We start from the raw sequence: 71,931 nt of genomic DNA, 5'->3' as shown, positions 1-71,931 counted from the left end.
GCTTACTCAGCATGGTGGGGCCAAACCAGTGCATAATGTGGGGACTGACCAGAGAAAGTGCATTGTGGTGGCAGCCTGCTGCTCCTGGTGCCAGTGGTGCTGGAGGAATGTTACTGATGCTGACCATTAACTCTAAACTAACACTATGAAATTGGTACTTAGCATCACAAACATCTTGGCACAGCAGAATAGAAAATGTGTTTTCTGAAGGAGTTAGTCTCTTGCCTTTGCATTCTGCATAGTACTTCTAGGAACACAGTAAACTCACTGATTGCACTTCACCTGGATTCCTTTTGAAGCTCTTCAAAAGAAAAGAAATATCTGCAAGAGGATCATTTTGCATCAAGATGTGCACTGTGTTGCCCTGGATACAATGTTCAGTATCCAGTATAACGTATGAGTTAATTTTATATGCTGTTACATGGCTTGCCCTTCAGATGGGTACTGTGCCCACTGAACTCCTGGCTGGGGGCTGTGTGTATTGCTACACAAGCAGGTGCTGCACTGGATGAGTGCTGGATGCCAGAGGTGCTTCTAGGCTGGGTCCTGCAAATAGCTGGGCTGCCCTGGGCTCTGGGCACAGCTCGGGCATGGGAACAATCAGCAGTCTCCTGGAAATGAGCAGGACCAAAATAGCCAAAACAGATCATGAGAATCCCAGGAGAGCTTCTTAGCATGTAGCTGCTATCATCCTTATGTGTTTCATTATTTTTTAAGGCCAAAAAAGGGCTGTTATAAATGATTGGAATTTCCTCAGTATAATATTTGAAGTGTGCTTTCACACACAGTTGTAATTTTCTATTTCAGTATGTCAGGCAGCAATTGTGGCTTGTGCTAAGTTAGCATCACCAGGGCCGTGTTCTCAGTGGGCTCCCAGGCGAGGACCTGGGAGCTGGTGGTGCTGCAGGAAGCAGGCAGAGGTGGGGACATGCTGGGACCCCTCTTGGGGCTGGAAGCCTGTTGGATTGCCATGTCTCATCCTAACCGTAACCCCCCCACCCTACCAGCTTCACCCCCAGGTGGGGACAATCCTGCTGCTCCAGGGCTGGGCTTTTGTCTTCTTGTTTCACCACTCTCATTTTGATTCATCTTCATTAACTCATCTATTAGTTTATTTCTCTATTCTCCCTTACAAGTGGAGGCAGTGGGAAGCGTGGAGTACAAGGGAGAAATGAAGAGAGGACAGCATCTCCACTCAAAGTGCTAGCTGTGATCTTCAGAGGTCTTATTTATCTACCAGATTGGACATTTTGCTATTGTGAGGACCTTTTCCTACTTGTGTTCAGGCTGGGGCTGCCAGCAGCTGGATGCTCTCTCCCTGCAGACTCCTGCAAGTTGTTTGTTCTGGGCCAGGCAGAAAAGCTGTTGTAGATACAGTTTTGCTACTGACAGTGTTTTGTCCTCTCCTTTTTTTGTTTTTATTTTTTGTAAATTTTTGATGAACACATAGCCTTATAAGATGTAAAAAGAAACCCCCTGGCAGTCTGAAGTGTTTTTTGTTTGTTTGTTTGTTTTGCTTGACTTTCTCACTCTCCTTTATTTCTAGGTGCATTTGTTGTCTGCTGGACTCCTGGCCTGGTTGTCTTGCTGCTCGATGGCCTGAACTGCACCAACTGTGGGGTTCAGAATGTGAAAAGGTGGTTTCTTCTCCTGGCCCTGCTGAACTCTGTTATGAATCCAGTAATTTATTCCTATAAAGATGATGAGATGTGGGGTACCATGAAGAGAATGCTTTGCTGCTCCTCTGATGATAGGAACCAGGAGAGACGCTCATCACGAATCCCCTCAACTGTGCTTGGCAGGAGCACGGACACCACAGGGCAGTACATTGAAGATGGCATTATTCAAGGGACAATTTGTGGGAAAGGAGATCTTAGTGAAAACGGCAACTCCTGAGTGATTCAAGAGACTGGCTTGGCTGAGAACCGGAGGGGGAAGGGAGAAGTTTTGTAAGAGCAGATCGACTGACAAAGCTAGTAAACAATATATCCATTTTGTTCCAGAGCCTCAACTCCAGTGTTAACAAAAGTTCTTATAAATAATTGCCTGATGGAAAAACACTTTGTAACGAAAAAAAAACTTCATGCTGCAGTCTTTCTCTCTCGTTTGTTTGTTTGTTTGTTTGTTTTTATTTTCCTTTTTCAGACACCTGAAATTAGTTTTTTTTTTTTGTGACTGGAGTAAGCACATATGAGAAACTTCTTTGTTCATGGAAACAAAATGTAAACAACATAGGGAGACCCTCCAGTGCATGGTATTCATGCTTTGAGAGTTTTCTTGAGAAGGGCTATAGGCTGGGCTGGACAGAATTTGTGGCCTGTTTGCTTTCTGTGTTTACAAAGTTCATGAAATAGTTCATACTTACCTTTTCTTTTACTCCTCTTACTTTCAAGATAGGTAGTTTGATGATTTATTAAAGCTGTGCCAGAAACCCAGCTGTGATGGGAAGACCAAATACCTGTGCATGTGTATATCCGAGTCAACCATAAATCGTCAGGATGTGACATTACAGAAAGCACAAGAGCAATTACTGCTCCCACACAGGCATGAGTGCTGCAAGGAGACGTGCTGCACGCTTTGCTGCTGTCACGTAGCTAGCTGTGGAGGGTGGACTAAGAGCAAAGAAGCATGGCTGGGTTCATTATGCTCTCTTCTTACTTCCAGATAATATCAGATGGGTGGCTCACCCCTCTTTGTAACTGCTCTGCCACTGTGGGAAATGATACCTGAAGCCCTGTTGTAAGAGGGCAAACTTCTAAGGGGTGTCTAAATAACATATGTTATACATAGGCTCAATTAAGCTATTTAAAATAGAAATTAAAGAAGAAAAATCCCAAAGACAACATAATCCCTACAAGATTACAAAGCGATCCAGACAGGATCAGACAATCAATTCGTGTTTAACCTCTGATTTACAAGCAGTTCTTACTAGACGTTGCTTGAGGGATGAAGAGGCCATGAGAAAATGAGCAATGAAGGGCTTTCAGCATTATTACTGATTGACTGTCTAGCGTGGATGCAGCCACAGCCCAAAAACCCTGAAGTTTTGACTTAGAGACTATGCTCGAATAGTAATCCAGCAACTTAAAGTTCAAGGGCAATGTTTTTAAGTTGTAAACTTTTAGTTTAATAATTGGAACATGAATTTCTCGGTGCTGTAATATAACAAGAGCTACCTGTGTTGTCTTAGAGAAAACCTGGGTGTTGTCAACGAACGACTTCATTTTGGGAAGTTTTGGCTGCCTGAAATTGTTGGAGAACAACATCAAGAGCATGTTGTATGTCCAAAAGGTGATGAGTTGTTTGGTTTGGGCAAATTCTTTTGACACAACTTGCATGCAAGTATCTGGATTGTGCTGGCCAAAGCAGAACCACCGCCTGGCTTAAAGATTGAGTTGCAGTTTTGTAGAAGGCACTGGGATATTTCTCAGCAGACCTTGGCTTACAAACACAGCAAGCCCTTGTTCAGAGAGCTCCTCTGTAACACAAGTTAGCTAGAAGGGGTATAGCTTAACATTTCAAGGTAAGTGCTGTATTTATGAATAATGCTGCGAAGGTTTACATTTGTTTGTTTTTGCCATTATAATGCAATGTTCTTGTGCAATTACTACTTCATTAGTTAGGTGTTCGGCAAAATATGTAAAATTGTGCTTTCTAGAACCAGTGACGTTGACAGAACGTGTTTGTCTCTAGAGCTACTTGTAGTGCATGGTTTGTGCTAGCTAGGCTGAAACTCAGTATACGAAGCTAAAGGAAAATAAAGTGCTACTTAAAAGTAAACCACTTGTTTTGTTTCCTGTTTGGATGGTGATTGAATGTTGCCTCATATACAAAAATGATGATGGGGAGACCTTGTTTTATACTCTCATATAAAGGTTTTTGTTTGAAAAAGATTGGCTAGTGGTGTCAATAAGTGCAGCAGTGTAATGCTTAGTTGGGTTGAGGCTTGTAGAGAACTTGCATGAAGACTGAGGCCATGTCCAGCAATGGACAAAATACTAGATTTCTGTGCAGAACTCAGGATTTGGGCTGCAAAAGTAAATCACATGTGGATTACCTTTTTGGGTAAGCAGGAAAAGCGAATCTGCACTTGGGCTGCACTGATTGTAAAGCAGCTCACAGGGTGGACTCCTGGTATAGATGAAAGGCAGAGCAGCATTAACCATAGCTCTGGCACAAGTGGAAAGACTTGAGGCCAGCGCTTCTAGTCTTTGTATTTTCTCATTTGAAAAACAAAAGCAACCAAGGATATTTTTTCCAGCTCCCCCCACCTCCCTACATAAATAAATAAAATGATGCTCTGTGAACAGAATTTTGTATTGTGCCATGCCCTCTATTTTGGCATGATTTTTCCTTGGAGAGCTACTCCCTTGCCCATCATTATTATAAGTTCTGATGGGGCAGGATCAGAACAGGAAACTGATTTTGCATCAAATTTTCCTAAGAAGAGACTGTATACTATTTCCTATATCAGGCTGTCTAAACATCCAGTTACTCACATAGCAGGGAATTTCTTTTTAATTCTATAAACATTTATTGGAAGGGTTTGTCTCAAGGAAAACACTGAAGTGCTATTTGTAGTTGAGTAAGGAGGATAAAAAGCAAGCAGCAGTTAGAGAAGGCATGCTATTTAGGGTGTCCCTGTTGTCTGAAAAGTAATATCCCCCCGTGAGGTTTTGTACATCTGCTCCTACATAATGCTCAGCTATGTGGCTTTCCATCTTCCTGGTGATGCTGGAGTCTTGAAAGCTGCTGTACTGGTGTAAATACTGAACAGTGAATACATTAAATTTCTAATTTAATTTCTAATGTGTTTACAGTGATTACAGTTTGAAAACCTGCACTAACTTCTGTACTGTCTCCAGCTGCTTGTTCTCAGACCAAATTTGTACTTCACGGCTTTTCCCAGGGGCATGGTCTATCCTTTCTGGTCAGCTCTCATGTAAAGTGTGCATGATCGTAATTATTAGAAGTGCTTTTTGGAGGATTATTATTAAAAGCTCCAATGGTAAGGTTTGATTTTACCTGGAAGAGTTTTCAGATCATTCTGGATAAGCAGCTCAACTAATTGTTGTTCAGTAACCGCACGTGTGAGAGGCAGAGCTCTGGTATCTGCACTGTTGCTGCCACCAAGGTGGTGTGGGTGAGCTATCTACCTGGGAGGGCAGCTTGGCTAGATCTCCAGCCTGGTTCCATCCCTACTTCAGGGGCTGCTTTACCACAGCTACTTTGCCCTAAGGATGCAGTGTTTGGAACTCAGAGGCACATGTTGGTGGAATGGCAGTAGAGGTTGAATCTTTCCACAAATAGCTGTTGTTTCCATGTGACAGAGAGCAGTACAGGGGCAGTCTGGCAGAATGGAAGAGTGGATGAAGCAAAGCTGTGTCATTGAATTCTTCTGTACCAAAAAAAAAAAATGGCGCCCATTGACTTTTATTGTTGCTTGCTGAACATTGATGGAAACCAAAGAGCAGATGTGAGCACAGTCAGGAAGTGTGTGGTGTGTTTCAGCAGTGGTGACAGCAGGTCACTTCCAGAGGTGCAGATTGTTATGAGCATGGCATGCAGGCTCTTTTCACTGCTGGTGAAAATGCACCGCTCAAGGTAGTGGTATGTTGAAAACAGAGTTTTTAGGGTGAGAATTTTCTCTACCAAATACTATTACTTTGTTTTTTGTATTGGTTGTTGTTTCCATGGAAGCAAATAGGAGGCACTCCTTTCAGAGTGACCTATGTATAGTTTTTATGCTTTTGCCCTACAGTTCTGGCTATAGGCTGCTATCCTAAAGGATAGGATGTGAGTGAGACCCTGGTCTTGTCCAGAGAAACCGCTGCTTGTAAAACTACAAATTGAAAATCTATGGATATAAGAGGAAGGTAGACAAATTGTGTTATTTATCTTAGCCTGTAATGATTATATTTAAATCATGTGAAAGAAGCAATTCCACTTCCCCCTTGTGCCCACTCCCTCCTTATGCATATTTGTGAGGCCATATGGTGAACTGTAGTAGATAACCAACCTTGCTGAAAAACAGCTCTGGGTGATGTACGCTGATAGTAACTGGAGAAGACTTGCCACTTGCTATTACCTAGAAGCTGAACGATTTTATCCATTTGTTATATAGAATCACACAGACAATCTGCTTACCACCATTTTTTGTAAAATGGTTTTTGAATGTTATGCTTCACTTCTGTCAGGAAAGACAAAAAGAGGAGGGGGTAAAATCCATCTTGAAATGAGGAATTAGGTCATACTGGGCTTCCCAACCCCTTCCTCCCCAAAGACAACAAATTCAGACACTTCTATGTTTTGAGCCATTCTTCCTAACACCCAGCATATCTTTCAAGTAGTAATTGGTCCCCAGGCTTCTTTCATACATCTTTTTATAGAATTAGGGTGTTTCTTTTCACTGCAGCAGGCAGAAGCATCTTTGTTCTTCCTACCTGTTTAGAAATTCTCTTTTGCAGTCTGCATGCATGCTACTTTGGATTATTTTGGATATACGTCTAAGGGCATTTATTCAGTGTATATTGAAATAAATTCATTTTCAAACTAGCCAGTGCCACATTCAGCATACAGCTGCGTTAAGAATAATTTTTTTCTGAATTAGATTTCAACAATTTCTCCACTTACGTGCTTAGGGCTCTGACATACCACCCTGTGAGAAAATCAGTGTGCACAATAAGAGAAGCACTAATCTCTAATTAATCTGTTCTCACTCATGGCTGTAATTTAATTTTAATGTTAGCTTCACTGAAACCATAGATAAGTTTATCTTCTCTAAAAATACTCCTTTGCCCATCTGTAGGCCTGCTTATCTTCTCTGATCTCTCTGCTTTTCCTCACTTGCTCTGACATATGTGGAAATAAGGAGGTTTCTGAGCACAAGCAATTAGTTGGGGTTCTGGTAGGTGATCTCCTGCTTTCATGCTTCTTGTCTAGGGAGGTTGTTTTATTTTCTTCCTAAACCTCCTGCAGAAGGATATGAGATAATAGCCTGGAAGAGCTGGTGCTCTCACCCCACGCTGTATTTTATACATGTAAATGTTCAGAATACAGATCTACCCCCTTGACATAAGGTCTTTTTCTTGACCCTAAATGTTAATACTCTCCTATATAGGCTCGATTCTTACAGTACCGTGGAGTTAGTCTCTTCTCCATCTTCCAGATGGATATTTATGCAAACAAATATTTGGCTTTAATTAGGTCTCTGTTAGAAATACGTTCAGTTACTAATGGATGTTAAAACGCTGGGGAGTAAAAGGCTTGACCTCTAGAGATGGAAATGTTATTAATGCTTAAATGATTCTATTCAAATTTCGATTAACGCATCAGTTGTTATGAATGTCAGTGTGTTTGTACAGTGCACTTGGTGATACAGGGCTATCATTTTTCCCACAGGTATAAATGAGTTAATTTAATTTGAAATGTAAGGTTTTGTGCCTCTAAAGATAAAGGTCTGTAGACTGTGAACTTGCAACTGCTCATACGTGTGCTTAGCTGTCATTTTTATATAGTTGTTTTGCTTTCAGGAGACATTTCTTGTGAAAGGAGCCAAGCATGTGTCAGCATTCGTGAGATCAAGATGTTAATGTCTGGTTTTAGGCTGTAAGTTTCTGCTACAGGACAAATGTTCCCATTGCGTTGGTGGTACCAACAGGCACAGGAAAGGCACAGTGGTGGAAGGCTGGATTGGTCCATGAGCTAATCCCCCCAGACACAATTGTTGATTTTAAAGAAGAAACATTTGGGCTTCCAAATCAGAGATTTTCAGTGTTGGATTATGTCCAAAATCCACTGTTTTGTCCCATTTTCTCCTGTATAATCTCTTTGCAGAGTCTATGTAATTTTTTTTGTGTTCTGCTTTGTTCTTCAAAGCACACATTAAACCACTCTTTTCTCTACAGATAAATTCCAGCAGCACTGGATGCTAGAGCAACCCTCCAATTTCACAGACCAGAGAGCCACAAGAAGAAATAGATATGGTTGAGCAGACATTTTTGTCTTGGGTTTTTGCAAGGTCAGAAACTGACAATAACAGCAAAAACGTCTGATGTTTACATATGTTTGTTAGATGCTGGCAAATTGTAAATATTTCAGCTAAACAAAAGTAGATCCTGTGCTTATGATTGTTTTTTAAAATTAAAATGTAAATTGGGAGCCTCTCCTGAGCCACACCACTTACTGCCCCCTCATTACTGCACCTCTGCTAACTATATTCTCACCCAGTCAATGCAAGAAAAATACCAGAATCAGCTGTCTTCATCCCAATACATAGCCAGCAAAATTAAGGAATTGTCAAGGTGAAGTAGTTTCGACCACATTTCTGTGCGTTAGTAGGATCATGGTCTGTGATCCTCCTAAAGGTGACTCATGCAGAGATGGCCATCTATCTTAGTGACATCTACAAGCTTCTAAAGCACTTAATAACCCTGTCAATAACTGTCAGACAGGAATTAATTCTGGGTCCACTTATTTTAGTAGGAGGGAGACTGGAGGTTCATCATCCTTGAGCAAATTATTTGGGCTGGCATCTCCTCTGCTTTTAAAGGAATAGTGAGACATGACATCTCAGTATCAAAAGGAATCTAGCCTAAATGACTACCTGAGGGTTGCCAGACAGGAGTCTGATAGATGGGAACTTGCTTCTCTGTCCCCTTTGCTGTTGCCCTCTCAGTTCCTCCTCACCCTTTGCAGGATCAGTGTGAGCTTCAGACTCGAAGCTCAGAGCTTTCAGGGAGTAAACCCAAATGTTGTTTAGGAAAGGTGCCAGGGCTGAGATGACACTTGGAGGTAAGAACTGCTTATGCCAAATCCTTGCAGCAGTCACACCAAATATTTTGACTTGTTATGGTAATTTCCTCTGTGCTGCATGCACTGATTTGATACAAATGGTAGCAATAGGCTCCATCAGGACCTACCCTGAGGGGTTGCTGATTCACTTTGGTCTTCACTGTTGGCAAGGCAAGGCGAATCCAGTGCCTATTTGCATCAACACGCTGGAGATGACACACCCAGCCCAGTAAATTCGGTTTACTTTATTTGATCCTTACATTTGGCTGGGAGACAAGCAGCACCTTTGTGATGTGTTACCTTTATGAAAAGCAAAGTGACAATACTCCCAGTGAATAGCTGTCACCGCTGTGTTCTGCACCTTTGATTTCTGTGCGCTTCTGCATAGATTCAGGTAGGAGATATCACTAGGGACCTTGGGGCTTCTGAGGTGCTGCAGTGGCTGGGACTGCCTCTGCACCACATTCACCTGAAAGCTTCCTACAATTCTTTATTTTATTTTATTTTATTTTTTTGGAAGGGATGAGCAGAGCAAGCAGCAGCTTGTTGGTGGAGCCCTGATGGTACTGGCCTGACAGGGTGCAGGAGACAGTTCCCACCCATACTGGGGGTTCCCACGTATTCTGCGCTGCATCTGGAGAGCTCGCTGGCACTCACCTGCCTCCCAGGTATGGGGTTTAAATACTCTCCCAGCACTTTAAAGGACCATTTTTTACATTCTCAAAGACAAAGCAAATGGAGCTCTCTTTCATCCAGGAGCTGCAGTTGACTCAGCTCTGCTTTGCCCAGTTTTATTTAAAGACCATGACTACCACTTTTGAAATGTTATTTGTGAATGCTATGGCATTACATTATCTGGTTCTCCATCTGTTAAATGCCATGGTTCCAGCAGCAAAAATACTACTGTCTGACAGTAGCAGCTGTGAAAGGTCTTATTTAGTAGTTTTCCTCAAAGAGTGGTATAAGCTGATTACCAGTAAAAATAAGCCAAGTTTTGTTACAATAGAACTTTATTTGGAAGAGATTTTCGGAATGTTACTATTTATAGGAGCTCTAGGTTGTTATTATTGCACACTGGGGAGGCTGTACACATCTATATTTGTAAATGTGATTATTTGTTTATTTCTGATTTAAACAATGATTTGTCAGTGTTTACAACCCACCTACAAATGTATACCGTCTATGTAAATGTGGCCGCAGCATCCTGTGCGTGCTCATTGCCAACACTGGGATACAGCACCCAGGACAAGGCTGCTTCACACGGTATGTGTACAGCAGTGCTTAGGCCAAACCACCTCCCATCTTCTGCGTCACCCCCTGACCTCATGACAACCTGTAGCCAAACGTTGAGCAGAGCTGGGGAACCAGGCTCTGTCTGGACCATGTGCTGTGTGAGCTGAAGCCAGACACAGCACAACATGTTCCGGCATGGAACACGGTGCTCCCATGGCTCCAGCATTGTTCAGTGCCTGCTGGCCTCAGGCCACTGAGGGCTCCCACACCACTCTGGGCCTGTGCTGCACAGCACCCACCTGCCAGGCTGCCTGGGCCCTTAGGCTGTGCTGGGCAGGGGTCGTGTGCCGAGGGGAGGGCAGGGAAATGGAGTGAGGAGATGTGGCCGTTGATAAGACTCTGAGCACCAAACCGGTCTCAAAGCGTGTGATCTGGCACCGTGCACAGAGCTGTCGCTGGCAACACAAAAGATGAAGGATTGCAGGTCGTAGCATTCATTCTCCCAAGCTGGAAACGATTGCACTCTCAGTCAGGGCAGGCAGCTGCAGGTTTGGGCTGCCTCCTATATCCCAACAATGGCTGAGGTGGCACCAGCATCTTGTGGAGCCATGTTGCCTGGCCAGCCCATGCTCAAGGATAAATTTTAGAAGAGATTGACGCAGGGCACGAGTGCAAGCCCAGCCCTATGCCGAGGCTCCACTCCATCTTCTGCTCACTTCTCCCCTGAGTAGAAGAGGCTGGTGAGCTGAACAGGGTGCTAGTGACAGGGAAGGACCAGCACGAGCTCCAGTTGGGCGTGCCCAGCCCTCTGCCAGCTGTGCTGCTGTATTTGGAAACAGCAGATGGGTGTAACTGAAATGAAAGAGCTAACAGCCAGTAGCAGGGAGGTTTTTAACACTGGGGCAAATTAAAATACAAGGTCTGGCTTCTGATTATCAAACTGTAACCTCTATATCAAAATCTCTTATCAGGATTGCCTTATTTAATTATACATTCTTCTCCGATGCTGGTGAGGTTCTAGGAGTGCCTACAGATAAATGTGTCCTTGAAATACAGAAAAGGAAAACAGTAGCTGCTGCGTGTTGCTGCAAAGGACTCAGACTGCAGAGAGAATCCTGAGGACACTGCTATTAAGTGTGAAAATATCGATTTCTCTGGGACTGCTGCTGTATGATTGGAGCTGGGGAGGCACATGAGTCTAACTGTGCATCTGCTATGCCATGGTGCTGTTGATGTGGCATCTTAAGCCCAGACACTAGGAGCAGGAGCTCAGACAGGCAAACCAGCAGTCCTGCAAAATGCTCCTGTCCACTGGCTGCTAGAAGTCATGTAGTCCTTTCACCACTGCAGTCAAAACATGGTTCCTCTTGCCCTGACTGGAGAGTCTTGCTGTTACTGAATAATTTATTCTTCTCTTTTGTCTTCCAACTTTTCTCCATTTTGTCCCATTCAGAGCCCTCTCTGCCAGCCTCTTCAGTGGCTGTGCAGCTGCTTTCAAGCCTGCAGAGATGTCTCCTCAGCTGATTCCTTGCTGCAAGAAGTAATGCAGCACAGACCTTCAGCAGCAATTATCCTGGAGATGAAAGTTGGGAAGGTGGGTGGGGTATGAAGGAGAAAGTGCTGCCTAAAAGAGCACCTGCTGCAAATCAGGGGAGAAAGTGCATTACAGCAGACCTGGGAAAGATTGGTGTTTATCTGTCACTTCTTTGCACAGGGTAGGAGAAGCAAAGGGCATCGATCAACAGCACCAGAGCAAGTTACCCAGTGCTTTGCATTAAAAGCTGTATTAACTACCCAGGCATGCAATTTGCTTCCTATGAAGAGCAACTCCAAGTCATCCTTTCCTGGGGAAGTGCAGGTAGCGTGTGTCCAGAGCCAAAGAACAACTTTAAAATGGAGGGTGGTAGGGAGAAAACCCACTGTGCACAAGGTACAGCACTCTACTTACTTTTCATGAAGAATCTCACAAAGCTTTTCCTTTAGGGTCACCTTACTGCGTGTATCTGCATAGGATGGGACAGTCTTTGCACATAAGCTATCAGAATTCATATGATATTGTGTAGAACTCACAGGAAAGCTTAACTCTGTGATGCATACAAGCCTTGAAATAGCAATCCATCTCCTTTGGGGTTCCACCAGTTGTATGGGGCTATGACACAGCTTCTGGATGCTGCTGCAGTTGCAGACCTCTAGTTTTCTCTGGAAAGCTGCCTCTCAGCTTACAGGGGAAAATAAGGCCAAAAAACCCCACAGAAATAATTCTGAGAAATTCTTGGCCCCTTATTGCTTAATACAGAGTAGCATCTGTCCAGCCTGTTAGCGCCCATCTGCTTCATTGGTGGAGGAAAATGTTGAAAGCTACCAAACACCATCATCCTACTTGGGGCATTCTGCTTCTGAAAGATACAGCTGCCTGCTGATCCTGAGTCCTGGCTAGCACAGAGATATCTTTATGTTTCACTGGATATACAAAGGTCTTTTCTTAGAGGCTTTGCTCTCGGTAATTTTGCAGTATTTTGAGGGGAGGGTGAGAAATGGCCTCATATGGATCATTCTTTTATTAAAGAAGAAGAAGAAAAGCAAGGATTGTCTGGGCTTGGAGCAGGAAGAACAGTGTTCCCCAGTGGCTTGTGGAAATCTAGGAGGAGCTGAATTTAGTTTTCTAGAGGCAGGCAGGACAGAAGGTACTCTACAGGTGCTGCTAGGTGCTGGGAGGCCACAACCAGGACCCTGCTGTGAACTTCCCAGACAAGTCAGGAGGTAACTGGAGGATAGCAGCACTGCAGGCAGCTGACCACCCAGGAAGCCACTGAGGACCTAGCTGGGTGCTAGAGCCACATGATGGAGGACAAACAGCACTGCAGAGTGGTTTGAGATGACTGGGACAAGTGTGTGGGGGTGCCTCCAGGGAATGCTGCTCCGTTTTTTTAGCATCATCTATTTCTCCAGCACTGCTGCAGACAATTGATCAGGGATGTGAAACCTTCACCTCCTTGCTTTGCAGGCTCTGGTGGGAGCAAGCACCAGGTACCGTGTCCTGGTTGTACCAATACTTCATGTCATGACATCATATAGCAAAACTCCAGGTTTGCTGGTCCTGAGTAAGTGAAGTCTGCAGACAATAAGCGACAATTCTTGTTTCTCCTCAATGGGTTAACAGCTCCTGCTCTTCCTTGAAGCAGGGAGAGGTTTCTGTGAGGAGGGCTGAAGATCTGTAAGGCACATTGCTATTGAGGCTACTTGAGGGATAAACTATCCTGGCCCACATGTAAATATTTGCAGTTACAGACAGGAGCAAGAGTAACTGGAGAAAAATGTGAAAGACTCATGAATTGCTGCTGTCGTTAAAGTTTGCTTTAGTGGGATTGAATGACTTTTAAGTCATTTCCATAGCAACTGCAGCACAACAAAGCCTGCGTCCCTGCGGTCAGTGACTGCCCACCGCCCACAGGCAGGCTGGTGACCAGGCCCCAGTGGCAGCAGGCTTTTAGCCACAGCCCAGCTCTCTGGGAGCTGAGTTCTGCCTTGCTCTATCCTGGTGAGAAAAAATTGTTATGGAAACGAACAGGCAGTTACAGCAAAGGAGACACAGAAATAACCTGTTTTATTATTAAAACACAGCTCTGAGCATCCAACTAGTGCTTGGCTGCTCATGAATTAAAGATCACCTCAGGACCACAAAGCCAGCTGTGTGCTCTGCAATCCCATTTCAGGCAGTGCAATCATCACAGAACACAGCTTAAAACAGATATTAAAATAGTGGACAGCTGATTAATAAACTTCAGGCTTGGGTACATCAAGAAATGAAAGGCTTGCCTGTGTGTGCAGCTCACTGATGTTAAGAAGCGACGCAGCCTCTCTCAATTGATGAGATCGGTGAAAGCTGGGGTTCATGAAAGCCAGTGGGGGGCAAGCAGGCCGCCATGCTGCCTCCCCTCTGGGCAGGGCCGCTCCGTCACTGAGTTCCCAAGCATTGTGTTCAGTTTAATTTTAAGTAACTTTGTCAGTGTGGCTGCCCCTGGGAGGCTCGGTTCATTAGGTCCATTAGTGCAATTAGGGACTTGACACAGCAGGCCACTTGAAAAACATTAGTCCAAAGGGCACTCCACTGGCAGCTGGTGTGGCTTCTTCATTACTTGCAGGCTCCAAGAGAAGGCTGTGTGAGCACAATGAGGATGCCTGAAAGCACTGCCATGCCGGGAGGGACCCTGGCAGGAGAAGGCCAGGCTGTGCAGCCAGGAGGGGAGGTGCTCTGTGTCTGGAGCACAGTTTTCCATGTCATCCTGCTGACAACTTTCTGCTGAGTCAGAGGACAGGCAGTGCAGCAAGAGGAAAATCACTGCCCAGGGAAAGACTTGTGGCATGTGCTAAGGCTGTCAGGGGAGTGTTGTCTGGCTTCAGACAACTAGTTTTTTATTTGGTGGTGTGGGAAATGAGCATGGTCCTCTTTTCCATTTCAGTATGGAATAATATGAGATAGTATGTCAGTGAGAAATGAGCTTATTTATGCTAGAAATAATGTGGGCATGAGAAACCAGAATACCCATATGCTACACAGTGTTATGCCATGCTCCCCATGTACTTTTCTAGTTAGTTCCTTACAATTCAGTATGGTTTAAGTAGGAGCAGGCTGTGCTACGCTTCTGGCATTTGTGCAGGCAGAAAATCCTGTCAGAGCTACAAAATCTCTAAGCCATGGCCTGCATGTCACACGTGCTGCACTGGCAATTGCTATGTGCTGCAGGGCAGGCACCAGGTGGGCCAGGAGGGCTTTGGAGAAAGTCCCTGCAGGTGGCTTTTGGTCATGGGGAAAGGACAGATCAGCTCCATCCAGATATACCTGTGGATCACTTGGGGAGCTAGGTCAGGTTAGCTGTGCCCAAATGGGTGCTGCTGCCCGCATCAGCCCTGCTGATGCAGAGGGCAGCTCAGCATCCTTGGCTGCTGCTCTTGGTCTTGCCAGTGTCAAGGCAAGCTTGTACTGCTTGTACTGCTGCCAGAAAAACAGAAATCACTGCTGATCATGGGCAGTTGGTGGGCTTCTAAACCAATGCCTCCAATTAACCAATGTTTATTATAATGAACAAATTCTTCTGTAGGCCATCTGAGCCACACATCTACAGTCTATTCAAACTAAAGTCAGCAATCACAACCCAGTGTATAACTCTGACCAAGCAGCTACACCTAATGCTATGTAGGCAGAGGAGCTGAGCATTGCAGCCTTCTGATAAACTCATGGCCAGCTGCATCTCCTGTTGCCATGGGAATGAACCTCAGCTCTGAAAGATGGGCTCTAAAATCATCACTCCTCATATTGGAAGAAATTCTGGGGCGATGTAAAGTAAAATGATGAAAGCAACAAGACTGTGGATGCCCCTTTCCTGGAAGCATGCAAGGCCAGGCTGGATGGGGCTTTGAGCAGCCTGATCTAGTAGGAGGTGTCCCTGCCTATAGCAGGGTTTTGGAACTAGATGATCTTAAAGGTCCCTTTCAACACAAACCATTCTATGATTCTATGAACGATGACAGAGCTTGTGGGATATCATTTTAGTTGGGTTTATTTTATAGCTGTGTTATGCTTGCATTTCTCTTGGAATTTTCTGGTCAAATGAATGCTGCTCTTCTGACCACAGCGCTGAGGAGTTAGATTCTGCCCAGATCCAGCAACAGGGAGAGCATCACTGAGAAAATGGGTTTGATGAGGAGAATCGTTGCTGCAGCTAGCCAGCATGGACACAACAGATCATTTCTTTTGTCTTGGCTGTCTGGCTGTACAACCACTCTTCCTTACTCCAGAAATCCTTGATCTAATGTCGTTATAGTATATGACAAAGTTCAGCATCAGTGTCGCACATTAATGTCCTTTCATTTTGCTGTGTTCAGGCAATCTCCAGCATTGTCCTTGCCCTAGTTTCATAGGTTTTTTAGTTGTACTGAAAATGTTTGCGCTGGCATCAGAGTAACATCTTGCTAATCAAACAGTAATGACACAGAAAATTATACTCTGCAGATAAACTTGACCATGAGAGTTTAAACTGCATAAAATTTAAAGCATTTACGGTAAAATTGTCATTGTAATCAAAGGTTGAAATATAGGGCTGCAAATAAAGAATGTGAAGGTTTGGAGCCACTTTCTCAGCCTATGTTTTTGTGGAAAAACTTTCTACAGTTATCAAAGATGCCTGGAAAACAAAGTGTTCATATGCCAGTCTTAACTTTGGGATATTTTACTAGGCTGTTCTTAAGTTATTTACCTTTACAAAATTAGTGGAAGAGTATATTTTACTCTAATACCAGCTCGAGGAATAACATTGTGTACCAAAACTGTTGTTGCTTTTTTAAATTACTACAGCTTATTAAGTTCTGTTCTTAAAATGCTTTTAAACCTGAACTGTGTGTATATCAATGTATTGTAGTGACACAACATGCTTTTACTTCTTGAAGAGTTCTGGTCTCTTACAGAATATGCATAAGTATTACTCTGAAGTAATGCTGATTCTGTGGATGTATAGATACTCCCCACTTTAATTTCTGTACTCGCAGTGTGCTCATTTTAGTTATTCATCAGCTATTTTTTATGCAGATAAATGTTTTTTGAGGCCATCTACTCTCAATACATCCTTCATCACTCTTCTATAGACAGAGAAAATTCTTTTAACTATTTTCATCTATTCTCCCAAATCTGACATGCTTCCCCATGTTGTCTAATGGTATTACTCAGCATTATCCCTAAGTCTATGCAGAGAGTTCCTACTATACTTGTTTAAAGGGATTCCTGAACATTGCACTTTATATATAAGGAGCTTTGTGGCAGAGATTGGGTTTTTGTATTCTGAAGGGATGCTGGTGATGAAGAAAGTTATAGCTTCTGTAGTAGCAGGCATTAGGCATGCAGCCAAACTCAGATCTTGCAGACCTCCTCCTGGCTATGCTTGTTAAACCCAGAGTTATTTTGATTAGATCATTTTTTTCAGAAGGTTTTATGGAGAGAGGATTGTGCTGTTTTCCTTCACTGACTGCTTTTTTCATTCTTGGAGGCCAAATAAAGGCTCACTGATGGTTAATTAATTTCTGCAGAATCTTCTGATCACTTTCATGTGGGTTTTGTATGTACTCATTTTAGAGTCAGGATTGCAATTCAGAGCACTGAGCAGCACTGAGCTGATACATATTGATTTGAATGATTTGAAACCTGCATTACCTTTTCCTTGCATTAGTTCCCAGCCTCAGAATTAAGCCAATAGCAGATTTCCCACTGACTTTAAAGCAGTGAGTTTTGGTATTTAGAGGAAATCACTGTGAAGAACAACGGTACCATATAAACACTTCTGTTCCAAATGCAGAATGTAAATAACACTTTTTTATAGCATTTGTTTAAATCCCGAGGCACTAGTGGAAAATAGGTCTCCAAATAACCTAAATAGTTTGCCACATTAAACTCTCAGCCTTTTACAATACTGGTACTGTTTCAAAGAATGCATTTTTAAGTGAGCAGTAAAAAGTAATTAGCCATGTAATTGTTGTTTTAGAGACCTAATCCAATTCCCACTGCAGTCGGTGGGAAGCTTTACATTTAATTCAAAGTGGGCAGGGTAGGGAAATAACACATTTTAAGAAAAACAAAGGTGGTGGTGAGTAAATCTGTACAAAATCAGAATCCAGAATTTCATATGTCTACATAAAATGCATACAACATACGAGATATAGCAGCAGACATATTTTATTATCAGAAAGCATCAACCAACCACAACAGAATAAGATTCCCCCTCCCTTCCATGCTATGTCCCTTCTGCCACTTGACAGCCATGTAATTAATTTAAAGGACAATAAATTCTTTTGAACTTCCTGAAGACTTTGTGCAGGTTATTTGTTTGGTTGTTGTTGTTGTTGTTCGTTTTTCTGTCAGATGTCCAGGATGTCATGACATACAATTTAAATTCATTGTATTTCTGTATTGGGCAGTAAATACAAACTTTGTCTTTATGGCAGTGTATAAATCATTAATGTGTTAAGCCTAAGAGAGCTTGTAGTTATCATTCATGTCTGACCTAAGTATAAGTTATCATAGCAGATAGCTGGAAAGTTTTGGTTTATATTTGCTGATGTTACTTGAATTGAAATAAAAGCTAGATTTAGTTTATAAGGTGAAAATGATATAGATAAACCATCCAGAGCATATTTGTGAGAATCAAGGATTGTTTAGCAATACCTATACACCAGAGATCTGAGTTCAGGAATACTTAGTTTTCTCATTGCTGGGCACGTGGATATAGCCCATTTGTTAATGCAAAAATGGACAACTAAAAACCAATCCCCATGGATAAATCTTTAAATCTTTAAGTTGTTGGTAGTACATCTGAGGAGAAAATTATTCTACTTACTACATTTGCTTGGCATATTTTTTTTTATTCCAGAGGTATGGCAACATCTCATTTTTAGCATTTCATTTTCTGCTGAAATGAGACTGCAGCAGGTGCCTTGGTCACTACCCACTCAGGTGTGCTGCTTTAGCTGCAGTCTTAATAAAATAGAAGAAGATGGAAGTAAATGAGCTCCTTGGAGGTCTGGTGGAGTAAACACTGCTTTTTAAAAAAATCTAAAAGAGAAAATTATGTTTTTCAGTTCTGTAGGGGCTGGCGAGCCAGAAGCAGCAGGCTGGCCAGGACCAGCTCCCAGGTGAGGCGATGGGCATTGCGGTGATCAGCCCGGTGCGAGGCGGTGCTCTCCACCTCACCTTAAAGGTGAGATTCTAGAAACAAACATGAAGGAACAACTCCTCTTGAAGCCTTTATTCAGGCTGGGAAGAAATGGCACTGGGCTACTCCGCCCAGTGATATTTTCCTAGTATGGCCTGTAAGGAGACATGACGCAACTCACTTCAGTGATATGGCAAAAATACATGTCCAAGGATTTACAGCCTCACAAGAAATAGATCTGCTGATTTATAGCAGCACCCAACAGAGCGTGGCTGCAGTGCCGCGTTCCAGTTTGCTTTACCTCGTCACAAGAACAGGGCTTTCAAATCAAGTGCACCAGAGTCCACTCTGCAATTTCTTCGGGCCACACAGAATTCATCATTCGATCCCTGGACCGCGCAGTGCGCCTTGCTGTGTTGGCCGGGCCGCCAGCGCAGCGCACCGAAGCGGAGCCTGGCAGCCCCAGGCAGCGCCAGGATGGACACGGCCCGCGGCCTGCCCGCCCCGAGCTTCGCCTCCTGACCACTGGGTGCCACTCTTGTTCCACCGAAGCGCAGCGCCGCATCCACCTCCTCCTCGGCCGGTTCGCTGCCTCGGGCGAGGGAGTTGCAATAGCGGGAGCACGTGCGATTTGCTGCAGAGCAGTGGAGGCTGGCTCTGAAACTATTCATGGCTTTCACTGCAGTCGCTTGTTTTCCCTCGGAGTCGCTGCTCACCTTGATCTCCTGCAGACGGACGGCCGCTCCTGGGCGCTGTCCCCTGCAGCGCTGAGAACCGGGAGCTGAGGTGTTCGCAGGGTGCACTGCCACCTGCAAAAGGCAGAGGCTTTACTTCCACCTTTGTGCTAAGTGACGGCACCAAAGCCACCTCTTCTTGCTTCTTGCAGCTGGTGACGCTGGAACTGTGCAGAATTCTTTCAGACTGGTGGCTAATTCCCCGTGCTTTTCCCTGCCTGCAGACCTCTCTGCTAGCGCTGGTACCAAGGGGAGGGCGTTCTGCTCTCAGCTGCTCTCACTGCTGTCCTTGAGACCTCACCTCCAGCAAGGGGTGAAGACAGCAACTGCAGGCAGCAATACCTTCGGATGGCTGCTCTAAAACTTTGCTTATAGTGTTACATGCTAGCACTTTCCTACAAATAGTACACAAGGGAAATATTTTTTTCTTCTTTTCCTCTCCTCATGAAATGCATGCACACTGTTATTCCTTCTTCTACTGGCAACATCACATACACACAGAAATGTTGGTTGTCTGAAATTAAAATCAAGACTGTTTTTCTCTAGCTGAGGGGCCCACAATCTCATTTTGTAGTCATAGATTTTAGAACTGTATTTCAAAATCCAGCAAGTGTACTTCAGTCACCAGGGAAAGGTGACTGCCATCTATGTGCAGACAGACAAAAGGGACAGTATAACTTCTGATCAAGACCAGCAGAAATCTACCACGCTTCTTATTGTTTCTTTTGCAATTTCCAGGAGTTTAAGTAATTTTGATATGACAACAAACCATTTTTACTATGTTTCCTGATATTATTTCTCAAAAAATAAAGGCCTTTTTTTTTCACTGTGGGTTCCTCATGTGCTCAACCAAAGCTGTGTAAACAGATTTCTTGGGCCTCATTTTAGGAGAACACTTCAGTTTCTTGTAAATCTGGGTATGCAAAGTAGAATGTCAGTTTTCATTTAAGACAGACCGGGCAAAGTAACAACCTGTGTATCCCAGCCTAGCCAGCAGCCAAAGCAATGAGCAAGGCAGCTGTTCCCATCCCCACAACACACAACCTGACATTGTTTCTACAGCTGCTCAAAAAAAATCTGAAGCTATGAGTGGGCTGTTGCGGTGTTTACTGGAATGCACCCTCTGACACCACTTCTACAAAAATGATTTCAATTAGGGATGTTTTTCAAGGTCTGTTTGTTTTTCTCCATGCAGTTTTAAGGCAGTTCACTCTGTATCTTCAAATAACAGAAAACCTTTCTTAAACTACTTACCCACAAGAGCATTATGAACAAGTTACAATTGTCTTTCTAGTTACAGAGAGCTATTGTACTAGTAGTGTTTGCTATGCTTAAACTGGGTAGGTATAAGTTAAAGACAAGTTTCTTTTCAGATTAGGAATTAAGGAGAAAACAACTCATGTTACAAAGATTTTGACATGATCTTTAAACATTTAGGCTTTAAACTATTTTGCTTCTTTTTTTGTTTTTGTCCTTGCTTCTCCTGGAGACACAGTATGCAGGAGGCATGACATTTCCTTTCTACAGCAGAACTTTCTCAGCAGAACTGAGATACTGCTCATTTCCAAAATGTTTTCCTACATCTTAACTAGGAAATGATTTTATCTTAAGACATCAATTTGAGTATGGTATTTTTGCAAACTGGTTTCAGCTGTTGTTCTGCTTTGACATTCACTTTTTTTCCTACTGGAGAACAGTATTTGTGCATGTAGTACTTACAAGAATCATCATTTGCTAAACTGAGTGATATAGAACCATAGATAAAATTGCTTTTCTATGCTTTTGTTGAGGTCATCCTAAAACGAAGAAAGGGAGTTTGATCTAAATGACTTCAAGTGGCAAGCTTTCCCCAACTCAGACTGCAGTTCAGTAGTGCTACATGGAGCACCCCTCATGGGAGCAGTCACTTGAATCTAGTTGCAGCTGAGGACACTTAAGAACAGGAGTATCAGCTGTGTTCACAGTGGATAACTGCTGTTTAATTGCTCTGCAAGCTAGTCACAGACCAGCTGAAGAGATGCAAGACTGAAATTGTTATATTCTGTTGATTTTCTGACATTTTGATTTATTTGGTGGGTCTCAATCTGAAAGGACTGTACTGTGGTGAAGTATGATTATGGAAATTTTATATTCCTAAATCTTTTTCCTGTGGTTCATAGTGGCACCAGCTGAAAGCTTTAATTCTTCTCTTCTGATGCTTGTATAATTTCTTTGCAGTCAATAAATGATGTTGCAGTGAATCTCCTCATGGAAGTAGGGCATTTGTACTTGCATGAAGATTAATTCCTGGTAACTCTAAGGCCAATGCTGCTCCATAGGAGTGGAAAATGAATAGTAAGCTTGTGTGAGAGAGCCAGAGGCATATTTATATTGACGTTTAATTTAAAAGAAATTGATGATCTGAAATTGTAGCCAAGAAAACAAATTACACCTCCTGGTTGTGAAATGGGTTCTCCTGAAAATAACCTAAGCCATTCTACGAATATGCACTTGATGCCTTTAGTGCCTCAGTTCCTACGTGTTTAATATTACAATATTAATTATAAGTCCTGCTCCTTTTTCATCTGATAGCCAAACAGAGTTTGAGGTTCTGCATGTTATTTTGGGCAGCTGAACAATAACACAGACATGCTTATTTGCTGACAATAAAATAAGTCTTGTTGTCATGATCAGGAAGGAGTCAGGTAAACCAGAGCCTTGTTCTGTGGACATTGCACTTCATTTCTCATTCACTGCTTTTCCTTGAAATGCTATTTTGTAGCTTTTCAGAAACCATGCGTGAGTTTCTCTTCACCTCTTTGATGCTACTTTTGCTCTTCTTCTTTACAAACACAGTACAACAATTACAAACGTTTCTGAATGCCTTAGTATTTGGTGGTGGTATTTTCTCAACTGTCTCAGCAGCTATCCTAATGAAAAGAAGCAGTTGAGTGCACCAGAATCAGTGATGTTTAGCCTTGTCTATAGTAATATCTCACAAGTGTAAGATCTCAAACAAATACTTGTGAATGTTTTTCTCACAGAGACTGAAGCAGGCATGGAAAATATTGTGTGTGTTCTCAGAAGATAGTATATGTATAGCATGGGAAAGGGAATAAAGAAGAACAACTGTTTCATGTAATGAGTTGCTATAGATGCTACAATCAATGTATTTAATGAAGTATTTCTGCATCTCTGAAACCCTTCATTGTAGTTGAATTAAGCGGCATTGTCTGTGTATTCCTTACTTCATGCAAGTAGTTTCTTGAACACACACACACACACACACAAAAAAAAAAAGTCTAAAAAAGATTTCAGAAATGAGCCTGAGTTCCTACATGTGCTGTAGCCATCTGATGTATTCTTTTCCAGAGAGCACTTTGGGATAAATCCAATAAGAGGCTTTAGTGACTGCAAGCAAGATGCTTATCACAGCTTACCTGTAGCCTGGACTTCCCCCCTCCCCCCCCACCTTCCTCAATCCTTGATGTTCAGTTTGCTTTCTGTAGTGCTCCTCTGACATGAAGACTTAAGGGAGGATGCCTTACCAGGCAACAGTAGCCCATCCCCTGGATACCTTTATGAATGTTGCCGTGCATTAGTTTGATCAAACCTCTGGGGAAGGATAGCTTCTGTTTATCTAGCTTTTATTATCTAACAGAGATTGACTTGAAATGTCAGAGTTAGATGGACAGAGTGCAAGAGGCAGAAGGACTTTCAGACAAAAATTGAATGTCTTTTATACAGTGGGATGTTGTACAGGGAGAAAGAGGAGGGACTGGATCACACAGGTAACCTGTGGTATGCAAATTCCACTTAAATCCTGCTGTGGATGCCTGCATCTTCAGAGATGGCTGAAAGCACTTAGCTAGCCTCTAATGGGCCTTGCACAGGCAGATGTATGTGTTAGACTCACTGTACAACTGGAGCTTTTAACCGAGTTGTAACTGAGAGCAGAACTTAAACTGCTTACGGTGCACAGCACAACACACAGCCTGGCTTATGAAGTTATTTTTGTGCATGTGCACAAAAGAGACATGAAAGCCCTATGAGCTGGGCTTTGTTGAGATGCACTGGTCTTACATTAAGAGACAATAAAGGCGTCGCAGTCTGCCACTGGCCTATTGCATAACAGGATCAGACATTTTAATGAGCTTCTGCTAGTCAGTGGTTCATCAGCTCTGCTGACTTGTAATGAAGCAGGACGCTGCTATAGAAACCACTCCACCAAAAAGCATTTTTGAATGTACTTAAAAAGATGAGTTCGAATTCAAGTGCAAATACAATGTGGATCAGTCCATCTCTTTCTGAATTGTAGCTGCTTCTTTACTTTCTTGTCCATTTTACAGTTTAATCCTGTTTAAATTTAAGTTCATAGAGGTGCATTTTGTATTCTGTTTCACAAAGCATCCTTTTAATCCCTATTCCTCCCAGTACTTCAATATCTTATCTTATCTTAATCCCACTTTTTAATTAGTATTATTTTTTTAGCAAAGAATAATGAAGAGTAAAGGATAAAAAAAGAATTTATAAATTTCTCTATTCATTTATTCTATAAATTATGTTTATAAAAGAAATACGACAAATTTTAAGAATAATGATCTATATCACAAAGAGGAACAGCTATAAAATACCAAAACCAGTTTGGTTTTTTTACAAAATTGTAAGGCAAAGTGAATCTCCAGATCATTCCATCAATTAGATTCAACCCAGGCAAGGAAATTATAAGTATGAAAAATAAACAGAAAACTCTTCAAGAAATTTCAGTCTTAAAATTTTAGTTACTGTCAAAGACCAAATATCAACTACAGGATATTTATGGTAAGTTTGCTCAAGAGAGCACAAGAAATGCTTGATGTCCCTGACTGCGTCTCTTAAGAACCAAAATCTGCAGTGGGATTGCACTTTTTTCCTTACTAAATCCTACCTACCTACTACCTTGGTGTGAACCACTTTGAAAAGGTTTGATTCTTGTCACTGTGGTTTAGGTAGTCTTATGTTACACTGAATTGGTGCATTATGAATAAAGAGCAGTGTTAGGCTACTTTTTATAAGGTAAAGTTTGCTCTGATTCTGTTGCCTGAAAGCATCCCATAAAGACTTCTCTGTTTCTGACCAGCCTGTTAAAACATAAACAAAACCCAGCCCATGATACACAGCAAAGCACTCGGGAATTTCTCATTTGAATAACACCAACTTCAGAAACAGCTGCTAAGATCAAATAAACAAAGGGAATTCAGCAACACCCATCCCATCCATTATCTTTTAAAGCTGCAGGAACTTAATCCTTCCCATGAGCAATGCCTGTTGTCTCACTTGCTGTTACGATTAAGGTATTATATTCTGTGTAACACTACTTCCTTCTAAGAATGCACCTGCAGCAGTGCTGCAGTGTAGAAGTCCAAAGTTTCTGCAATTAACCTGAATCATAAAATGAAACAAACATACATATATTGCACTGCGAGGATTTATTTCCTATGAACTAAACTCTAAAAAGAACGCATCATTAAAAATATTTATAATTGTTACTGCCAAACCAACAACCGGTATTTCTGCAAACACTGGGAGCATGCTGCCTACACAGCAAGGATTGATCAGTGTAGCAACCTTGTAATAATTGTTCTCTATCTGCACAGTGAAGTAATCATGGTCTGCCTATGTAAAAGAGAAATGGCCTTAATTCCAGTCCCAATAATGAGAGTAAATTCCATTCCCGGGAGCTGAGTTTTGATGAGAACTTCAAAAGACTGGTTTTGACCTTATTTTTCATTCTCGAGCTGAACTTGGAGAATCTGAAATGTTGAATGCAGAAGATTCTGGAAGCAGAAAACGTTGTGTTTAGGAAATGTAATGGGGTCACAGCTGTGTTTGTGGCAGGACCTTTGGATTCATTTTCTTTTGAGATTTCATCCCTTGTTGCCTGCCACAGGGCATCACTGTCCTCTTTGTCATTGTGTCAAGGAAAATGCTAATTATCCGTGATACAGCCAGTATCCTGCTACCTCCTTTTTACACTGACCACGGATAATGCTCATCAATATTTGCCAGCCTGGATGAATAGCTGAGTTTATAAAAGGGTATGTAATCATACAATTAAAAAATAAGTATTTTTTGTCCTAATTGCTTCAATTTTTTCTTTGATGGTAGCTTCCAGATTGAGAACTAGATACTGTGGGTATGCACATGCATGATCACAGAATTTGATGTACTTGGATTTGAAGGTATGAAGAAAAATCACTAAAGATGTGAGTAAAGGCTGCAGTCTTGCAAACCTTGTAATGAAGGTAATCATCTGCTATGGATCATGACTATTAATTTTTCTGAGTTCTTTTGGGTAATTTTATTAAGATCCTCATGGATTTCATGAAGTAATGCTGGATAATGTAATCTTGCACTTCACTCTGTAGGGGTGAAGGTGGGTGTACAGGCTGTAAAATTGGAAACATGCATCCTTAAAGGCTTTTTTCCGACTCCAGAATCTTTCAAACAAAATTTTTATACTTATAAGCAAAGAAAAATCTGGTCAAATAAAAACACGTGGAGGTAAAGACCTGTAGGACTTCTTCGTTCCTCTAATTAGTCTTGTAATCTTCTAATTAGACTAATCACACTCACAAGATAGCGATGGTATACAGCGGGTTGTACATGACTGGGTTTGTGGTTAATCAACATTTTCTTTTGCAATAGCAGAGTGAATATGCTAACTGATGTTATCCAGCACACGATGGAGTCGCACCGGGGGAGGCTGGGACTGGATGTCAGGACAGAAAGGATCTCCTCCGGACAGGGCGACCATATGGTGCGTCCCCATTCCTGCAGGTGCTTAGGAGACGCGTGGCACCGAGGGACACTTTTTAGGGATGGGACTCAGTAAGCCAGCGTTCAAATGCGTTTTTCAGACGAGCCGGTCCCAACACAGCACAACGAAACGCTAAGTACGCTCTTCTGTATGGCAGCAGACGACGTTCCGCGCACGGCCCCGCCCCGGGGCGGTCTGTCACGTAGCAGCCGTCCGCTCTGCCCGCGGCCCCGGCCCGCCAACAGGTGTCCCGCCCCGAGCAGGTGCGGCGCGGCCCGCAGGGGCGGTGCGGACCCGCGGGGAGGTCTCCTAGCAACCGCCCGGCCAATGGGAGCGGCGCTGGGGCCCGGCGCGGGGTCGACGCGGCGGCAGCTGCGGGACGCGGGGCCGCGCGGAGCTGGCCCGGGAGCCGGTCCCTCCTCCTTTCTTCCGTCCCTGCTCGCCGCAGCAGGTGGTGCTACGCGGGGCTCCTCCTCCTCCTCCTTCTCCTGCCCCTTCTCACCGGCGGCGCGGGTAGGCGGGCGCGACGGGTAACGGGCGCTGCGCGGCCGTTGGTGACGGCGGGGCGGTCGCGCCTCGCCTCGGCTCTGGGCTGCCCGCGGGGGAAGCCGCTGCCGACCGCTGCGGTGTGGAGGGCGCTCCTTGGCGGGCCCGGGCTGACCCGTGGGGCTGAGGGAAGCTCGTCCCTGGAAGGCAGGCCCGGCGCCTTGGCGGTGTCCGCAGGGCGGCGAGCAGCGACCGCGGGAGGTTGGGAGCCCTGGCGGCTGTGCGCGGTGGGAGCGGGGCTCTGCGGGAGGCATTGACTGTGCGGCTTTGGCTTGCTTGCGTGTCTCGTTTAAAAAAAAAAAAAAGAAAGAAAAAAAAAACAACAAAAATTGTGTTTACAGCGAGACTCCGTTCAATTTGAGGGTCGAATTGTAACACGGGATGCGCTCGTAGTATTGCTGCAGCCCCCGTTTGCGCAGAGCGCTGTGCTGCGATGAGGTGGTTTCGCAGGGCTCCGTGTGCTGCCAAGTATGATAGGAATTCGGGATTTTCAGGGGAATGACTCAAATCGGGAGGCGTGCAGAATGAAACGTGAATGTGCGAGGTAAACGTCAGTAGTAAGCTTGAAACGGGATTTGGTGCCGTTGATGATGGTTTCGGAAGAGTAGTGGGGGAGAAAAACGTTCTTTCTGTTCTGGGAGAGAAGAAGCGTAGTATCAGTCATTGGCTGGACTGGAGAGGGCACTGGAGGCTATCCCAGGTTCCTTGGGTTCGGCTTGTCTCTGAAAGCAGCTGGCAGCAGATGCTAAGGAAAAGACGATCAGCAGAGGCTGCTGAGCAGCGATGTCTCTGTCAGTGTTCTCCCAGCGCACTGCACTGTGGAGCTGAAGGATTTCTGAGCAGAGCTTGCTCCTCTTCTTACATTCATTAGCTTTTGATGTGTGCCTTTCGTATGATTTTAGCCAGCTTATGTAGTTCCCGTTTCCCAGCACATGGTGATGTGAGTCTGTGATTTAACAGTGCTTCTTTTCCAGCTTTCATGTTGAATGTTTCATTTCATTCTGCATAGCTGCTATGTTAAATGAAGTGATAATTTTTTTCTTTACATGTTTCTGTACATGTTTTGTCCTATTTCTCTAGCTGCTCCAGAGGAAAAGTCACTGCTTACTAAATTTTTTGTATGGAAGCATTGGCTGACCTTCTTCCACCACTTTCAGATGTTTTCTGCATTTTGTATAGGGAAGCTCATAATGATGTGTGCTATTTCAACTGGGGAAGCTCAGCGTTTGTATGGAGCCATTATGATGTTCATTTTTTTCTGTCCTGGGCTCCAATGTTTTATTAACTGCCTGTGAGCTGTTACTTCCAGAGGAGTAATCACAGTGACTCTGTGATCTCTTGCATGATAATGCTTAACTTAGAGCCAGTTGATTTAAGTACATAGCTGAGTCGATGTTGTGGTTTTTTTCTTCCTAATAATAGTTCACAAACATGGATTTTTATTACCATTTGTGTAGTATGCATACAACCTTTTGGGGTTCTTATCATTCGATCCTACAGTTTATTTTTCTGAATAACTCTGTACCATGAGTAAATTTTCTCACTGACCCTCCCAGCACCTGTGAAAGTTCTCCCAACAACAGATCCTGTTTGTGACTTAATTTTCTTTGGGGCTTTCATATAACGCTTATACGATACTTAAAGAAGGAAGAAGGGGAAAATATTCAACTCTTTCCTACCATTTCTCCTTCTCCACGAATAATCAGTCATTAGTAAATCCCCTGGCATCACTGCTTCAGAGCTTTTGGTAGGGAACATTGTGAAAAGCTTTTTGGAAATCCAGTTATGCTTTCTTGCCCAGGCATGTTGACCGATTCCTTCTTTCAGGGTACTGTAGTAGACTTGTTAATGTTTCTTCTGCGTTAAGTTATGGAGACACTTGACCAGTCATATTTACTGCCAGCTAACATCTGCTCTGTGACTCGTGTAGCCTACAGGGCAAGCGTTCTTTGAATCTTCTGGCATTCTTTAGAGAAGGTAGTTACGTTGATGATGTGCCATTCATTTTACCTGCCACCTGTTTTACCGTACAGGTTATGTGCTACTGAACCTTGTGAATTGCATCATTTCCGAGAGCTGGAATGCTGAGATCTGGCTCTGCCCTGTAAATATTATCAGCTTTAGGAACTGGTCAGGCTTGCACTCCTTTCCCTCTCTTTTTGCTTTCTGCTTGCAGAGACAGCAAAGTTATGGTTAATGTTGAGTTCAGGAAAAGGAGGAACTACAGGAGACAGAGTTCCTGAGGCTTTTTTAGGCACTCATGATATGGGAAGGCCTTGTAGCTGGAATAGAATATCCTGCTATGTTTACAAATGGTTTTTGATTTCAACAGAGGAATAAAATTCAGAAGATTAACAGAAATAGATCTATTCTTTAACAGTAGGAAAAATCATTCAAAGATCCATAGTATTAGCTCAATGTGGGGTAGGACTTTGGGAGTCAGATGAAATATTTCCACGTGTTCCAATTTTTTTCAGAGGTTGCACCGATATCATTATATGCATATTGAAGGTAGAGCTGAATGTTGAGATGGTAGAGAAGTCCTTGTAACCTGAGTGTTTGGGACAAAGGCAGTAAGAGAACATTTGTCCAACATCACATTTTATCAGCTCTAAGGGTATGTTTTTGTGTGGTTTTACTTATTGAATATCAAAGAAAAAGATTATCCTTACAACTTTTTCATGACTTGTTAAGTAAAATAGATCTGAAAAATGTAGGTAAGGGATCTTCCAGGCTGCTGTGCTCATAGTGAAGAAGACTCAGCAGTACTCACAGGCTGAGTGGTGGGCTTACCTGTTGAGGTTACTTTTGACAATACTGATAAGTTTAGTTGGAAATTTGGCACATATTAAATAAATGTTCTCTTTGAATCTAAATAAGTGGAAGGACGCACCCTTTTGTGCCTTCCTGCCCCTTCTTTCTTTCTTTTTTTAATTGCCACAGTACTGCAAGTGCAGGGAGGAAATATCTGGATCTGCTTTGGTTGCAGGACCTGTCATTGAAATTGCAGGATTAACGGAAGTCACTACGATTGTAATAGGTTTCAGCAGGTAAAGGAGCTCTTTCAGATACACAGTTATCACCAAATCTGAGCTATATTCTAGTGCTAATTGTCAACTTTGTTATTAAAACAGCCATAGAGAGAGAATATTTATCAAAATTTTAGGGAAGAGATGGATGGACCTTCAAGGCAATTGCATGAATAAAACAAGCGTGTTTCTTGTGACGTTATCTCAGATACGTTTGTAAACCTATAATGTGATGACTAGTATGCACCCTAAATTTACATGGACTGATATGTCTTTGATTTATCTGGATAAAAGCCATCTGTTTGACATCTGTGGATTACTAGACAAATGTAATAGCCTTAAGCAGATTCACAGCTCAGCTTGGGATGTTACTGTAATTAGAAGGAATCATGTTGCCTTTTAAGTAAAAACTAACTAATGCTTTAATTTTCTTTCATTTTTTTAAAGTCAAAATCTGTGTATATGTTGAAACTTGTAGTACTTATATGGAAGAGAAATGTTTGGTTGATGCTTTTTGGTTGATGCTGACTCGCATTTTTCCATGACATCGTAACACTGAGAGATGAGGAGAGCTCTTTTCAGATTGCCTTCACTTATCCACCTTAACTTAGGGAAAAAAGCTTTCTCGGTTACCAGATAATGCATTTTTCGTGTGTTGTAGAATCTTTTGAGTTGGAAGTACAGCTTGATCAGGTGCTTAGAGCCCCATCCAGCCTGACCTTGAATGTCTCCAGGAATGGAGCACTCACCACCTGTCTGGGCAACCTGTGCCAGTGCCTCACCACCCTTATTGTAAAAAAAACTTCTTCCTTATGTCCAGTCTAAATCTCCCCTCTTTTAGTTTGAAACCATTTCCCCTTGTCCTGCTGTAACAGACCCTGTTGAAGAGTCTTTTCCCTTCTTTCTTACAGCCTGCCCTGAAAGGTCACTCTCAGAGCTCCCTGGAGCCCTTCTCTTCTCCAGGCTGAACAGCCTCGGCTCTCAGCCTGCCCTCATGTTTCATCCCTGGATCACTCTTATGGCCCTTGACTGTTCATGCTCTGAACAGGTACACATCTGACCTGTACTGAGGACTCCACATCTGGATGCAGTACTCCAGATGTTGTCTCACCAGCACATTGGAGAGGAGCAGAATCATCTCCCTTGCCCTGGTGACCATGCTTCTTTTGATGCAGCTGAGGATATGGATGGCTTTCTGGGCTGCACATGCATGGCTCATGCCCATCTGCCACCCACCAGTATCACCAAGTCCTTTTCACCTGGGCTGTTCTCCATCCTTACATCCACTAGCTTGTACTGATTGCCCAAGTGCAAGACCCTGCACTTGGATTTATTGAACCTGTTAGAGTTCTGGAGCATATCTAAGTCTCTCTGAATGACAGCTCGTCCCTCAGGCATGTCAGACCGCACCACACAGCTTGGTGTCGTCTGCAAACTTGCTGAGGGTGCACTCGATTGTGCTGTTGATGTTCACTGATGAAGATGTTAAAGCTCCCAGTACCGACTCCTGAGGGACATCACTTGTCACTGATCTCCATCCAGTCACTGTTACACCTGTGCAATTTAGAGATGACCAGGTGGTGTAATGTGATCATGGTACAGTGCTATTACAAGCTTTTCTCTCCTTATACAGAGTTGCCTGAAAGAATTTTGTAAACTCAGATACTCCTACTTGCTTTCAAGTTTAAAAACTATATTTGGATTTTTGGAAGTATACTGTGATGTGTGAAGTTTATAATCCTAGTGCTTACTGCTTGTGGGTTTTGGAATTTGACAGTCTGAACTCAGGCTCACTTTATCTGATTTGTCTTGAATCTTGGCACAGTTGTTGACAATCCTTCCCCTGCACCCAGAGCACAAAACAGTGATTTTAAGAGCCACTTTTGCTTCTCTATTTGTAGTGTAGCTTTCAAAGTTCAGAGTAAACTTACCTTGAAAAGAAAGATGCACGTTAATGAATCACGTCAGAGTTCATAGGGGTATACCTGTGGGCTTTTTTAAATATTAAAAAAAAGTCAGCAGAGCTTCAGCTGCATTTACTAGGATTAAATTCTAGTATATTATCACGATAGCTTTAAGTTCTAGGATTTTTTTTGTGTGTATTTTCCTGTTAGTGATTCTTTGTTTGATTCTTGGTATTAATCAAGCTCTCTGTAAATTTTTGTGTGTGTGTGTATATTGGTGGAAGGAGGAGGACACTTTGTTTCTATGTTTTCTTTTCAGATTTTTTTTTTTTTAGTTGCAGTGGGATGGCTCTGCCACTCTGTTCAGCCATGTGAAATTGGCCCCCAGATCCTCCAAGGTCTTGTTCATCATTGGAACAAGTGTCACTGCCAATAGGCAAAGTAGTGTCTGGCAGGCACTGGGTCATTACAGATATTTGGGTGAGTCACTTACCTTGTTAGTGAAATAGCTGCGTAGGCAGAATGGGCACAGAAAGAAAATCATTAAGTAGTTACAGTAGCTTGGGCTGTTGAGAGACTTGTTCTTTTCTCTTCTCTCCCACCCATAGATTTTTAGGTTCAGTGTGAGATTCTGGGAAACAGCAAATGTTGATTTATTTTTATTTTTTTAATTTTATTTTTAGCTTCTTACTATGTCTTACCAACAGGATTTAATGGGATTGGGGATTGGGTGAGGGAAACAAATAAGAAAAACAACTTCAAAAACAACAAATCAATTTCTCCTCTTCCCCCTCAAAAAACTGAAGCAGGAAACCTCTTGGCCCTTTTCTTTAGTTAAAGCTTTCCTGTGTTAAGTTGGATAGCCTAGAGAGATCCCGAAAACACTTTAAAATCTTTGCTATTTTATTTTTTCTATAATTAAACAAATACTGCTTCAGGTATGCATTGAATGCATTCTTCCATATGTTGTGGTGATTAAAACAAGTACTGCAGAGTACTAAAGGTGGAGTATCTTATGAACAGAGTGTATCCAAATTTGTTTTGCATCCCCACTGTCTTCATTAGGGATGCTCATCAGTCTCTTGCATGTTTCAGTGAGTCTATTTTGAGATGCGTTGCTCCAGAGAAACTGCCTAGATTGGCAAGGAAATGTAGCTGATGATTCTTAATCACGAGGTAGCTTTAAAAATCATTGCTGAGGTCCTGAACTGGCAGCAGAAGCCACATGGAGCTGATGAGACGGTCTTAGCACGGAACTAATGGCTTGTGGCATTCCCTCCTGCAGCTGACATGGGGATTGTCTCATGCACATCTGAGTGTGGTTCTACATACAGTGTATAAAGATGATGCAAGTACAAAATGCTGACTGTGCTCTTAACTGGGAACTGCTCCAAAGCTAGTGCATTCTTCTGATGCCGTGAAACAATTTAAGCTACTTTTGAGGGTTGGTTTAACAGCTGAAGTTCTTTAGTTTAGCACTCACCAGATAGTGAATCTGTGATATATGTTTGTGAGTCTGATGTATTGAACAGTATGTACTGTATTGCTAGCTGCCCTTTCAAATCAAAAAGCTTTAGAATCGTACATGTGAGAAGAATATAGTTGCATTATCTAGATGGACGTTTTCATATTCCCTCTGTATGTTTGCATTCTCTATAATTGCTAGACAACCTTCTGAACCTGTCTTTCTGCTCGTTTTCATTGTATCCTCTTGTTGGTGTACCTAGAAACAAAGCTTCGCAGAAGAGGAGCCCTGAAAACCTTTTGCTGCGAGTGACACAGCATGCAAGTTGCAAAACTAAAATATGGAGAATCATTGCATTCTACCACCTGCATTAGTCCTGTTTCCACTTCCAGTCAAGGGTTGTGTGGGTTAATAGATGCTGTGTCAAAACAGTTTTCTCATTATAAAGACCTGTGGGTTGGTGTTATTGTACTTGGAGGTAATTTGGCTGGTAAGATCTCTTAGGGGTTTCTTAAAAAATAGAAGCCAGATTATTTGGAATGAATTGCATATCTGAAGTGTTGGTGGTATTTTTGTAGAAATTCCAACAGCCATTAATGGAATTTGTATGTTTTGAGTTTCAAATTCTTAATTAGAATGCAATCCTACTTGTAGTTTAATTTGCCTTTTTCCCATTCTTTCATTTGCAGGTTTCTCTCTCTGATGGATCCAACAGAAGCTGAATGAGTATGTAAGAAGTGTCTTCATTTTGTTTTGTCTTTTGAATTACATTTTTTAAAAGCACAGTTGACTTCATTGGGAAAAATGAGAAGACTGCCTTACGGGCATCAGAAATGACAGGCATGAAGTCAGTCATTTCCCTTAGGATGTGAATATCCATTTTCTTTTTCAGCACATCTTAGTTTTACAGAAAGAAAATGCTGAAAAATGCAAATGGGCAGAAGGAAAGCAGACAACTCTTTTTTGAATAAGAATGGCCACTAGATTGTTACAACACTTATGGTGTTTTCTCAGTGTCTTATGTGAACTTTCTGATATGTAATTTAGTACTTTCTGCACATTTTCCTCTCATCTGAGCAATAGTTATGTACTTTTTCATCCAGGAATATTTATGAACCTGCAGAAATATGCAGTGGGATATTTTATTTTCTAGTGCTGAATGTTCTGTGGCACGGCTGTACACCAGTATGACCTCTTAAGAAGTTGACGTTAATTTGAATGCTATTTTGCATGCCTTATGGTGTCCGTAAGAAGATTAGTGTGGTTTCTTCTCTGTTCACAAGAGACCTTGTCGGTAACAGATCACCCGCAACTGTCTAGTGGCTTAAATGGACAGCAGTTTGGTTTTCCAAATGATAGCTTTTCCCATAATGATAAAAAAGCAAGGTTTTAGTGTCAGCATTCCAGAAGTTGAATTTCCAAGAGTGCGCTTAATAGAACATTAGGAGGAGTTAATAGCAAACTTGTCTGTACTCTTTAAAAGCTATGGTGTCCATCTCAAACTGACTTGAGATTTTGGTCAGTAGTTGTAATTTTAAAAAATGGGAGCCTTCTTTCCTGAACAGGTGAAGAGTTTGTTTTCCTGTAGGTGGCTGTTCCTATAGCAGCTGATGAGTTAGACTGTCTAGATCTTAAACGTCAGAGCTGGATTTTAAATTTCTGGCAGTGCACCAGCTCTGATGTTTCATGCATCTTATGAATGTGTGAATTTCTTTTGGTTTTCAGAGGGAAGGTGCTATACTGAGTGGCTGTGCCAATGGAATAAGGCTTTTTCTATTCTATAATCCTTCAGCAATTTTGGAGATGTTGCAAAGAATGAAGCAGCTTCCCAGGGAAAAGGCAATATAGCTGTGTATAGGCACTACAATGAATTGTATAGGTTAAGTTAAATAGCTAAATATGTATTAGAAGTTCTTTTGCCTTTTCTCTGCCAATAAATCTCTTCTTTAGCCTTTAAATAATAATATTACTAAGACAGATTCATGTTAAGATTCACAGAAATTTGTCTTGATAAAATTGCTTTCTGGTTATGTGGCAGAAAATTATTGGATGGTTTGGCTTGCTGTGTTTTCTCTGACACACGTCAACAGAAACAATTGAATTATTTACAGTGTCTTTATTCTTTTCGTGTGCAGGTGGTGTTTAAGTCTGAGCTGATTGTTTAAAAGATGTAATGAAGTCTGAGCCTAAGTATAGATAGATGCATCACTTATACAGCATAACATTTACTGTGATTCTGGTGTTCTTTACAGTATAAAGAAGAAAAAATGTCTCATGATTTAGGTCCAGTAGTCTGTCTCCCATGCTTACCTTAATCTTCTAGCTGTTAATCTAAAATGCTCTTACTATTTTAGGAGATGGCTACGTAACGCAGATTGCCAGGAGTTGTACTAAATACTTCACTGCTGAACAGGTTGCTCAGGTACCCTGCCTGTTTTGTTGCTATGGGAGATTGGAAGACTGTAACTGTGCCAGTGCTGTCATCAGGTAAACTGGTCATATTTTAAATTTAGTAAATGTGCTAACTCTACCAGGGTGTTATAGTTGCTAAAGAGACATTAGGGCTTTAAACATGAGATTGATTTAACATGATATTAACCAGTCTAATAGTACAGTAATTTTTTTAATAATAGAAATGCTGCTGGAATGCAGTCAAATTTTAAACTGTCCTTTTAAAATTATTGTTGTGATATATTTATTGTGTTTTATTTCATTCTAGATGAAGTTGTAAGCTCTAGATTTGTGAACAGCTATGAATAATAATTTCAATAAAGGGATTTCATTTAAGATTTTTGTATGTGATATCCTAAGCTACTAGTCCTGAATTGTTTCTTAATATTTTTGTCTTTTAGATAGCAAAAATATATTTCAATATACCTCAGAGAAAAGGATATCTCCCCCAAACATGAACTCTCAAGTGCTACACTTGTCACTGCCTTCATCCAAAAGCATGCACAGCTTTTTCAGTGCCTTCTGCACGGAAGAGAATATTGAACAGAGTATATCCTATCTCAATAGGGTAAGCCACATCTTGCTTACTGGAGGCTTTTTGAAAATGTCTGTATGTCAGTTTTGGTAATGAAGATGCACTGTATTTGGAAGGCTTCTTTCTTAATGCTCAGAAGCTGAAGTTGGTTCACAGGAGAATATATTTTTTTGCCTTCTTATAAAGGATTTCAACTGATACTGTTTATCTTGAAGATTTATCCAGTTATTTATTCCACCACCCTCTCCAATTTTTCTTTCACCAGGAATTGACAACATTGGGCTTTCCTTCTATTTATGCAGAGTCCAAAGGAAAGGAATTAAACTTAATATCTATCATAAATTGCATGAATGAATTGCTTGTACTGCAGCATAAGAACCTTCGAGCTCAGGAAGAAGTAGAAATGCAGCATCTGAAACTGGGTAGTGATATGGATCACTTACAGAACTGCTATGCTAAATTAAAGGTAGAAAACAAGATGGTTTCACCTGTGTGTGTGTGTGTGTGTGTAACGCAGTGTTTGTGTTAACAGATACTGTACTTATCAGTGAATAATTTTTTTTTTACCTCCCTAGTACTAATTTGCAATTGTACTTTTATGAATATTTTTGTTTTTTGAATTTTTTCATTTGAAAATTCCTTAATGAGGTATAAACTCATAAGACAACTTTAATTCTTGCTTAGAAGTTTTCTTTAACGATTTTTTTAATAAGAGAAAACAAATGTTGACTAGTTCAGTTCAGCTCATTCAATTTGCCTGAAAGAATATGCCCAGCTCTAGAAGATAAATTCACCATGTAATCATAATCAGTAAAAACAAAGACCCTGTGTGGGTAACTTTTCTAGTATGCATTGTCACTCTTCTCCTTATGTCTTTCACATTTCTTTTTGACATTAGATTTCTTGGGTAACTGCCCACCAAGCCTTTTTATAAAGATTGTTCTGAAGCTATTGGCAAAACTTAGGTTAAGCTTTGTTTTATGTAAATTGTCCCATTTGCTTTGTTGTGGACACAGCATGCATATCTACGTACATTATTCTATTGTTTATTTAATAGAAATACTCCACTAAAATCATTCCCAACCCATACGTGTTACTTACTATATCCTCTTACTCCTGAGTTATAGATACTTACAGAATCCTGATTTATTAAAAAGCAATAACTGTATCTTTGTTTTTTATGAGCGGGAGTATTTCTTGTACTGGAGAATCTTAGTGCTTGGACCAGAAAATAGAACTTGTTGAGAATGCAAGGTGAAACATTAGCAGTCGAATATGCAGAAAGGCTTGTCTCAAGTGAGGTGGTTTAGCTTTTCTTTTTTTTTTTCAATATTTTCTATCCTTAGCTATTTTTTTTATTGGTACTGAACTGTGAACATTTTTTCTAGGAGCAGTTGGAGTTATCTAAAAGGGAAATAGTTGGCCTTCAGGAAAGAGACAGACAACTGCAAAGCAAGAACAGGAATTTGCACCAGTTACTTAAAAATGAAAAGGATGAAGTGAGTTATGTACATCAATACAAATTATTACATAGATTTTCAGTGCTGATTTTGCAAGGTGTCTGGTAGATGTTCACACTGAATGTTTTTTGGTTTTTTGCTGTTGTGTGCTATCTCTCAGCAAAGTGAAAATGACTCCTTGCACGCCAATTGAATACGTTTTATAATGGATAGGTCCAACTTATGATTCTATTAGAGTGTACTACAGAAACATGTACAATTTTATGCTTTGTTATGCTTTTGATTATACATTATTTTATGTTTTGTAAATGTATAGAAGTGAGAGGGAGCTGTAGGATTCAGTCACTTTCTCAAATGCACACAAATGGGAACACTTTGTTACATTGTGGATGTGCACAAAAGGTGGGGGGTGGGGAATAGTCCATGCTCATTAAACTTGGGAGTCTTGGAAGAACCCAGAGCAGAAAACACTATCATTAGTTTGGTGTCTGTTTCCATGTGGTCTCTGCCACACTGTACCTACATACTCCTAAATTTCTTTAAATGCTCTCTTCGTTCATAAATATTCAGCAGGCAATCAAGCATTATGTGTATGTAATGAACTTCAAAAGTTCCAGCTTAAAACCTGGGGTGTGTTAAGCTAGCTGTATGTTGGCAAGGTTAAAACTGAGTCAAAATCCTTCCAGCCTATTTGTGATCTGTTTTAATGTTCTTTTGGACTGAACAGTATCACCCTCTTTTCCCATCCCGTTGTCCAGAAGGAGCAAAGAGTTTGTTATTTTTTTATGTAAACCTAAATAAGCCTAATTTAATGTTAAATTAGGTACTAAATGTTATTTACTGAAACCAAAACATATCTTTCTTTTTGTAATGAGGATATTGGAGAAGATATCGCACGAATTGCCAAAAAGTGTACTCAGTTCTTCTTAAGAAGGACTGTGACATTATAATATGTTCCTTACTGTGTTGGTTTGTGCATAAAAGTAACTCAGTTTCCTAAGCTAAGTCTTAAGTCAGAATCTGTAGGCTGTTGTCAGTTCCTTTATCCAGAAAGAGTTTAATGTAAGCACCATTTCACATCTGTTTGTTTCTTTTTTTTTTTTTTTTTTTTTTTTTTAAGAAATGTGTTTATGTTGAGCTTTAGTGGACTAAATCTGCTCTCTTGTGGGATTGTTTTTAGGTTCAGAAGTTACAAAACATAATTTCAAGTAGAGCTACACAGTATAATCATGATATGAAGAGGAAAGAGAGAGAATACAATAAATTAAAGGAACGCTTACATCAATTGGTCATGAACAAAAAGGACAAAAAAATAGGTAAGTAGAGTGCTATGGCAAATAAGTAAATTTTGTATGATGTTATGTTCATATCCCTTTTCCTCAGTGCTGAAGTACCCAGTGGAACATTAAATATATTGTGAAATTTTTGTTAGATGAAATGTGTTGACTGATGTCATTGGAAAGGAAGTCCTACTCTAATTTTCTTTATCCCTCCTGCCACCCTCCAAAACACTCTCAGCTGTTTGCCATCTATAGCATGTCATATTTTAGTGAGCTGGTTAATTTGCTGAGCCAGAAGACAACTATTCATGTTGTGGCTGAGTTGGTTTTGCTTTTCTGAAACCAACAAGTAAAGTTGCAAGTAAAACAGACCACACTGGGACGCTGTATCAGGAACACCTATTTTGGCAACAGAAGGTAATTTAGTATCTGCACAGTAATCTCTGGAAGCCTCACACGTAAGTGAACAAAACTTTTGACATGTTTTTTGCTCAAATTAGTTAATACTAATTGAAATATCAGTGAGATCAAAATAACAAGACCTTAAGTCTATTTCCTGTTTCCTTGAGAGCTAATGAGAATTGAGCTTGAACTACTGTTCTGACGTCATATTTAAAATAATGTATACACAATTTACATAAAAGCTGGAACAGAGGGTGAGGGTATTCTTAAGAAGTGTATAAAATACGTGAGATAGAATAACATCCCCACCCTGGCTTTCCAAACACAATTTTTTTTCTATCCTTGTTTATTTTACTCTTGCTTTGTTAAGCAGAGCAGCATGATCTCATTTTGGTCTTAAGACTGAGGGGGATATTTGGGTGATGAAGTCTTTTTGACAGTAATTACATCAAAAGGTAAAAGAAGTGTCATCTGAATATGTGTGTAATTGCACGTTGTTTCATGCTTTGAAATCTCCTTTTCATTTGTAGCTATGGAAGTTCTAAATTATGTTGGTAGAGCTGATGGGAAGAGAGGTGCATGGAGGACTGATAAGACGGAAGCCAGGTGAAATTGTAGTTGTTTTAGAACAGCATTAATTGAAAGTATTTGTTATGTTGTCACCTTGTTACTGTCACATTTCTGCTTCCAGGAATGAAGAGCAAATGTACAAAGTTCTGCTAAATGACTATGAGCAACGCCAAAAACAACTTTTATTGGAAAATGCTGAGCTGAAGAAAGTTCTTCAGCAAATGAAGAAAGAGATGATTTCACTTCTTCCACCACAGAAACAAAAACCTAAAGAAAGGTCTGAAGATGGGCCAGTAAGTATTCCTCTGTTAAGCTTAAGTCTTTGATAGTTTGCAATGCTGGAGCCATCTGATTATTAAAATACTTCATGGAAGGCTTGCAATGGAAGGACCTGGAAAAATCTTTTCAGTATAAAAGGGTTTTACTTTTCTTTGGTAAAACAAATCTATATGCGTATTTAAATATGTATTTTTTGAATGGTAAGATGGCTTGCAGCAGGCTTTGTTTCTATTTCTGCAGGTACTTTCAGACTTGGAGGAGGACACTGGAGAGTTAAATAAAGAGAATATGTGGGAACTGTCATGTGAAACTGTGCGAGAGCAGCTTACCAACAGCATTAGAAAACAATGGAGAATGTTGAAAAATCATGTTGAAAAGCTGGATAACCAAGGTGATGTTTAACTCTTACACATACACATAAAGTGCTGCAGATAATTCCATGTGGTGTCATGCTCTTTGGACTTACGTTACTGTATGTCTAATCTAAGTGGAAGCTGAAATGGAAAGGACTGTGACCTGGTAGACTTCCTGAAAAGACTTGTGTTTTTCCTTTTCTTTGTGAGTTTAAATTGTGGGAATTTAGGAAAGCAGTCACCTTAGCAATCATCTTTTATCCTGAGAACAGACACACTGTAGTTTGTCAGAGTAAACAGCTTTCTTCAGAAAGAATTTATTTTTCTTTTGGAAGTACATGCTCTGTAATATGCAGGTCACTCCAAAAGTAACGCTCTCTATTTATTTCCATGGGAACTATAACAGATACAAAGAGCACAATAGCACTATTTAATAGAGTAAATTCTGAACTACATAGTGGCATTTTTTCAACATAGTCACCATCATTAGCTATGTGCTTTTGCTGGCAATGAACAAGAGCCTGTTGTCATGCTTACAAAAGAACAACAAAAAAATCTGCATTAGTGGAGGTGACATGCTGTTATTGCTGCTGAAGCACACCACACACCATCTTGCTTTGCTCACATCCACTATGTTTGGTCTCTGTGAACACTCAGTAAGCTTTTAATTTTCTGCATGGAGGAATTCAATGACACACCTTTGCTTCATATGCATTTCCATGTCAGATGCCGTTACTGCCTTTCCGCTGCCATCTGTTATATGGCAACAAGATGTAATTGAATGCTGGTGGGAAAGTTCAGCTCTACTGCCATACCACCATTGTCTGCCTCTGATGTCTTAGGCCAACTTAAACAGGAAACATTATTTTCAGAGCATCCTTTGTAAATGTTGGTTGTATTTCCCCGTTTGTCTGAGCTGTTCAAGTAATTGCAGATATTCAGTTTCTTTCAAATTGTGATATGTGATACATAGATCCTTCTCAGAGTTTGAGCTTGTCACAGCCGTATCTACTGCTTCTGCTGGCATTCTAAAATGAACTAGCTGATGGTATGGTGCTGGGCTCTCCTCGTTTCCAGCTGTTAAACAGCATTAAAAGACAGCTAAAAATATATAAAATTCTTTCCTAGTATTATTTTCCAGTGTAAGCAAATGCTGCTGCTACAACAAGGATGTTTGCAGTCAGGAATAAGAGTGAGAAGGTCATGAATGTAGTTGCAAATAAAAGAGCAGGTGGTCTCTGGTATAGACATATTCTTATAGAAAGGATTTTAAGATCATTTATTCTGAATAGTACTTGACTCAGTATACTAACCAAAAAATAAAATAATTGTGAGCATCAGGAGAAAAGATTCAAGTATTTGCAGTTTTCTTGGAGTCACTTTTTTTTTTTTTCATTTTTGAATTTATAGAGGCGACCATGTTCTGAGTGTTTAAATACTGTCATCAGGGGATCAAAACTTGGCACATTACAAATGCTGTGGTAGTTGTATCTTTGTGCAACCACATTGTACCTCACGCATTTTATTCCTCTGTGATTCATTCCCTTTCTGGGTTAAAAATGTGCACACAGTGTTCCAACTGTTAGCTCTGTTTCTCCTTCATAGAACATGAGGAAAAAATCTTTCCTTTTTTATCTATGATATATATAGTTACTGCCATACTCTTATGAACATACAGGCCCTTCGATAGTGGGCTCAGAATAGGCTAACGATGTACTGCTGAGAAGAAATCTTCATTTGTCTTGATTTTTCTTTTAAATAAATGCCGAACCAAGTTGTGGTGGCTTTTTTTTTTTTTGGTTGTGGTTTTTTTTGTTTTGTTTTGTTTTTGTTTTTTTTTTGGTGGTTTTTTGTGTGTGTGTGTGTGCGCGCAATGCTGTTGCAGTGCGGATTTGTGATTTACCTGAAGAAATGTAAAATCTGAGGCAACATTGTAACATTCAGCTCAGGAAAAACAACAGTAGTGCTTAATTATGTGTGTAGCACCAGTTCTGGATTGTTTGTCCTGATAATAGTAATTTTGAGTGCATGGTTAATGTGTCTTTTGGAATGAAACTATTACAGTTTGAAAATCTTTGCTACTGCTTTGAGTCTTAAGTGTTGTGAAGAATGATTTCTAAATAACTTTTTTCCCATTTTTTCCCCCTCCCTTAGTGTCACGTGTGCATTCAGGAGCTTTGAATGACAAAGATGTAATCTCAAGGGAAGACCATGAGCTGGAAACTGAAAAACTAGAGTTAGAAATTCAGCAATGTAAAGAAATGATCAAAACTCAGCAACAACTTTTACAGGTAGCAGGCTTTAAATTTTGTTATTTTCAAGACCTTTGAATTATTATTATTTTTAATGTCACTTATTGCTCACCTCTGAGTTTTTCTCCTTTTATTGACAGTGCTTTTTAAATAGGATGTCTTGGTGATTGGTCTAAGTGGGCTGTTCAGTTGATTAGTAATTTAATGAATTTGTAACCCTGGTAGGAGAAATTCTGGGAGAAGTTAATAGACAGGAAGGCTGATGAGGCCAGAGGTGTTTTGCTAGCTGCTTGAAACTGCCCCTACCAACTGTGTTGCTCATTTATCAAACTTCAACTGTTTTTTGATGTAAATTAAATCTGTGGAAATTCTAAACAACTTAATAGTCACTCCAAAATTATTGTTTCTGTATTTATATTTACAGCAACAGCTTATGTCTCCATGTGATGATGACACCACTCTGTTACTACAGGACTGCTATCTTCTGGAAGAAAGAGAGCGTCTTCAGGAAGAATGGAGACTATTTCAAGAACAAAAAAAGAATTTTGAGAAAGAACGAAAAAGTTTTACAGAAGCTGCTATTAGATTAGGACTAGAGGTATTAGAAAAGTGGAAAGGTATTAGAAAAGGAACTCCTATGGAAGAGAGTATAATAATAACTCTAATACACACTAAAAACTGCCTGATACACATTGTCTGCTTACATCTCTATACAGAGAGCTTGTTCTCGTACTGTGTAAAACACAGCTCTGGTCATTGCAGCAGATCATTCAGCTTAAAACAAACAAAACAACAAACATCACATTTCTTATGTGTATTGGAATATGAGTTTTCTGCAACTAGGTGAATCATTTTTCTTGCAGCTTCGGAAATATCTAGGTACTTCTGAAAGATCTGTCTGCTTATTCATTAAATCCTTGATTAGAGGCTGTTTCAATTTAGCTTTCTAAGACAGCAAGGCTTATGCAAATCACTGTCAGATTTGGCTGCAGCATTGAATTCTCAGAGTCTAGATTTTCATGGAAAGCAGTTTTGCAGAAAGCCGAAATAAATCTTTGCCTTCGTAGGGCCATTTTGTGTTCTTGTAGTTAATCTGGCTAGTAAACAGACTTACTTAGGGAGGGAATTGGGTTGGGTATTTCTCTAAATGTGCTCTAGCACATATCTTTTTGTTGGCCAATAGTTAGGATCAAAACATGAAGAAGACTACAAATTTAGCAGGGAGGAACGTGAAAGGTCAAGAACATAGAACATTTTGAGTTTTATTGAGGCACTGGCACAACAGTAGTTCACACAGTGACAAATATTGACTCAGGCCATTACATATATAATCATGCATTCTTCAACTTTTACTTACATTTTATTGAATTCTTTAATTTAATGTGATCTTGAATTAAGCTTTGTAATTTTTGATGGATAATAAATGTTTGTTCTGAAATACTTAAGACCATATTACAACATAAATGTAGTTACCTGTGCTTTTGAATATTACAATACTTAAATTTGAAATGAGTAATGAGAAAGTTGAAGCAATACTGCGAGTCTTCATCATAGAGTGATTGGAAAAGGAAACATCACCTTTCTTTCTGCTCAGTTGTTTTCATGGAAGTGATCAGTGTTATTTTCAGTGTCACTTGTATTTGTTTATGAGAAAGCTGAGGACTAAGATTGAAGCAGTAATCCTTATTAGCAACTGCCTAGAAATTAGAGGTATCTCCATGAGTTAGTGCAAGACTTGGGGGGCAAGGGGGAGCACAGGAGACAGTGGTAGGACACTGTGCCACTGGAGTGGAGAACAGTGAAATGAAAGGATTATTCAGATCTCTGAAACAAACCACGGGGTTTGGCTTGTAAATAAATACTTCCTTAGCTAATCCTTGTTGGAATCAAAAGCTTGCTTATATGACTGTAACTCTTTGTTTAACTGTTGGCTCACCTTAGTTGCATGGATATTGCATAACTTTTTATTTTTTTAATATGGAATAATGTAAATTTAATGTGGACTAAGCTTGTTTGTGTGGTCGTAACTGTAAACAGTCATTTCTTTTCCTAGAGAAAAGCATTTGAAGAAGATAGAGGAGCATGGTTGAAGCAACAGTTCTTAAGTATGTCTACCGATTACAAGCACTCTGAAAATGTGACAACTCCAAGTGCCTTCATAGGAAGCAAGTATTTGGTTCAAATTATGTTACTATAATATGCTTTTTCCTTCTTTTACCTGTAAGATGGTTAGGATATAATTCATTTCCATAGTAGAAAAAATTCGTATTTTTAGGAACAGATCTTTGGCCTTGTTGCCCATGAAGAATGAGTTGATTCTAATGATCTTGAGCAACTTGTGAGATTTAAGCTGTATACTAAAGCTACTGATTTATACTTTTTTCAAATTCTGGTGTTTCTGGCTATATTTATTATTATTACAGTCATGCTGTAAGTTGGGAGGAAAGTGTTGGGTTTTTTTTGTTTGTTTGTCCTTTCTTTTTTGATAGAAGACTTAAATCTAATCCTTCAACTGTTTTCAACTTCAGTGTCATCTAACTGATTTATGTATGCCTTCCAGCTTCTGACCAAGACAATCGGCTAGTGAACTCAATGTCTCAGCAAAGAAAGCCTCACTGTATGGTGAGTGGTCCTGTTTCAGCTGAATCCTGCCAGACTTCCCAGTGTATTTCACATAACAGGTATCTCAAATGATGTTGTGGATGGTTTTTGTGGTTTTTTTTTTTTGTTTGTTTGTTTTTCATGGTGCTGAACTCTATGTAGAGCAGTGAAATTGTGATAACTTACAGAATGATCTTATCTAGGTCTTGTGATTGATATGTAGAAGAATATGTTAAGCATCATATCATAACTGTATTGTGCTTCTCTCTGAAGTGTAATTTGTAACTGAATGTGCAGTTATTTACACTGTAACTTCATCTTTTTACCAGTTTCAATGCTGCATTAAAAAAACCTGCTGGTGACAGCGAGCCAAATCAGTGGGAGGAAAGTGAGAAGGAAGAAACTGAGTAATGCACAGTCCCAGGAAGACTCTGAAGCTGGCACTCTGCTATGTAGAAACTTGCACATAGAACAACTGCCTTAGACTTCCTAGGGTTGCCTGCTGTTTTGTTAGAGATGTTCATAAACTTACTGTTCTGAAGTGTAACAGGATGCTGTGAGTTTGATCATTCTTCTGAAGGGTTATGTGGTAGGCTGAGCTGTGATGTGTATGTATGTGTGCACATGGCTTTTAATTTTTTTAGACCATTTCTTGCCTCTTTTTTTTCTTGCAGCTCTTGAAAGATGCTTATTTAAAAGTATATTAAAGCTTTGGTATTTTTCTAGTAACAGAAGCTGTGATTCTGTGAATGAAGCTATGGTCTGAAACTTTGGCTGTAATGAAATATTGGATCTTAATGTTCTTTTTCATCACAGACAGAGATAGCACTTTTAGGAATGGTTTAATTATTGGAAACACTCATTATGAGAAACATCTCAAGCATAACTGGCATTAAAACTTCTTTTGCCTCAACTTGAATGTACAGTATACTGTAGATTTTTAACAAAACAAGTTCTATATTTATTAATCTGTGTGATTTGAAAATACCTCTTTGATATTTCAGATGACCTAAAGCGCGAAATCTTTATATATTTGTAAATAGACAAAATGATTATGCTGAGAAACCATGGAATGAAATGCATACATCCATAATATTATTTTACGTGGTATTTTAAATTGTTTTATAGTGATACTCTGTTTACAGATGCATTAGGACTTTCAATGGTTCATCCAGGAATAAAATTATTTCAAATGTAAAAAATAAACGTGTACGTCTGTTTTAAGAAACTGGTTCTGTGATTTATGAATGCAAATTTTTCTAAACTATCATGGTAGCAGGGCCAAGGTTCACTGTGTGTTTGATGCTAGTTTTGTTTTGCTTATTTTTCATTTTAGTGGGCTCCAGAATTTTTGGTGTAGCTTTAGGGAAACCTGTTTTGTTTATAACCTTCTAAAAACAGCCGTGTACAGATGAGATGTCTCCTTCCCTAGTCAATTCATGTACTTCTCCTTGTCCAATACGTGCCCATCTCTTCTGTTTTGGTTGCTCAAGCATTTGTTAATGTGTGAGTATAGCTCTGGCCCTAGTCACATTAAGCTTTTGGAATGTGCCTAAGAAACTTCTGCACTTCTTCAGGTCAGTGGAAGGAAATTAACTCTGAAACCTAGAATACTTCACTGATATTGTGTTGCTGCTCTGCTCTTAATCCACAACTGGATGTAATAGAGTGAGTGGGATACTGGAAAAAATAGCAGTAGAATAACAAGAAAGGGAAACTGGAGTTCTCCAAGGAGCTATGGTAGGAAGTTTTGGAGTTTTTGCTGATTAGCTCAGTGTGTTGAGCTTGATTTGAAATAGTAGTCAGTGCAAACTGCAGGGAATACTTGCTGTGCAAGAACTACTCCGCATCCATAAAGAAGCAGAACTGTATATCCTGATCTTGTTGGTTAGCACTTTTTCTGCATAGGCAACCAGATACGGAAAACAATACAAATATCATCCCATCGTATTTATTTTTAAAAAGGCTATTTTAAAATGTATTTCTCCAGTTCTCTGTCATTAAATAAGTGATCGTTACTCATAAGTTCTGCTGAGCTTACGCCTTCCGCGCAGTACTGGACAGAACTTGCATAAATATAAGTCATGAAAGAATAAAAACCTGTGTCTAAAATTAGACATTAGCTGAAAAATTTTAAATACATATTGATAACAGCATGAAGCTGTGTAAAGGCAGGTACAGGCTGAGTATGAGGAGAAGGTGCCTCACCAGAAAGGAAGTTGGGTGCTGGAACAGGCTTACCGGGGCACTGGTCATAACATCAACTGTTGGAGTTCAAGTAGTATTTGAACAGTGCTCTCAGACAACAGTTTGAGTTTTGGTAATCCTGTGATGAGGCAGGAGATGGGCTCAATCCTTGTGAATCTCTTCCAACTCACGATTTTCTATGATTTGAAGTGAGAGAACAGTAATTTACTTGCAAGATTCTTATTTTGAAACCAGTTTACTCAAGATCTGTAAATCCGTAGTTGACACATGCCACTGTGAGTTGAGGATGCCACTAGGGGCTGCTGCTGTCCTGAGGTTATTGCTCTCTAATGTTTTCTGGGGGCACTTAAACATGTTCTTGCTGCATGCTTGGACTATTTTACAAAGCAATTTTTCTCAGTGATCACTTTTAGGATAATAATACTTTTGAAGAGCAAAATAATATATTAACTTATTTAATCTGTTGTGCCTATTGAATGATTGGGAAACTCATTATATTGTACTAACTTTTTTTTTTTCTCTCTGTGACTCGTATCATAGAAGTGGAAATTTAATTGAATGTTCGTATGGTAGAATCAAACTGTGCTAGAAGTATGTATGCAGTTGAGTCCTGAGCTAGCCTCATGGGCCTGGGTACAGGGTCAGTTCCTTCTCTGCAAAGAAGGAGAGCACTGCCTAGAGTTTTTGGATTACTCTGTGCAGTGATGAGGAAGCTTCTAAGTGTGCAGCTGTTGCTGGTAATGGTATGAGTGTTGCAGATTACCTGGATGGAATTGTGGTGACGTTGTTTCCACCGTGGTGAAGCATTAGAACTTCTGGAGCCTACTTAATCAGAGATTGTTGAGGAGCAGAGGGGGAGACTGCTCCCATGAATGCTGTGCAGGTGTGTCGCTACACAGAGGTGTCTATCTGAGACAACGGGGCAAGTGGCCTACTTACGAGAGAGTGCTAGTGAAGATGACATGTACAGTACACCTGTGGGTGATATTGAAAAGATGAATGGTTCTCTTACATTCTCTGTTTTATTTCACAACGTTGTTAAATATAACATGCTTTGTGTGCTGTTATCTAGGCTTCTTTTTCAATCTACATAATGGGAATGTGTTTCTACCATAAATTCAAGCTTAATTGGGTATAAGTTATTTTCCAGGTTTAGTTTACTTTTGTTAAGCTTTTCATTTATTTTCTTTCTTTGAGAATGATAGAAAATAGCTTTTGCAGACTGCACAACAACAACAACAAAAAAATTAAAAAAATAAATGAAAGCTTTGCTTATGAATTTTTTTCCCTCCAAAACAGCCCCCTTCCGCGTTTGAAATACTGCTTCTAGTAGCTGCTGCAGATTTGCTCTATGTAGATGCAGCAGGACAAATACATTCCTACATGTGTGAAAAAATGCAGACCATGTTCTTGTTCTTCTCAGAGGTTATGGTGTATATATACTTTAACTGGGCCAAGGAAACTACTTAATAAATCTCCAAATAATGCCAATGTAAACAGGTTATTTTTGAATGGAAAATATGTCCGGGATTCCAGGACAAGGAGAATGCTGTGTGCATTGAATTCTACTACTTGTGTGCACTTGTTTTTTCTTTCTTTTTTTAATTTGGAGTTACCATGAAGCTTTTGTGGGTGGAGACATGCTTACTTCTTTACCATCACTCCCACCAATTTAATCTGGGAGGGAAGTAAGTGACAAAGAATGAAAGGAAGTTGTAGTGGATCCAAAAACTGATCCTTGAAAGAAGCATTCAAATTGTTTGAGTTTACTTATTATCTGTTGCAATATGTCTGATGTGTTCGCTGTTCCTATCAAATCTGCAGTTTAGTTAAAGCATAAGTCCACGATGTATGCTATGTTTTACTTTTCACATTGGCATTGTACTCATATCCCTTTATTCAAGTTTTTGTTAGTAGCTTTGGATTTCTTTTATTTGTGCAAGGCTTACAACTTAATACAACATATAACTTTGTTATAAAGAAAGAGTCAACTATAAAAAATAAAATCAGTTACAAATATAGAGAACGGCTGGCCATGCACTGTTGTGAACAGTTTACCAACTGAGGCACAAATTACACTTGACTGCTTGAGCATAAATTGATTGCGAATCCCTGCAACAACAGTGTAGTCTTCTGATGTGAATTCTGTAGCAGTTCCCAAAACAGAGGTAGGAGAACTCCAAGTGGAATTGAAGTCCAGATGAAATCCAGTTGAAAAAGTCAACAGCTGTGGGACTGACAATCCAGAAAGAGCAGTTACTAGCAACTACTGAAATAGAAAATGTACTGCGTTGTTGTCATAAAAACACTTTGCCACAGTATACTCTGCTGTGGTAAGTCCTATTGTGGGAACAGAAAGTAACCAAAGAACGAGTATGTCATAGATTTTGAATTAGAATATAACTGAGTGTTTTTATGTGATTTGAAGATAACACTTTATTGCATTGCTGGAAGCTGTGCCTCCAAAAACATCCTACAGTGCAGAAGATTGTGTGCCCTTGTTCTTGTTGATTTAACTGCCACCAAGCTTGCTTTGGAGGACTAACTTTTTTGTTGGGTTGACAAGAACCCATTGATTCTCTTAATTCATTCTTTACCTCCCATTTCTGAGGGTACATGATGAGCTGTTCTCATGCTCCTGACATTTCTAGAATAGAATCGCAGAATGGCCTGAGTTGGAAGGGATCTCAAGAATCATGAATCTCCAACCCCCCTGCCATAGGCAGGGCCACCAACCTCCCCATTTAATACCAGACCAGGCTGCCCAGGGCCCCAGGCTGCTCTGGGCGATTTTGTGAACTGAACAGACAATTTTGTGAATGTGTTCTTGTGTTATCAATACAAATCACCGTTAGTGATGAAGTTGGCTGCAAGCCTGCATCAATTCAGGTACTTGGCTGTATTTTGTATTTAATTCTGTAGTGAATGCGAAAGTTCTAGCTGACCTGCACTATCTGTCCCTCTTGCCTTGCTGCTGAGAATCTCTGCAGATTTTAATTGTTCACATTTTGCTGCTATTTACTTTGGAAGATAAAATATTTACAGAATGATTATGAAACTTTTGTTCATTTAAAAATATTCCTGGTCAGTATGACCGGAGCTGAAAAGGACACATTGATCCTGTGACTTCAATAAATACATAGATTCCGTATATTGTTTCTCAGTAGCCTGTTAAATCATGCGTGTCGGTGCACATATGAATACATAAATAGCAAAGGTTTATCTAGCTTAGTCTCTGGCCTACAGAAATGGCCATAAACCAAAGCTGAGGGAAGAGGGAGAGCACAGTCAATGTAGGTGACACTGACTGCTAATTGGGTTATTATCAGCTAGATAACAACTTGGGTCAGATGCCAGGTCAGCATAACCTGGGCAAAACCAATCTCATCTGTGGCAGGACCATGTATCAGCAGCCAGCCATGACTCAATCTAGGAAAGCAAGTAACACATCTATTTTAAATTTATTGTAAATGCTGAAGCAGGAGTGTTTTATGGTGAAAGATTGAAACTTCTGCTCAATCAGACAAAGGTTTTTTTATCAGAGATGCCAAAGTAATACTTGATTTTCTTTACTCCCTGTGAAGAGAAGTTATGATTGCAGAAAGAGAAGTGTTTACATAAACTGATAAAAAACTTGAGAATTCAGCAGAAAACAGCCACGTGTTCCTGAACATTCTTCCATAAAAGTCTCGCCGTGCCTGGCAGAGCCCTATTCACCTTCGCTATGAGGGGGATCATACTAGCACTAGTGCTCACCCTTGTGGGTAAGCTTATGCATCCCTTCTTCATTCTTCTTCCCTGGTATTTCCTTGAGTTCACTGACAACAACTGGGTTTAGACCAGATATAACTCATGTGGTTTTTCTATCTCTTTTTGTAGGCAGCCAGAAGTTAGACATTGGTAAGTACATTTTTACCTATCAATTTGGTGACTTTGTTATATGTCTATTCATTAGAATATGCTTACAGCTTTTGTATAAATGGCTGTTATTCCCCACAGACCCAGGATTCAGCAGCAGGAAGAGTTACCTGTACAGCTATGAAGGTTTTATGTTGAATGGGCTTCAAGAAAGAAGTTTGGGCAAAGCTGGTGTGCGCTTGAGCAGCAAGCTAGAGATCAGTGGGCTATCAGAGAATGCTTACCTCCTCAAGGTACTGACCACATCCTGTTCCAAACATACCAACCAGTACTGAATCTAAGTCATGTTCATTTACTTTTGTTTTGCTCACCTGTGTTCTAAGAAGGCCTATGGGAACAGAATTGGTAACTTAGCACTGTAGGTTTCAGGAAGGTTTGCAAACTGAAGTTTCAAAATTGAGGAGTGATTTACCATCCAATTGCTTACGTGTGCTTGTTGTGAAAATTATTTGTAGCAGGGGCTTCTCATATGCAAAGTAAAGGTATCAGTACCAGGGATTCTGTTACAAAATGTTTATTTCTAACTTAAGGCACTTAAGCTTCCTCTGATTTTAAGATTTTATTCAATTTTCAACAAATTTTTCCAAGTCCTGTGGGGAGAAAGGGCTTGGGTATGTAAAATGCAGCTACACAGATGTAAGGTCATGCAGGTAATTAATGAGCATAGATTGTGTTTACACACTTGGGAAAAAATGTGGAAGGCATCAAAAAGGATATTTCTCAGGGGTTTTAGAAGAGCTGTAGAACTTCTATCATTAACGATGGTAAGGTATTAAAATTATGAGTTAGGGATTGTACTTCTCACTGTTGTCTTCATCTTGAAATTGTTGTGTTAAGTGCCCCAAACTGTGCTCTGTGAGACACACCTCAACTTGCAGTAACTTCAACAGAGTCAGTAAAATTGCTTCTGATTTCCCCCGTGTTTCTGTACATAGAAGGAAACAAGCAAACGAATGAAGAAGTGTTGGTTTAATCAATTCACAACAATGGATCAAATATGGTAGCTTGTTTAGTCAAAACAATAAGCATTTTGAGAGGGGAAGAATTAAAATGAAACATTCTAAGAATATTTTGGGAGGAGTTAGAATTTAATTTTAATTTTTAAATGTTAAATTTAGTCTAAAGCAGATCGTGGCACACCTATTGTAGTTTAAGGCTGAAGTAAAATGGAGGGAATTTCATTTGATTTATTTGAAATGCTATTATATTACTTTCTGAATGATATTTTCCCCCACGTAGTTAATGTGACTAAACTGCTCACAATCTTCCCAAGAGTTAACAAGGACAACTGCTTCTCTACCACAAAAGAGCAATATTGAGCCCCATGACTCGTACTGATTTTACAAAGTAAGCAACAGATAGAAGAATCAAAGAATCAACTCCTACATGGATATCTAAGCCTAAATTTGGAAGGAAGGAGTAGACAACTAGTGATTAGGTCAATTTCTTCCAATCTGTTCACACTTGTAGTACCAAAGTAATTTTATTGACATCAATATCTATTTTTAATTTCCTCTCAGGTCCGTTCTCCACAAGTGGAGGAATACAATGGGGTCTGGCCCAGGGATCCATTCACTCGATCTTCCAAAATCACCCAAGCGGTCTCATCGTGTTTCAGCCGGCCCTTCAAATTTGAATACAGCAGTGGACGGGTTGGAAGCATTTATGCCCCAGAAGACTGCCCAGATCTGTGCGTTAACATAGTGAGAGGAATACTGAACATGTTGCAGATAACCATTAAAAAATCACAGAACGTCTATGAATTACAAGAGGTTTGTGTTTCCCATTTCATTTCTAAAACAACTTTGCTGGAAGAATGCGTTCTAGGTGCTCTTCATTCATGTTTCTCTTTATTTGAATCTCCTTTCAAGCATACATATTGAAAAACTGTTGTTTTTCGTTCATATAGAAAATACATGTGAATGTGTTGAAGGAATTACTTTTACTGGAATTCTTTAAAGACATTTCTTAAATTGCTTTGTTTAAAATGCAATGCCTTCATCAAAAAGGAGCCATTAGCTATGAACGTGTTTGTTATATAGCTTCTCTGCTGCAGCAACATGATCAATTTTATTTGTTCATTTTTTATATTAATTGGTTGATTACTTTTTCTGAGTTCCTTGACTGAACTTAAAATATGTCTATTTCATGTGTTTGTGTCATTTTTTAGTTGAGTAGGATTAATTGTGAGCAATGGGTAACAGCTTTCAAAACATAGTTCAGTGAATCCTTATCCAATTTGTCTTCAGCCAAAACATGGCTCAGTGTATCCTTACCCTCCTACTGATTCTTCAAAGATTGCTCTTCTTTGGGGAAATCCTGATACAATTCTCAGGTCTCTTTCCTTCTCCTGATCCTTTCAGGCTGGAATTGGAGGTGTTTGCCACACAAGGTACGTCATCCAGGAAGACAGAAAGAATAGCCGAGTATCTGTTACCAAAACTGTGGACTCGAATAATTGCCAGGAAAAGGTGCAAAAAAGTGTTGGGATGGCTTACATCTATCCCTGCCCCGTGGACATGATGGTATGTGAGACATGGGAAGACCTTCCTCACACCAAGCAGATGGAAAAGATGAGTAACATGAGCCATCTGCTCCATTCACTCTGTGGTCTCTCTGTGCTTCTCTAGAAGGAAAGGCTCACCAAAGGGACTGCTGCTTTCTCCTACAAGCTGAAGCAGTCAGACAGCGGCACGCTGATCACAGAGGTTGCATCTCAGCAGGTGTATCAGATCTCCCCATTCAGTGAGCCCACTGGGGTGGCTGTCATGGAAGCAAGGTAGGTGGGATGCAGGGCTGCTTCTCTAAGTGAGAATAATTGCAAGTTCTGTGGTCCCTTTCACCCCCGGTTGAAATGAGAAGACACATAAGCCCAGCAGCAGTTGGGTAAAGCTGTAAGTACACATGCTTTACGACACCTTTTTATTCCTCTCTGTCCCTTGACAGACAGCAGCTCACCTTGCTGGAGGTGAGAAGTGAGCGGGGCAGTGCCCCAGACATCCCCATGCAGAGCTATGGCAGCCTTCGCTACCACTTCCCAGCTGTACTGCCACAGATGCCACTTCAGCTGATCAAGACAAAAAACCCTGAGCAACGGGTATGGAATTTTTAGGTCTTTGAATCACTCTCCTAATTGAAAATTAAGAGCGACCAAATATGATCAGAAATATCAAGGGGTTTAATTACACGTCCCTTCTCTCTCTTGTGTTGTACAGATAGTAGAAACACTGCAGCACATAGTCCTGAATAACCAACAAGATTTCCATGACGATGTTGCATACAGATTCTTAGAGCTGGTCCAGCTTTGCCGGATAGCAAGTGTTGACACTCTTGAGTCTGTCTGGAGACAAGTTTCGGATAAACCTCGTTACAGGTATTTCATTGTGTGACCTGCTAAGAAATTTTTCATTTCTGGAGACCTGAGAGCTAGACTTCTTTTTCTAATATGCTTGCAGGCGATGGCTCCTGAGTGCAGTTTCTGTGAGTGGCACCACCGAAGCACTAAAATTCCTGAAGACCAGAATTCGCAATGACGACCTCAACTACATTCAGACCCTTCTAACTGTTTCTTTGACTCTCCATTTGATGAAAGCTGATGAACACACACTTCCACTAGCAGCAGTGAGTAAATCCACATGAATCTTTCCAATTTGATAACAAAAAGAATGTTAATTGAGGGCAACTTTTGATTGTAAAGTTCACCAACGTGGGTTCTCCCATCACGTATACCAATTTTGCACAAATGCTGATGCATGATTTTTTTTCTTATTTTGACATTTTTGAGAAGATAATGCATCTTCATTTTGCTATAGTGATAGAAGAGCCCTTCTCTCTTAACATAGAGAAATAGTACCATTTTAGTATGCTGGGCTAATGTGTCTTGCCTTCTACAGGCAAATCTTTCTTTGTTTGCATGGTGAATAGAATAGCATAATCATTTATACTGAAAAGGATTTTTTCCCGTCTCTAGTCAGTATTCCTCTTCATAAGCAGGAAGCAAAATATATTAACTGACAGTGCTTTGTTAATGTAACTGAGACACACTGTTCTAAAGATGTTCTATTTATTGATTGATGTTCACCGTTAGTCCATAAACTAATATTTGTTTTTATTTATGTTGAAACCAGTGCGGAACTAAGGTCCTAAGTGAAGCTTGCTAATGGAATGTCTATAAGCTGACTTAATTTGTTTTGATGCGAACAACAATCATTCTGAAATTACTCCCCCTAGATAAGCTGCGATGATTTTCCTTCTCTGAAACCTATGCCAAGCATTGTCTTAAATGCTCATTTTAATTTTATTTATTTATTTTCCTTTTCTTTTTTTCTCCCCACAGGATTTAATGACCAGCTCTCGAATTCAGAAAAATCCTATGCTTCAGCAAGTGGCCTGCTTGGGATATAGTTCTGTAGTCAACAGATACTGTTCTCAGACCTCAGCATGTCCTAAAGAAGCTCTTCAGGTGGGTTGTTCCCAATAGCTTGTTAATGTACACTACTTTGGCTTAACTCTTTTTGGAGCTGGTAAGAAAATGTCAACTGGACATTTTTTTATTAACTATCAATCAATTAGACAAATACACATTTCATTGGCCACCGTCAGAACAAAGGCAATAAATCATTTTACTAAATTAGACAATAATTTCATCACTGAAAATGCAGCTTTCACATCTTTTTTTTCTTTTTTTTTTTTCCCCTACAGTCATCACTGGGTGCTTTTATTAGAACCATTTACTTTATTGTGATAGGCTTTTTACTGGATATGGGGAATGCTATGGACAATGTATATATATACATTAGGTGGAAAAGGTTGAACTGTGCTTTGTTGTCCATAGCCCATCCATGACCTTGCAGATGAAGCAATCAGCAGGGGCCGTGAAGACAAAATGAAATTAGCTCTGAAGTGCATTGGCAACATGGGAGAACCAGCCAGCTTAAAGCGTATCCTGAAGTTCCTTCCAATGTTTTCGTCCAGTGCTTCTGATATCCCAATCCACATTCAGATAGATGCCATCATGGCCTTGAGAAAGATAGCTTGGAAGGATCCCAAAACAGTAAGTAGCATCTATCAGGAATTTCTTTACTTAAGGAACTGAAGAAAGAAAATGTATACTCTGAGGGTAATTAATTCAATAGCATCAAATCTGTGGTTTCATTATGTTTGCTTATTTTTAAGAACAACAGAATACAAGCGTACACTTCAGCTAATGTTTTCTGGTAATACATAATAAATATTGTGCAGTAGGACATTTCCAGGATATAAACACTGTTTCTGAAGTCAACCGATATAACTAATTAAGTCTGATGTTTGTTATGTATGGTAGAAATTTAGCCACCTAGAAGTGGATAATTTAATCTTCCTCAAGAATCAGGAGGAGAGAGAGAGACCTTCTGTTGGCTTCTCAGGCAAAACACTGCCATAGGGCTGTTTCTGTCAGACCTTTCTCTGAAGTTGAGTGAGTCACCATTGACCTTCCATTAACTTGCATGGCCAGTGTAGGAAAGGCTTTGGCCTTTCAGATGGCATAGATAGCTAGAGGTGTTATATGATACAGACTCCAGTCAGACAGTCTTTGGTAATTCCCAACAATGTGCTTCCTCTCCTCAGGTGCAGGGCTATCTCATTCAGATCCTTGCAGACCAATCGCTTCCCCCTGAGGTGCGAATGATGGCTTGTGCTGTTATCTTTGAGACAAGGCCTGCCCTTGCTTTGATCACGACGATAGCTAACGTGGCAATGAAGGAAAGCAATTTGCAAGTGGCCAGTTTTGTATATTCCCACATGAAGTCTTTGTCAAAGAGCAGATTGCCATTTATGTACAACATGTAAGTAGAGACAAGGATAAAGTGTGCTGTTTTCTGCATATGCCATCAAACTGAATTCATTTTCTTATTCTGATAGAGTGTAGCTTCTTTCTGGATATATTACCTTTCTTTGTTTAGATCTTCAGCTTGCAACATTGCCCTTAAGCTGCTAGCTCCCAAACTGGACAGGCTGAGCTATCGGTACAGCAAGGTCATTCGAGCAGGCAGTTACTTTGGTGAGTAAAGCATTTCAGTGACTTCAGAAATCCCTTCGTAAGGGTTCCCAAGTCCTTTGGAGGAATGCAAATTGTCAGTGCCTGTGTGGTTTGTGTCTAGAAAAGTTTTTCCCCTTAGAACTGCTCCTCTCTGCAAAAAGAGATTCTGTAAGATGCTTGCTAAGATTGGTTTCCGAAATGTTTAGTTTATTTCTTATTGAAAAATTAATCTATTTCTTCTTACAACTATGGTAGAAGCTTTCTCCTTTTGCTACAGAAATACATACTTAGCATACTTAAGGTCAGTTTAATGGTCTCTCTTGTTCTATCGTTTTCTGGTTTAATTTCCCTGCTGCTCCAGCCTCCTGTCATTCTGTAAAAGATTCTGCATTTGGATAAGAAATTGAACTAAGTGTGGCAGTTAAATATTTAAAAGAACAGGAATAAGTATTTATTAATTTGAGCCTAAACAATTAAAAGTTATGCAGTGATGTATCTTAGAGTCAGTAACTGAAAAAGCTGCAGAAACACAGTCTTGAATGATGAGTAAAATGGTTAGAAAAATGGTCTTTTGTTTGCTTCCACCCCAGATAACTATAGAGTTGGTGCTGCTGGAGAAATCTTTGTTATGAACAGTCCAGGAACTATGTTCCCATCAGCAATAATTTCCAAATTGATGGCAAATTCTGCAGGTTCAGTGGCTGATCTGATAGAGGTAAATATTTACTTAAATTAGTAATAAAGCAAATAGAACAATTTTCATATCAAAATTTGTCTCCTAAGTTTCCACTCTGTAAGTATGTTTCAGACTATTCCTTCTCACACTGTTTTTGTAGGTTGGCATCCGAGCGGAAGGCCTCACAGATGTCATAATGAAAAGAAACATCCCGTTTGCTGAATATCCCACATACAAGAAGATAAAGGAGCTTGGAAAAGCTGTAGGTGTTTTTAGTAGTATAATGCATGTGTTACATGAGGGGATATTTAGAGATGCTTATCGTGAAAGATAAGCTCATCTCAGAGGGTATATTACCCACCAGCAGTCAGTTTGAGTATGTCTGCAGAAGAGGGATCTGCAGTGAGACTACAGGAGATATTCCTCCTGTAATGTCTGTGATATCTTCTGCAAGTCTCGCTGCAGCCCCACTTCCTTCCCACCTCAGATATGACTGCAGAAGGAGCAGTGAGATGAGGGGAAAGTAGATGTCACAGTACAAAGATCTCCCATGCCTGGCAGGTTTTCTCCTTCCTCCATTTTCCCACCGTAGTTTATAAGAAGTTCTCCTCATCTCCAAGAGAAACTATGATTTGGTGCAGTGCTTTCAAACTGAGTTTAACAGTACAAATGGCCTTGCTCCTCTGTATTAAAGTTCCTTCACTCTAAATAAGTGAACAGTGGATAGGGAACATCACAGTGATAGGGAGGACGTCTAAACTTGCAACACTACACTGTTAACAGAATACCAAGGAAATATGAGGGGCAAAAGAAGGCTGGGTTGGTCAGTAATAGTTGTCACTGCCTTGCTAAACTGCCATTTGTAAAGCATTGCATTAAGGAACTTCACTTGTTTCCTGATCTGTTCCCTAGCTGCTGGGATGGAAAGAGCTGCCAACAGAAACCCCCTTGATATCAGCCTACTTGAAAATACTTGGACAAGAAGTGGCCTTCGTCAACATCAACAAGGAAGTCTTGCAACAGGCCATGAAGGTATCAGGGCCCCCTACTTCTCTTTGCAAGGCTTGACACCACTGTCCTTTCATTCCCTCACCCCTTGGACCTCTGTCCCCTGGCAGACTGTAGTGGAACCTGCTGATCGAAACACGGCAATGAAGAGAATCACCAGCCAGATCCGCAACGGCATCGCAGGGCAGTGGACGCAGCCAGTGTGGATGGGAGAGCTGCGATACGTGGTTCCCAGCTGCCTCGGCCTGCCGCTGGAGTACGGGTCCTACACCACTGCCCTGGCACGAGCTGCAGTCAGCGGTGGGTTGGGAAGCATGAGGGCTGCTGCGCTAACAGGTGGGAGGGACAGGCTAAGAGAGGCTGGGGAAAGATGTAGGAAAACAACCAACCAAACAAAAAGACGTGATTTTTGTAGCGTCTTAAAACACAGGAGGAGAGGTAGTGAAGGTCTTGAAAAAGAAGCTGGACACACACGAAAGCGGTGAGAGTTGTCACTGTGCTGGGGGGTCAGGCTGCCGCTCCAGGGAAAGCGACAGGTTGGAGGGATGGCCTGGCAGGACGGTGCTGAATCGTGGCTAAGGGACAACGTAACCCCGTGCGTGCGCAGGCTGGCTATTGCCCAGGCGGCGGCAGCTTTGCAGAAAAGGGCCGGGGAGGACAAGCTGACGGTGAATCGGCAGCGTGCCCTTGTGGTAGTGGACGCCAACTGCATCCTTGGCTGCCAAAGTTGAAGCAGGGCGAGCTCCGAAAGGCTTTTTCTCCTTAGCACGTTTGAGGCTGCGCCAGAAGTTCTGTGCCCAGTTCTGGGTCCTCAGTGCAAAGCCCGGCAGCAGCACAGAAACGGTTGGAGGCCGAAGCACCTGAACGCAGAGCAAGTTTTCCGTATATTTTTTTCTTTTTCAGATTTGAAAAAAAGACCTTTTATCTCAAATACCTTTCCTGTATGAAGAGAAAATATTACCTCTTCCTGAAAACTGCATCTTGCTTACACTTACATTTTAAAATGCTGTTCTGTCTTTTGCAGTTGATGGAAAGATGACTCCACCTTTAACTGGAGACTTTAGACTTTCTCAGTTGCTTGAATCCACCATGCAGATTCGGTCTGACTTAAACCCCAGGTATGGCAGATTTCTTATGCCTTAATTATAGATGGAAGTTTTTTGTTTCTTTTTTTTTTTTTTTTTTTTTTTAATATGACAGAGAACTCAACGTAAAAACGAACACCTTTCTTACATACAACCACATCACTCTATTTCACTCTATTTCAGTTTATACGTGCATACAGTTGCAACGATGGGTGTCAACACAGAATACTTTCAACATGCTGTTGAAATTCAAGGCGAGGTCCAGACAAGAATGCCAATGAAGTTTGATGCCAAGATAGATGTGAAATTGAAAAATATTAAGATTGAAACAAACCCATGCCGTGAGGAAACTGAGATAGTGGTTGGAAGGTATGATGGCATTACTTCAGGATAATTTGTGTTGTGGAAATCTTATGAAGTTCATGATTCACTGACATTTTATGGAGGTTTCTAGACAAGCAATGTGTAAATAACATTCAGAATAAAGGGCAAAAAAAAATAAGGGAGTTGAAAGTCAGAAGATGCCTCAAATATTTAGGAGCTTAATTTTTATTTTAATTTACTTATTATTTTACTAATTCTTATTTTTAAAATATTTTTATTCCATTTATTTTTTATTTTTTATGTCTCATTTTGAAAATTTATTTAAATTTACCCATGCTTTGAAAACTGACTGTGATGTTCCTCGTGACATCTTAATTGTTTTAAACAATATTTATGCTAACAGTTGCATATAGAGTTCCCACGTTCAAGGAACATACTTCTGTCATAACACTTGACAGAGGCAGGACAATAATTTGTTTAATCCAAATACATGGGTTTCTATGTATATTTTCACAGACATAAAGCTTTTGCTGTATCAAGGAACATAGGAGAACTAGGTGCTGAAAAGAGGACCTCAATTCTTCCGGGAGATGCTCCATTAAAAATTATGGAAGAACCTTTCCAAACATCACAGAGGGCTTCCGGGGAACATTTAACAATGGTAACCTATTCCTTTTTGCTTGCACAATTACACTTACCCCTCATGTGCTACCTATACCTGCAGTTTTACTCTTGCCTATGATATGCTCCCAGTGGCATTCACATGCTCCTCTCCACTACAGCAAGAGCCTGACAGCATGCCAAGGAAACAGCCCCATGGTTCTCAAGAAGATCTTCACCATGGCACAGGAAAAAGAACACATAAACGAGATATTTGCCTCAAAATGCATCGTCTTGGCTGCCAGCTCTGCTTTTCCAGAAGGTCGAGAGATGCCAGTTTCATAAAGAATACATATTTGCACAGATTAATTGGAGAACATGAAGCTAAAATAGTTTTGATGCCAGGTACAATACCGAGCATGAGCCTTTTCTTATTAGGTTTGTTAGTGCCCCTTGAAGCGGTATAACTTTTTGATCTGTGCAATTTGTGTGCAGTTCCTACAGATGCTGATATTGACAAAATTCAGCTGGAGATTCAGGCAGGATCTAGAGCAGCTTCCAAAATAATTAATGAGGTAAACTCAGAGTCTGAGGAAGAGGATGAATCATCTCCATATGAGGACATTCAAGCTAAACTGAAGAGGATTCTAGGCATTGAAAATGTGTTCAAGGTAAGAGACTTGGAGCCTGCAAGCGGAGGATATTTTCCAGTAAATAAAGCCATAAAGGATTTGAAGGCTAGGGTGGAAAACTGGCATGGGAAATCCAGGATGGGGTTGCTTCGAAAGGTGCCAGTGCTGTCAGCCCATGTCACATCTGGACAGAGTGACCTGAGAGGTGCATCCAGCTGGGGTTGGTCTTCCTTGCTGGGGCAGATTTTGGAGAGGAAGAGTGAGCTTCCATGGTGGGGCAGGAAAGGCTGTGGTGAGTAGCTTGTCTGACACCCACAGATTTTTCACATTGTACATACAGAAACAGATGTTTCTCCCCTCTTATAATTTCCTATGAATTATTTTGCAGGTTGCAAACAAAACACGGCACCCGAAAAGTCGGCCATCTAAGAAAGGAAACGCTATGCTAGCAGAGCTTGGGACAGAGCCCACTGCAAAAACTTCCTCCAGCTCATCTTCTGCCTCCTCAACTGCCACCTCTTCTTCCTCATCTTCTGCCTCCTCCCCTAATCGTAAAAAGCCTATGGATGAAGAGGAGAATGATCAAGTAAAGCAAGCTAGAAACAAAGATGCAAGCAGCAGCAGCAGTAGCAGCAGCAGCAAGAGCAGTGACAGCAGTAGCAGCAGCAGCAGCAGCAGTAGCAGCAGCAGTAGCAGCAGCAAGAGCAGTGACAGCAGTAGCAGCAGCAGCAGCAGCAGTAGCAGCAGCAAGAGCAGCAGCAGCAGCAGCAAGAGCAGCAGCAGCAGCAGCAGTAGTAGGAGCAGTAGGAGCAGTAACAGCAGCAGCAAGACAAGGAGTCGCCATAGCCATCAATCAGGGCGTCTAAGTGACAGCAGCAGCAGCAGGTCAGTGAGTCACCACAGCCATGAGCACCACTCAGGACATCTGGAAGATCACAGCAGTAGCAGCAGCAGCAGCAGCAGCAGCAGCATGCATTCCAAAATATGGGTAACTAATATTTCTTAGTAAATTGAAAGATGCTGATAGTATTTGTGAATTGAATTCCTCATGGCAGCTGGCTTTGTATCAAGTTATTAATTGACACAGTAAATATTAGCAACATAAAGTTTTAACATCTATTCTGCAAACACAGCTGCAGTGTCAATAAGCTACAGCTCAGCTGTCCCTGAGAGCATCTCAAAAGTTTCTACAAGTTTGCTGAAACTATTGTTGTAGGCAGGGAAGCATGTTTCACCAATGTATTGCTTTCTGTCTAATTGCTTATTTATATCTTTATTTTACAGTAGGAACATTAATGCTTTATATAAACTATTTCAACCATTTTGACTACTGCATTATGTGCTTATAACTAAGCGTACAGAACTATGCATGAATGATAGTTACTAAAATTCTGACTTAGTTCCCAGTGCTCAGAATTGAATACAATTGCAGCATTTCTTTTCTTCCAAGGCTTTTCATCTCCTTGTTATTATTTTCAAAGGGGCGTCATGAGATTTATCAGTATCGCTTTAGATCAGCACACAGACAAGAGGTGAGTTTTTCATTCTTAGTTAATTGAGTTTGGAATCTGTTACGAGCTAAATTAAAACCTTGAAGTCCACTTGTTGTCTTTGCTGAGGGAAACTGCAGTACTGATAACACCAAATCAGCTGTGGTAATTCTTCTGAGACTCATCTCAGTAATAAGCTCCATAGCAAAGGATATTCTGCAGCACTGCCTAGTGCAGTTTCTTCAAGTGTGATTTTAAATTACCTTCATGGTCATGATGTGTTTTCTTCCTGCAGTTCCCCAAAAGAAAACTCCCAGGTGACAGAGTTACCAGCAGATACTCCTCTACCAGATCCAGCCATGACACATCCCGAGCTGCTTCCTGGGTTAGTTGCATCATTTCTAGTGACTTTTGACAGCTTGGAAGAGTGGCAGAGTGGCTGTGCATTTGCAGCAATTGTGCAGCTAGGGCAATGGGAACAGAGAAACACTAAATTGTCAAGTTTTGAATATCAGTCAAGAGTGAGACACACATTGTAGATCCCCTACATGCTTTTCATGGTTCAGTCATTTAATGGTGAGCATGGTGTAGTTCAGTAAATGGCACAAATTCTCAAATACAGTGATGAGATCCTTCTGTGCTTGCAGGGGCACACTCATGCTAAGGCATATGCATGAGAATATGTGCAGTATATACGCTGCTATATATTTGTAGTTTCGTTTTTTTATTTGCTAGATCTTGCATTTAAAATGCTCTTTTGTAATGTTGTTCTTTGCAAACTCTGTCTCCCTTCTTCTTAGCCTAAGTTTCTGGGTGACATCAAAACCCCAGTGTTGGCTGCTTTTCTCCATGGCATTAGTAACAATAAGAAGACAGGAGGCCTCCAGCTTGTTGTATACGCTGATACAGACTCTGTCAGGCCGCGGATGCAGGTATTTGTGACAAACCTCACAGATTCAAGCAAGTGGAAGCTCTGTGCAGATGCTTCGGTCCTCAATGCTCACAAGGCAGTGGTAAGGCTCAAAAATTGTCGCATGCAACTGCATACATAGCAATAAAATAATGTTCCATGTTTTTAAAAATGGACCACTTTTCGCTCCATTGTAGGCTTACCTGAAATGGGGCCGGAATTGCCGGGACTACAGGGTTTCTACTGAGCTGGTAACTGGACGGTTTGCTGGGCACCCTGCTGCACAAGTGAAGCTGGAGTGGCCCAAGGTTCCTTCGAGTGTCAGATCGATGGTTGAATGGTGAGGTTTTAACCTTTAGTGGCATTTGTTTATGATACAGGTCAAATGTGAAAAATCACTATCCACCCATGAGGTTCTGGGGAATAAAGTACTAGCTATTTTTGAATTCTGTGAGCTGAGTATTGCCCTTGGACGCAAAACCTGAATGGGAGATATCACCATCCTGTGTACAGTAATACCTTCTGCTGGTCATACTGAAAACCAGGGAACAGGTTCTTTCTCTGAACACTGATCAGTAAAGCAGGGAGTGGTTATGGGGATGTGGCCAGCGATCCTGAAGAACCTGTATGCCACTTCTGCACAAATTTGAGGCTGCCTGGTTTGGATGAGGCCTCTTTTTGCCTCTCTGTTTCACCAGATCTTTCCTTTTTAAAGGTTTTACAAGTTTGTCCCCGGGGCTGCATTTATGCTGGGTTTCTCTGAGAGAATGGGCAAGAATCCTTCTCGACAAGCCAGGATGGTCGTGGCTCTAACTTCTCCGAGGACGTGTGATATTGTTGTCAAGCTGCCTGATGTAAATATGAAATGCTGTCATCGCTCTCCTGTTTTCCTCATAGAAAAGTGAGATTGTTGGTGTTGTTTAATTATACAGGGCCAGTTCTTAGAAGGAAAAGCTAAGTAAAGTAAGCATCAGTTTGGGTGTAAATGATGAAAGCAGCTCTTACGAGTGTTCCATCTTTTTATATTTCATCAAAGAATATTCATACAGTGGTTTCATTCTTGCAAAAAGAGTATGGTGGGTATTCTTGAAGAGATGCATTTCCACCTGTGGGAGCTCCCTAAGTGTTCACATAAACACATTTGAAAAGAAAGTAATATATTCTGTCATAAATACTAACTGAATTATGACCCATACCATGAAAGAAAATTGCAAGCAGAAGCAAAATCTCGTGCACAGTGAGTCAGATGAACACAGTTCATGATTTCACATTAATTCTTTGTCAACCGAGGCAGAAGAGATTGAAATTTATTTCCATATAGGAGAAAAGGTTATCTGAGCTGTTTGTTGTGAATACTTGGTACAACTACACTTTTACAGTGCTTCCAAATTCTTTGGTACAACTACACTTTTACAGTGCTTCCAAATTCTTTTTCAGATGACCCTCTATCAAGAAGCCATGAGGCTTCCTCTATCGCTTCCTGTGGGTCCGAGGATCCCAGCTTCAGAGCTGCAGCCTCCAATCTGGAATGTCTTTGCTGAAGCCCCCTCTGCAGTGCTCGAGAATTTGAAAGGTCAGAGTTGGATCAGGTTCAGAAGCAGGATGTCCTCAGTTTCTGGAATTAATTTGAACATCTTCTGAATTTTAGTTTTTTTTCTGGGATTGTCTCCAGTCTATTAGGAAATGGAATGCAATAGTGCAGGGATGGTTCATCTGAGAGAGAATATTGTGCATATATAGAGAAAGCATTTCAGGGAAATCAAGACTGACAATTATCTGAAGTGGTAACATAAACTTTCTGGCAATTATTTTGTTAGACAGAGGACTGTGTTTTTCATGCATTTTTTTAGAAGTTATGGGTGGCTGGTGGCAAAAAGTCCCTATAGCCTATACAAAAGTATCATATAGAGAAAAAAGCAAAACAAAACAACCATGAAATAACATAGCACTAAAAATACAACATGTCCTCTAACGGCTTTACTTAACAAAAAAGCAAATATTTACTGGCATTTTATTTAACCAGCTCGCTGCTCAGTTTCGCACAACAAGATCACAACATTTAATGAAGTCAAGTTCAACTACTCGATGCCAGCAAGCTGCTATCACATCTTGGCTCAGGATTGCAGCTCTGACCTTAAGTTCCTGGTGATGATGAAAAGTGCTGAAGAAGCTACAAACCTTAAAGCCATCAACATCAAGATTGGCAGTCAGTAAGTAACTTCTGTCAGCTGCCATCGCGTGACGGACTGTGTTGTCCACATTGAGTGGGAGAGGAGCTTGGATCTAAGCTTTCCTCAGCTTTGTTCAGCAGCCCATGGGTTTTCAGCGTTTTCCTTATTTACTTGCTGTGCACACTGAACATGATGCCTATGATGTTGTTATCTTGCATTTAGGTGACAGGAATGCACCGATGTAATTTAAACAGTTGGAATGTGCTTATGTTGTGCCAGTGATATTTAGTGAGCAAGAAAATCACTTGGTCAGTGTATGTGTATAAATGTGATACAAGCAGGATAAAAACTCTCTTCTTTTAACAGTGAAATTGACATGCATCCTGTGAACGGACAGGTGAAACTGCTGGTGGACGGGGCCGAGAGCCCCACAGCCAACATTTCCCTCATATCTGCTGGTAAGTGGCACAGCATTGCCTTGTTTTCATTTTCATGTGTATGTTAGGAAAAAGAGGAGTAGACAAAAGAATTGTATCAAAGATCTTCTACAAGTTTGTATTCTGTAAGTATTTATACCCTTTGCTGTCAGGTTGTTAGTTAAGAATTTGCATGTTACTCGCTTGCACGTGAATCTTTACAAAGATCAATTAGAGCATGAAACACTCGAGGTGGCCAAGCAAAGTAAAGCGTAACTACTGTTTCGTATATTGCTGTGTCTCCCACCAGAACTCCAAATTGGAGAAGTGTATCAGTTATGGAATAAAACCTTGCTTGATAAAACCTTCACCACCCTTGTAGAATACAAGATGTTCTCACTTTGCTTCATAAGTATACTTCTGGTTAGCATTCTGAAGTCTGCACGGAGAACTGTGCATGTACAGGAAAACTAGGCTTCTTTCTTATTTCCAAACAGGGATATTTTTTCTGTAAAAGGACACAGGAGGACATTGTTTCATTCTCTGCTACACAGCTGGAGGAATGCACACTGCAGATGCTTCCTGACTGTATCTGTGGTACAGGATTCAGGATAAATCTTGCTGAAATTGGGTTAGCATCTGCCAGTGCAGCGCTCTGCCCTAATTATTATGTACTTAGTGAGCAGTAATTGTGCTAAAAATGTCCCCAATGACAATTGTGTTATTTTTGTATTTTCTTACTCCAATGCAGTGCAGTCAGAGTTTTGAATAGCTGCACAACTACACAGGTACTATAAGCAGCTCTGTAAGCCTTTCTAGGAATAAATATGATATGCTATTAACCCCAAGGAAAACAAGAAAACCTATGATAATTATAATTATTTTCCAACTTTTTACAAACACTTGTTATTCATGTGTGCACTCTTCTTTATTTTTTTAAAGTCTATTCTTCTTGAGAACTAGTGAGGAATTTAAAGCAAAAGAGGCAAAAGAGCATTTTTAAAAAATATGATAACTATTTTTTCCTCTATTAAAAGAGACAGTTTGGGTCTGTTTGAAGTGTTTTTTTCTTTTTAAAATTATTATTTATATTCTTTTTTTCTTCTAGGTGCTTCTCTGTGGATTCACAATGAAAAGCAAGGGCTTGTACTTGTTGCCCCAGCCTTTGGTATCGATAAATTGTACTTCGATGGACAAACATTCTCGGTATAGTTTCCTCTTCATAAATCTAGATGACTTATTTCTGCAGGATCTCCTTAAATCTTTATGTATGAATGCAATACTGTGCAGTAGCAAAGCTAAATCTGTCCAGGCCCTGCCCCCTCTCCCCCCGCCAGAAAAAAGAACGTAAAAGAAGATAATGCAGCCAGTGCTGCAGAGTCCTTCTCTGTGTTTCTTAATAGGACATCCAAGAATACTTCACCAATACTGATTTATTCTTGCAGCAAGTGTGTGCTGGAAAGTGGGCCTGTGAACATACATAGTTTGAGTCAGCAGTGTATCTGCAAGAAGAAAGAGTTTTCAGCTTCTATCCATGTTTGAAAGGCTGTACTAGAAAAATGGGAAACAGAAATGTAAGAAAACCAGTATTATCGTACTGCATCTATCACCTACTGGAAAACATCAATCACACAGAAGCTTCAGAATAATAGTCAAAACTAATAATTACTTAATAAGCTAGCCAGGCACAGCAGGTTTTAAAGGCTGCAACGGAGCTAAGTGCACTGCAGCATCATGGGAGTTTGGCATCTGACTGTGAGGGATGTGTGAGTTCTTAGCAAAGAAGGAAAGCATTTATATGTTTGTGTGTTGCCATGCTGGAACTAGATGATCTTTGAGGTCCCTTCCAACCCAAGCTGCTCTATGATATGTTATGATACTGAAAGGTACATACATAGCAAAAATCTGTTCCACACTGTTGTTATGTTTGTTTGTTTTAAATTTGAAATGTTTTTTACTATTCTTTTCTTGAAGATTCAAGTTGCATTATGGATGGCAGGGAAAACATGTGGAATCTGTGGAAAATATGATGCAGAATGTGAACAGGAGTATCGGATGCCCAATGGATATCTAGCAAAAGATGCTGTGAGCTTTGGTCATTCTTGGATCTTGGAAGAAGCGCCCTGTAAAGGAAGTATGAAAACTATGATTAATTTAATTTAGTATTGTTTAGAAAATGTTAAATCTGTAAATACATTGGGAAAAACATTTGTGAAGGTCTCACTCTTCAGTTATATTAAATATAACCAATATTTTTCAGCTTAGAAAGGAATAAGAAATTAGAAGTTAGTCAAATCCAAAATAAACCCAATCGGTTGAAATGAATCAAGCTGAAATGAAACCACTGTTTTGAAGTGAAAACTGAGAAGAAGAAGAAGGTTAAATAAAAAAAGTAAGAAAATAAATTCACTTAGAATATTTTGGTGTAAGCAAATATAACTTTCCAGCCAACATTTGATCCACCAAAAAAGCAGATGGGGATTAGTAATTACTATGGCTCACCACCTGAGTTTCGAACCAAGTGCAACCTGTCGAACATTTGAGCACACGAGTAGCTCCAGTGACTTAATTACATAGTTGAAATGAAGGAAAAAATAAAAGGGCTGTATTTTAAGTGTTTCAGTAGATTAGGATCTTACAGTGTGCTCCATTCCCTCAGCTGAGGTTATGGTACAACAGCATCCCATGGAGGAGGGAGGAGAACAAGCACATTGCCTTTGTGAACCTGATGGGAAGGACTTACTTGTTACCTGGAGATGACTTTCACATGTCCATTTGTATATCAACTGTCATTCTTCTATGTGTCTTCATAAAGAATACCTGGCATCATGCTTGCTTTAGATGTATATGCAGTTCATAGGCGTGCACACAACAAAATTCATTCTATTGCTAGTTGCAACACTCTGTGTTTCCCTCCAGCATATGGTGAAAATGACTGACATGCTGAGATTAAGGCTTAGACGTGGTTCATTTAGCTACTCACACACTTGTAACTTGTCCTGGGAATCCAAAATGGGACCAGTATTACCAGCTGGCAGCAGTGATATTTGCTCTCTCTGCAGCAGTTTTGAGTCTGAATGATGGTGGTAATGGTGTAATTCTTCAGTTATTGTTTTTATTTGTTTGGAAACACCCCTCTCCTCTTTCTACTGATGAATACTCAAAGCCTTTGTATATCGTTTGGTGGCTATTCAGTGAGCCAGTTTACTTTGCAAAATGTTTATTGGAATGTATTCCAGACTGTTTTTACACGTTAATCTAGAAATTAAGCCAGTTACAGTTGAAATTAACTTTCGGTAACTCCATATCTAATTAGCTGATTTGAAAAGCTTATCAGTCAGTGATGCAGTGCTGCTTTGCTTATGATCAACATTCAGTCTTTATAGAAGCAATTTGCTTGCAGGTTGGCAGATGGGTCAGTCTGGGGAGATTTGAAAATTTTGCACGTAAGAACATAAACTACCATCAGTGATTCTGTTACAGCTTGTAAACTGCACCGCTCATTCGTGAAGCTTGAGAAGACGGTTCAGCTTGCGGGTGTTGATTCCAAGTGCTACTCTACAGAGCCTGTGCTGCGCTGTATGAAGGGATGCTCAGCTACCAAGACAACTCCAGTCACTGTTGGTTTCCACTGCCTCCCAGCTGGTAAGCCCGCAGAAATTGTAATTTTGTAATTGTAATTGTTGTAATTTTACTGCTCGTCATGGCAGTGGCATTTAAAATCTAAACTGATCTCCTCTTCATGATCTTTGAATCTAACACTGTAAGGAGAGGGTAAGAGCACAGTTAACATGTGACTCGGCTGTATTGCAGCGTGTGATAATTCAGGATCGTGTTCCACACCTTGAAACAGTGATCCTCATCCTGTATGTTTTCACTTATCACTGCCTTTGGGCATAATCCTGTTTTCCTGAGCTGATTTAGGCCATAGAAGGGCAGGTGTGAACAGGATTCCTGCCCGCAGGTGTGGCGATACCGAACATATCCCTTCTACAACTATATTGTAGAGATATTGCATATCAAAGAGATTAGATTAGATTAGATAGGTATAGATCATATTGATTATATGTTTGTGTGTGTTTTCAAAGTGTGTTTTCCTTTAAGACCACAATTTCTTTTTCTAAATGTATTCTTAATAAAATTCTACATGGAAGAACTGGTTTCCAATGTAGAAATGACTTATTAAGTAAGTGATTTTCCTGGAACATCTCAGCTTGACTTAGCCGAGTATAAATATGGATGACAGCAAGGAGAAGCCAAGCCTGGTTTAATTAATGATGAGTGCATGGCAAATGCCATACCTTGCAAAACTGCTTCTAAAGCACGCTGCTTGCTTTCCGTTTCTTGTTAATCATCAGATTCAGCTACGAGCCTGGCTGACAAACAGATGAAGTTCGACCAGAAGTCAGAGGACATGCAGGATACTGTTGATGCACACACAGCATGTTCATGTGAGAATGAAGAATGCAGTACATGAAGCTGTACATTGCAGCACTGGAGAATACAGAAACATTTTAGTTTTTATTGTGTTATGTAAGAAGACTCATCTCAAGAAGCAATGGAAACGTTAAATTAAATGCTTAAAGATGTGTGGAATTTTCACAAGTAATTTAAAGTATTAAACTTTATTATTGTAGAAACTATTCTAATTGCCTATAACTATTTGATTTCATAATAAATACATGCATGGAAAAACCAGTGAAGGCTTCCTTCTTTCACTGACTGTGGCAAGAGGATGTCTGCAGTGCTTCTCTTCACCCCAGTCGAGGCTGTGGCAGCCTGCTGTGTAGATGTACATCAGGCAAGGGTCTGTGGCAGGCCCCACCTGCGATATGGGTCGAGTGGAGTGGCAGAAGCTGCCTACCAGGCTCCAGCTTGTTTCCCCTGTGCTTCCTTCCCTGTTGCTGAGATCCTGGGCACCACAGTAGGAATTGGTTGGCTCTGGGTGAGACGCGCCCTCTGCGGCAGTAATGCAAAGAGGTGCTCTGCAGTGACAGTGTGTAGGGAACAGCTTTCAGGGAATGAACCTGAACCTCAAGCATATGGACAAGGCTGCTCTGGGGGAGGAAATGTGACGTTCCTGATGCAGCACACAGAAGCTGGTGTGAGTCAA

The 71,931-nt window shown here is 40.6% G+C and overlaps 3 protein-coding genes across 3 annotated transcripts in view; all 3 read left to right on the top strand.

Moving 5' to 3' along the window:
* The window catches only part of LPAR3 (lysophosphatidic acid receptor 3), a gene marked incomplete at both ends in the record, with an annotated part of 6,691 nt that extends 4,795 nt beyond the window's left edge, over positions 1–1,896 (top strand). The window contains one exon of the mRNA XM_079535967.1: positions 1,547–1,896. Coding sequence (XP_079392093.1) covers positions 1,547–1,896 — 350 coding nt within the window. The remainder of the gene's footprint in view (positions 1–1,546) is intronic.
* Positions 1,897–35,622: 33,726 nt separating this feature from the next.
* On the top strand, positions 35,623–45,772 carry SSX2IP (SSX family member 2 interacting protein; the record flags this gene model as incomplete). Its single annotated transcript, XM_079536028.1, has 13 exons — positions 35,623–35,665; positions 36,031–36,197; positions 36,430–36,630; positions 37,553–37,663; positions 38,805–38,940; positions 39,837–39,912; positions 39,998–40,169; positions 40,396–40,546; positions 42,663–42,799; positions 43,185–43,358; positions 44,814–44,925; positions 45,321–45,441; positions 45,691–45,772. The coding sequence occupies 13 exons, from the start codon at positions 35,623–35,625 to the stop codon at positions 45,770–45,772; spliced, it is 1,683 nt and encodes a 560-aa protein (XP_079392154.1).
* A 4,654-nt stretch (positions 45,773–50,426) lies between these two features.
* Positions 50,427–71,295, top strand: LOC306946464 (vitellogenin-2; the record flags this gene model as incomplete). Its single annotated transcript, XM_079535497.1, has 36 exons — positions 50,427–50,458; positions 51,257–51,333; positions 51,449–51,469; positions 51,569–51,720; positions 53,008–53,259; positions 53,851–54,012; positions 54,118–54,266; positions 54,434–54,584; positions 54,703–54,860; positions 54,943–55,108; positions 55,824–55,949; positions 56,322–56,540; positions 57,095–57,312; positions 57,430–57,527; positions 58,097–58,221; positions 58,343–58,444; positions 59,095–59,214; positions 59,301–59,490; positions 60,215–60,308; positions 60,459–60,644; positions 61,116–61,260; positions 61,382–61,604; positions 61,695–61,870; positions 62,220–62,819; positions 63,313–63,363; positions 63,617–63,706; positions 64,122–64,334; positions 64,429–64,571; positions 64,947–65,085; positions 65,669–65,804; positions 66,255–66,441; positions 66,769–66,860; positions 67,927–68,024; positions 68,793–68,952; positions 70,302–70,463; positions 71,177–71,295. The coding sequence occupies 36 exons, from the start codon at positions 50,427–50,429 to the stop codon at positions 71,293–71,295; spliced, it is 5,532 nt and encodes a 1,843-aa protein (XP_079391623.1).
* Between the last annotated feature and the right edge of the window lie 636 nt (positions 71,296–71,931).

The sequence above is a fragment of the Tetrao urogallus genome (assembly GCF_951394365.1).
Source record: "Tetrao urogallus genome assembly, chromosome: 5".
Classification (NCBI taxonomy): Eukaryota; Metazoa; Chordata; class Aves; order Galliformes; family Phasianidae; genus Tetrao; species Tetrao urogallus.
This window is presented reverse-complemented; position numbering and strand designations above follow the sequence as displayed.